Source organism: Gavia stellata, chromosome 5, assembly GCF_030936135.1.
Source record: "Gavia stellata isolate bGavSte3 chromosome 5, bGavSte3.hap2, whole genome shotgun sequence".
Lineage (NCBI taxonomy): Eukaryota > Metazoa > Chordata > Aves > Gaviiformes > Gaviidae > Gavia > Gavia stellata.
Genome location: NC_082598.1, coordinates 4,280,068 through 4,352,156, shown reverse-complemented (window position 1 = coordinate 4,352,156; position 72,089 = coordinate 4,280,068).

Here is a 72,089-nt window from a genome sequence, read left to right as displayed (position 1 = left end):
GGGTCAGACACATATACAGAAAGAAGGAAACGCACTGCACTTAATTTCTCATGAGAAATTTAATTTTTTTGGTTTTAATTCAGTTTTCCCAACTTAATCCAAGTGGTGTTACACAAGAACTGAAGAACAGTCTTCAGAGCTGATGTTTTTTTTCCTCTGTCTATAAAAATGTATTTATTTCTTACTAATGAGAAACAAAGGGCCACATCATCAGATGGGAGAAAGTTGTGTTACTCCATTCAACTAAAAAGAGATCAATTGGTACCAGATTTATATCTGGCATTTGTTAGTTCTGGTCTGCTTATATGCCTCCAGGTTTGAAAGGAAAAAAAATCCTCCCATGTGATTTTGTCAGAACTGTCTTGTTAGGGATCAATTTGACCTCCTCCTCCACCATTCACATTTTGGAGTTTTGAGCCAAATCAGGGCCAGCAGCACAGCGAGAGGATTATGGAAGAGCGGGGAGTTGTGCTCTGACATTCTGGGGGGCCGTGCACAGCTGCGGGATGAGCAAGGACAGATGTTACTGCGGGATTAATCGTGGTTCATAAACCTGGCATAGAAAATGTGTTGAAAATGTTTGTTGTAGGAAAAAAAGAGTGAGGAACGTTCTTGTTCCCGTGGACTGGATGGGCTGTACAAGACATTAAGAATAAATGTGGCTGTTGAGCAGCTAGTGACACTACATGAAAAGAGCTTTAGCAGGGGAACAAAAGCGATACTGTTTTATCTTTACTGCTGATTAAAGTCTGTAAGTACTGTATCTACAAGTTATGCACATTTTAAACAAAAATCTGCAAGATGTCACAAGCAAGAAAAACAAGTCACAGGGTGCAAGGCAAAGCCTTCCTCCAAGGCATTGGTTTTGACTCAGTCTGCTGTTACTGTCCTCCTCTCACAGTGACTGCAGTGTCATCTGAGTTGTGGACTTACTGCTCCGTGCCAAACAGTTGCCGTAATACAGCTGTTTAACACTTTCCTATGCCCAGCTGAGCCGTGATAAATACTGAGTCTGGAGTAGATAGAAGGTTGTTTAACTGATGCTACCTTTCAGTGAAAGATAGGTTCATCCTGAAATAACTTATCATAGCCAACATTCCCTCCAAATATGAAAAAACAAAACCAGAAGACCAGACATAAAAAAATTGAAAACAGAATACCATAGGAAAAATAATCAATGACATACTGTTAAAGAAAGTCAACTCTGTGGAAAGGATTTAGTATAGCAAAAATCAGTCATAGTTTTAAACAAAAGTAGTACATAACAGATAAGGAGATCTGGAGAAACTCTGGAGAGAGGCTTACTCAGTATAAAAGGATGATGAAACATCTATACATTCCATCCATCACTGATTATGTGAAAGACCATTTGATTCATCAAATTATACAGAGGCCTAACCCTCCAGCTTTTACAGAGAAAAAAATAAAGGAACAGGTTCTACAACCTTGAACATATCCAATTTTTCTTTTGTGTACACAGAAGCAAAATGACATGCAGGTTTTTGTATACTAGGCTGTTTCTGAACAGCTAGTCATTAAAAATATCGGTTGTTTTCTCCTAGAATGAACAGTTTTCGAATATACCAAGAAAATGTGTTTTATTTTTAAAAACATATTTAATTAAAGATAAAAGTGCAGATTCAGATCCCTACATATAAAGGGCTTCAGATCTACATTGCCAAACGTGAACCTGTTCTTACAGGCGTGGTCCCAACTTCTATCACAAACTATTTGTTTTTCCTTCCTCACGTTCATGCAGAACCAACCATACCTCTGACCCTCAGTGAAGTCTTTTCTATCCTTATCCATTTCATATTACTCTGTTCATGTTTAACTTTCTTTTAATTATGTCCTTTTCAAAAAGCATCCTTCTGTACTAGTTTTCCACCAAAACAATTAGATGATGACATTTGGCAGCAGAACCCCCACTAGAACAGGCAACTACAAGGTACCACCTAATTTTGTAAGTTTTCAGTCTCAGTCTCAAAATAGCAATGATCCTGAATTTTAAGTTATCCCACAGCCAAATCTTTGAACATTAGCCAAGAGGTAGTCCTAGCCCAAATATTGCTTTCCTTGGTCCAATCTCTAACGTAGTGTTCACATCCAAGAGGAAAGTACCGAGTCTTATAAGTTACAGCATGACATTTCTTCATGCATGTGCCCTTGCCCTGTGAAAGAAGTAAGCCAGCGCAGATAAGTATGATTCTCTTTCATTCTAGGATGGCTTAAGTCAAATTACCTTGCATTTGCTATGGATGCACACAGGGACAGTAAACCACAATTCTGGCATATGTGGTTACATGCTAAGAAGTTGGTAACTTCACCATGAAGCTTTACTAGATGGCTAAGAAATGGAAAGCTCATCTGCAGACCGTGTACTAAATGTGTCTCTATAACCTGCTTCCCTAAAGAGTGTCTTCAAGATTGAAAGTCTGATTAGTCTTTGCTCAATCTGACATGAAGCTGGATTGCTTGAAATTGCTTTTTGAGCTGAATAAAGGCTATGATACAAGCGCAATGTAGTAGCAAAGGCATTTTGGGGGAGCGTCAGAAGAGCATCACCTCAAAGGAATTGCCAATTATTTTTTTCACTTCTACAGTGTACAAAGTTCAAGACAAAAGTTACTTTGAGAACTTGAATCAGGTTGTAACATTTCCTAAATGCACAGCTAAGCAAGAAATGTCATTCACTCAAGCCATCATCGAAATGTTTCTAATTATGTCCCTGACTAATTACATTACCGTATACCTTTTAAAGTAGTGGTTTTAAAATTACCACACTTGGCTCAAAATTGATTCCTTATTTTTAGGCCATTCTTCCTATCAGCTTGAACCAACAGTGCTTAATCAGATGATGAGTTTTCACTTAGAATTGCTGATTATAGTCCCAAACCTGCAAAGTGCTGCAGGATCAGAGGAGGATCAGAGGGAGAGGGGAAAAAAAAAAAGAAAAAAAAGAACAGGATCATTTCATTCTATAATTCAGCTAGGAATAATTAGTGCAGTTATTTTATATGATATCCTAAGGATATTCTGAAACTCTCTGTCCTTTGTGTGATATCAGGAAAGGACACTGCGGCTCCTAATTGAAAATAGGCAGGAAATTTGGGATCATTGCTCCCCACCAGCATTTCTGCCACTGAATGGGACATTCCCATAGAGCTGGGAAATCCTGAGTCTGCAGAACATGTTGTGTACTTCAGTTGGGAAGCATAGGAGACAAATGTAACGCTGTGCCGTTATCTTATGTTTCTTAAATAGTCAATTTGGCTATGATGGCATGAAGAAGCTAACCATCATTCCAGAAGCCTACAACAACTTTGCAGTGTCCAGTTCCCACGTACAGCTGAGGAGTGGGTGCAGAGCACCAACAGCTTTGGATAGACATGACCTGTGAGAGCAAATCCTGACTCAACGGGAATATTGTCTTTCCAAATGCCAATTAAAAAATATATATATATATATGTACTCTAGACATTTTTTATCTGACTGCACTAGATACCTAGATAGACAGTAGGTTGCTCCTGGGTTGGATGTTTTGTTTTCTCTTCTACCCACACGTCCTGACAACAGCCATGTGCAATCAAGTCAATACTCCTCAAGTAATTGCCCACTTGTGCCCAAGAGGGTTTGTCTTTGAAAGCCTTTAAAGCATACCAAAAGGTGAATTTTCTTGTCCAAAGCTTCTCCAACATTTTTCAGACCTTTAAGCTGAAACCTTAACTAAATTTTCTGATGTTGTCTTGCTAAAGATTTAAACGAATGGGTATGGATAAATCCTTTAAGGAATACATAACCTCCTGCCAACATTCTTGGCAAAATTTATGCTCTTGTTAATAGTTTTGTACTTATACATTAAACAACCCTCAAGTGCTTCCACTTGGCTATATAAATACGATTATTTTATTCATGTGAATATTTCTGTTCAGTCTATTTGATGTGAGATACCTGATTTAAGTTTAAATCTGGAAAGGACAGGAAAGGTAAGTGATTTCCATCCCTTACTGGCCTTTAGTTTGGACTATAAATAAAAAGTCTGTACTGACATCCAGACTTTTTTGCGGCAGGTGTTGCACAAGCACTGGACGGAGGCATCATTGCCCAGCAAACTTTACAGCTTAAGACATGAAGGCATGAAACAGGACACGAAGGCTGAATTTGCACGTAGATTAACACAGCAAAGAAGTATCACAACATTTTCTGTTCCATTTATGTTTCTGGGTATGGGAAATTTTTCCTATTGAATCTTTTTGATGAAAACAAAACGAAGCTGAATCATGTCAACCAAAATATGCGCATACTGTTTGAAAAAGGGAAAAGCTAGAAAAAATCATTTTTAAATAAAAGTAATGTTTCAAAAAATCAATCCCTTTTTAATAAAAAATGGAGCTTAAGAAACAATTTGAATTACTTTGTTTAGGGTCAAGCAAATAGTTTTTCAATTCAAAATAATTTCATCTTTCTTTTCATTTTTGCCAGACTGGCTAGAAACGAAAGTAAAATGAATTATCAAAAGAAAATATTGATTTATTTTTTTTTCATTTCAGTCAGCAGACAACAACAAAAATGAAATCAAGTATTCATGCATTTCTGATATTTTTGTTGTTGCTAATACAAGGGTAGAGGATGGAAGTAAAGAAGCAGCAAAAAAGGAAGACGTGAGTAGGTTACATGAGAGATATGAGCTGTAAATCAGGATTTGAAGAAAGATAAGGTAATGGATGTGTGGATTTTAGTATGGCCCTTCTCCTGTGTTTGAAGAGTAGTACAAGGGAAAGTGTGGATATACAGGATAGGTTGACAGCTGGACAGTAAAGTCTGAGAATATTGGGAAAGATCAGTGTCCTAACAGGTTCGTGGATCAAAAAGGCTGGAGCTGGGTCACAAAGAGGGTTGACTTTAAAGACAAGAAGATATTATTTGATATAGACATGCAAACGGAGCTCGCATCTGAGTGATTCTACTGTTTGGCAAACTCCCTGGTATAAGGGATGAAAATACAAAATGTCGTGGATTTTAAACGTGCTCCATTTGTTTTCCTCATTTACTCCAGTTTTGTTGTCAAAAACCCCCAGTGGCATTAGGCTACCCAGGTTGGTACACGAGGCATACATTTTCAGCTGGCTTTTCAAAGTAGTTCTTATTTGCCAGAGGGGAGAAAATTTTAAAAAATCATATTTCCAGGACTGTTTCTATGGTATTAAAAATGTACAGTGTAATCTGTCCGTAATTTCCCATTGCCACCAAGGTCACACCCATCTGGCAAAAAACCTAGATTAGAGACTATTTTACCTCACATATTTTAGCTGTTCAGAGTTAAACATTGTTTTGCTATTGTATGGACAAAGATTATAGTGTTTAAAAACCATGTTCGCCCCCAGATAATTTATTTGACTTTATTACAGTAAATTTATATATTGATCTTTACTACAGCAGCATCTAACATTATGTTTAGCATCCGTACTCTATACTGCAGGGCTCTGCACAGCTCTGAGAGAAGAATGCAGTCTAGGTAATATAGCACATAGTATTATATATATCATTTAAAATCAGATATAATATAGAATTATATATGTAGGAAGAAGGAGTTTTTTTCTGGTATCTCATTGACTGTAACACTTAGAAAATACTTCCTTTGGGGGCTTTTTATTCCCCTTTCGTAAGGATTTTTTTTCCCTTTAATTTTTTGCAATTTTCTCAGAAATTTTCTACCTATTATACATCTCTACTTTTTTTTTATTTTTTTTTTTAATAGTCTCATACTTCTTTGGAAGGATATCAAAATACTAGAGGAGCCATGCTACTTTCATTGGCCCTTTCAATGAAGAAAAATATAGGCAGACATAATAAATAGACTTAGAAGAAAAATTAAGTACTATTTCTCAGAAGAACATGTAAAAAGTGAGCCTATATATATAGGCTCAACTCATATATAAATGACTTGATGCATATTTTTATTTTAGTATTTGCAGGAAGATGGATCCCAGCCCATTAAAACTAAAATTTCCAGAAAGACAGGCACTCTGATGTATCATCTGTCAAGGTAAGGGTACTAAGAACCACCAGCTGACTGATATGATGGATTTTCACTTTCTTACTTGCTTTTAGAAGGAAGAAAGTGTAGAGCTGAACAGCTGGTAACATTTGCTAAAAGATTATGGTGCTGAGATTCTGATTTAAATTTGACTTCTTGGCCATAAACACATGAAGAACACATGAAATGTTCCTATTCCTTAACATATTTTCACTTGTGAAGAATTACTTCAACTGCTTCCTGTATAAAAACCGTATAGGATTAAAGAGCAAAGTAGTCTCCAACTGAAAAAACCCATGTATTTCCTGTAAAAGGAAGTCATGTAAGAGGCACAAAGCTTTCTTTAGGGTAGCTGCTACCACCTTCTGTAAGACTGCTGAAGCACATGTAAATGAGAAGAAAGGTTAAAAAAAAATTTAAAAAATATTTGGCAATATAGTAAGAGTCTTCCCTAAATTGTCTCCTTTAGCCTTAGAGCTACAAAAGCCTTTCCTCATATACGTGACGGAGTAACCAAGTCAAAATGTCTCTGACTGCTGTAGCTTGGAAATGTTTTAGAAATGATGTGAAACTAGCCCATATGCCGTCACAAATACTGTTAGCACCTCTCATACATGCAAGTAAAGAAAGTAGTTTGGGGCACTTACAGCCTTTGACCAATCAGCATGTAAAGTCTACTAGTAATTTTGGTAAATTTTAGAGCAAGATAGTTGCTCACTAAAACTAGACTAAGACCACCAAACCTGTTTAATTAAAAGCAATTAAATGAGGAAATTAAGTCATAGTGTTTTCCAAGCTTTGTCATCAGAAGTTGTCTATGAAACAGCCATCCAGAAAGTGAAAAGCTAAACCGGTATGCGGAACTGTGAAAAAAAGGAAGAATGCTTCTGTGTTTTTCTGAGAGGAGTCTTCGCACACATAATGTGAACATACTCCATCAGAAATCTCTAAAAACCTAAATAAAATCAGGATCTTAACTGTACTGCACTGTAGACCTGGGGTAAGTGATCAGACGTCATCCCTACATTAATTATCAATGAGAGCTTTAAGTTATAAGAAATAATTGCAATGAAGGGCTGATTTCACAGAGCATTCTGAATTATTTGATGAGGTGGCCTGATTTAAGCCACAGAAATTTCAATAAAACCAGGAAAAGTCATACAAATAGAAGCAGAAAATATGTCAGATATTTCAGATATAAAACCACATCTTGCAAAGCGGAGAGTCTAGAAGAGTGTTTGGATTTATAGAGCTCCGGAAAGCCTTCTTGACAGTCAAAGACTAAACAAGATTGATTTAGTTAGTATATCTGAGAAAAGATTATGATTAAGTCGCCTTCTAATCTGTAAGTAGGAACATGGAGAGAAGACTTCTGATAATGGAAAGCTCTTTAATCTGGCTGACAGAAGCATGGGAAAAGCCAATGGACAAAATCATTTAAATCATTTTGGAAATAAAACACATTTTTAAACCATGGGGGTTCTGTGTAACAAATTACTAAAGCACATTATTGATTCCCCATCATTTTAAGTCTATGTTGGGATGTTTTTCTAGGAGAAGAGTCCTAATGCTGCCTAAAGTTACAACCTTGATGCAAGAAGTGCTCAGTGAAAGTATGTATTACAAACTGTACCAGAGGTCAGGCTAGGTGAACATGATGGTGTCTTCTGAGTTTATAATCCATAAATCTTCCATATTAGGCCACGGTTTATGCACTTCTGTAGCTTCTGTGATAAGTTGTGCTTTGGGGAAAATTAAAGTAGAAAATTCTATTGTTTTCTTTTCTTTTTCATTTCATGGCATCTTCTAATCTAGCTAACTTGTTTGTGCCTGCTGAAAAGGAGAGTTGGTATCATTTAGCGCTTCACAAACGTGTGCCGTATGTTCCTGGGCTTCATTTCGTACACTATAGCTCATTGACTCTAAGAATTAATATCTTGTGGCCTTCATTATCCCACACACCTCGTCTTTTGGGTTTTTTCAGTTGTTGTCCCTGATATTTTTAAGAAATCCAGAAAACTTCCTGCAGAGCAACTGCACTTAAATACTCTTACAAGCTTCATTTCTGTGATATGTTGGGTTGTCTCCGCATCTATTGCCTGCAGCTGAAGCTGTGGATGCGGTTTTAAAAGTCTCGAGTGGGGAGCAATCTGTGTGGGAATATTAGAGGATGTTGCTAAAAAAAATATATTGGCAGTCAGATCAGTTTACTGAGCAGCAGGCAAGAATTTAACAGGGTTTGCTAATATCAGTAGTTTGTAATTGTTTTGTTTAGTAAAAATAATTTAAGATAGGCTGTTTCCATACAGCAAAACAAATGAAGGTATTCAGCCATAAGGGAGTGTGTGGAGAGTATCTTAAATTAAATTAATCAAACATTGAAAGACTTTACTGAGCAGAGGTTTGGTAGCAGAAATCTTCAGGGAGGGTACATCAGTGCTAGTAAATAGAATTGGTGAGAAGTGATTTTTAACAAATAGTGCAGGAACTGGCAGTAATTTTAACAAACAGTTCTGCTGTCAGGGACTGACTCACCCCAACACAGTAAAGACTTTGTTGTTGGGAGTACTTTCTCTCACATTAGGATCCTGACTACCTGAAATCATCCCAGACGTAATGGCCCACTTTGAAAGAGCAGGAAGCATTAAACAGATTGGCCAATTGAGGGCAAATAACCATACTAAAATTTATTGAAAGCCTATTCACCAAATAACATATCCTGCAGTTAAATTCAGTGGCTTTTGGTCTCCACGTACCTAGACTCCAGCCTGTGATTTCAACTCAATAGTATGATTCTGTAAAATATGTCTTTGGAAGACCGTAAAACTAGTAGACATTTTGAGGCAAGGACTATGTAAAGACAGCAGCAACAACAGATTCTTGTTCTATAAAGAGGAGGGAGACCAGTACACTAACAGTATGATTCATCCTCCTTAACTTCAGCCATCCAAAAGGTAGGTGTTGAATCAAAGTTTTAGTCATCCCTTTTTTGTCACTTGTGGAGGAAGATGTATCCTGCCTGCTTTAGATAGCTGCTTTGGGAATGGCTCTTCGGAAAGACTTCCCTCTCTCCATTGCCGGTGGAGGACACCCGGGGGAGCAGCCACTGGAAAGCTGCATCTTCCAACCTAAATCTAGACAAGAAGTCTCCTCTTAAGGTCCACACTGTGCTGAAACCAAGGTTGTGGGGTTCGGTCTCTTCAAGGTATACATACAGGGGTATGTTAGTTTCAGTGCATGCACAAGTTTCAATTAAAATAACGAAATAGAAAAGAAAGCCAGGGAAAGCCAGAGGCAAAGTAAAATTAAGTTAAGCACAAGACCTCAAGAATCACACTTGCCTCTTCAGCCTATAGCAAAAATAAGAACACGGTCCTAATCTCAATGAATTGAGACAAGAAGAAAAATTTTGTCCAAGTGAGGTGCTTCAACCAATATATACTGTCCTAGCATTGCTGAGGGTTCAGAAGAAAATAAAAATCAGCAGAGAAAGTATAATCGAGCAGAGAAAGAGAAGTTTGGATTGGCATTTCACTTTTTAACAGCTCTCTGCTTCAGAATGATTTACTGCAGGGTTTGTATTGATTTACAGTTATTAGACAGTTATTGTAATTTATGTTGATAAAGCAATAAGGGAGTACTGAAAATATTTATTAAATATGAGAAACTCCGTAGCACTCGGGCATTAATCAAAGTTGATCGTCTACGATATATGTCCTAATAAACCATTAGTGAATATTTAACCTGCAAACAGAATACAACAAGCTGATAGATTACCTCCTTCATGAACAGATAGACTTCATGAGAATTTAGAATTATTTAGCTTGTGACACAGCACAGGATTTAAGAGTGGGAAGCAATTTTACCATGTGATTTTCTTTTTTAGTGTCTGAGTTCCTTAAGAAAAGAGTGCTAGAACTAATTTTGTTTCTTGATGGTTTAAGTATTAGCAATCCTGGGGTTTACAAAAATCTTAAAGATATTTATAAGGGTGAGTCAGATATTCTATTGTATAATGTAATCAGGTGGCCGCTTTGATTTTAATGCAGAAGGCATAATAAAACTTGGGTATGAGAACAACTACGTGAGAAAAGCCCAAAAGACCTAAGGCTTCTCAGCACTTTGTTGCAGGTGTCAGAGAAAGAACTATTAGGGGTCAGTTTAGCACTTGCATAACTGTCCTGATTAATCAGAGATTAAATAATTGTTGGCTCAGTAAATGGTGCAAAAGACTGGCCACACTTTTCTGACCAGCTGAGCTAGTCTTTTGCTAGGCAGATCTCCAGGTTAGGGGACAGTTTTCATGCTCGCCCTGACCTTGAAAGGGTGGAGGGGTGCTGGAAGAGACGCTGCCCAGAAAGGACTTAATCCATTAACGCCTCCTAGTTGGTTCATTTTCTGCTTCAACTCATTTTAATTCTCATTCAGCTGATTGTTTCCTTTCAGGAAGGGCATTTGTAGAAAGGTTATCAGCTTCTTGGAAGGACACACCAAAACCACCAAGCACAAACCCAGCCCACTTTTCCAAATGAAATGAGCTATAGACAGCTGCAGACAAATCCTGGCTTCATTCATGTCAATAGGAGTTTTCCTGTCAATGAAGACCAGAATTTGGCCCTAAGCAAAATGTTTCAGCTCTGAGTGACGTGCATATTACACGCGTTAAAAAGCGGTTGCTTTTAAATTAGGAATAGGAAAAAAAGAAAATGGGCTATTACAAACCATATTCAGTAATGGTGGGCCATATAACAAAGAGCCAACGGTAGCAGCAAACTGCTGTTACCAGGGGAGCATAATACGGATGTGAAACATTAAGCTTTATAGATATGGAGACTCACTACACAGAAGTTAGAATTATAATTACCAGAGGAAATGATAACATTATGGCAGATACTGAGGACATGTATAATGCATTTATGAGAAAGAAATTAGTATGAATTGCGAAGGCTTCCCTTAAACTATCTTAACTAAAGGTCTTTCAAAACTTCCATTAACACCTTTTTTAGAGGCTGCAAAAGTTCACCATGCATTAAAAATTTCTTTTCCAAAGTTTCAATCTGTGAAGCATTAATATTTCTTCTAATTTCGCTTGTGTGCTATTTACAAATTAAAATTGCCTGCCTATGTAAACGGAGCTGTTGTAGGTAGTTATTCCATTATACGGAAGTTATTCCATTATACGGAATGATCGCTTTTGTTATTCCCCACCACCCCCCCAGTTAAAACCGCCAGACTATGCTGCTTACTCACAGCAATGACTCTTCACGAGGATTTTTATTTCCCAACCACAATATTGATACAAAATATATTCAATTCTTAGTAGGTATTCATGGCATACACTGTAACGGTCCATCTGTTACTAACACCCTGCTATGCATAATGTTTAAACAGTGTGGCTTAGGAGTAAGAATGGTTAGGATTTTTTTTTTTTAACCATACCTGTCACTCGCTTAGCACAATGGGCATGGGAGGAAGGAGAAGCTAGCTTGGCTGATGTGTAGGTGCTGCTAAAGTATGTGTTTTAATGTCATCAACATGAGGTGCCATAGCAGTACATGTAATAATAATACAGTCAAGCATAGCTGTAGATTAGTGGGACTGTTAGCAGAGATCCGGTTTTAAACCACAGAGATGTTCTGCTATAGTTTCTCTGAGGACCCTGCTCATAGGTGTAATTAATTATAGGGGTTTAACCTGTCTCTCTTATTATATACCAAGTCTAGTAACAGCAGCACTAATGGTTCCCAAGCCATTTCCCACACCATGTTTGTGTCCATGATTCCTCTTACTATCTTGCTTTGACATTCACAGAGCTACTTCTTTTGTTGTTCAATGAAAAGAAATCCAGGGGACCCAATAAGGGACAAAGACTTCTTTCACTTTATGCTATTTAGTAAATAAATTTCTAAACCAACACAAAGCTGCAATTTTTTTTCCCAGAAGAACCGCATATTCAGAGCTTCCATTTATGTCTCTAGATACGCTGGGGGGTGGTGGTGAGAAAAGACCTCATAGGTACATCCGGTGATTTTCTCCATGGTGGCATTTAAAAAAGGAAACAAAAAAGTTAATTCAATACATGCTTCAATGTGGTAAATTTTAGACACAAATGCTGCTTGCCCCCAATGTTTTTACGAGTTCCTGGTGGAAATTCTCTGGCTTCAGTGATTCAGCAGTACCTGGAGATAGCACAAGCCCATCAAAGGTGTAGGAATTATCCCAATCCTTCCTTTCTGTTGCCAGTAGTATATGCAGCTAGCAAATCCCAAAGGCTACCTCCAGCATTTCTCTGTTGGATTCACATAACATGTCAAAGAAATGATTTTTCTCTTTGATTACCGAGTAAAATAAAAAGCACTGAAAAAACAACGTCTCAAAAACTTTCATCGCAGTTACATGAAAAATCCAGCTCCCTGTAAAAAAGCATAATAACGAGGGCGTCACAGTTGTTACTCCTCGTTACAGTACTTTATTATTACAATGCCATTTTGAGACCCGTACAGTATGAAAGTAAGAAAGAGCAATCAGCTTCATAGGCCAATAGACTAAGAAACATCAACTCCAGTTTTAGTACATTTGGACTGTGCAGAAGTTCTCTTTGTTGGCTGAACTGCAGAGGCTGGAGGAGAACAGCAGTTTTCGGTCCTGTTGGCTTTTTCTATCTCTTTCCATCTGACAGTGGCCGTTAATAGTTAAAGCAGGAAATGGAGTTCTGGCTCTAAAGGTCTAAGATTTATTTATTGTCTTAAGTAATTATAGACAAATATATACATACAGCTTTAAGTGTATTTAGGTGCTTAAGTTTTACTAAAGCAATTTGCAATTAGGCAACTAAATACCTTTCAGAAGCTTACAGATCCCTTTCAAGTTCTAGTACTGCCTTTTTCTCCTTCCTTTAAATTTCTAAGACAACAAGAAACATCTGTGTTAGTGGCTTTACTTTCAGCACTGCCAATTATGTGCCGTTCTAATTAGAGTCAATGAGAGGCGTGGGCTTTTACCTTCTCTGTAAAAACAGTATCAAATGAAATGGGGCATTTTATTCCAGCCTTCTCACTTGATTCAGCGCATCACAGGTGCAGGGTGGTGAAGATGTGAACACACATTTCGAAGACCTGAGAATGAGGAAAGCAGGGGGAGCTCACCTTGTGCGCTGAGAGCGGTGCTACAGCCATTTGATTACTCTGGGGTTACGGCAGGAGTAAGGTGAAGGTGGAACAAGCACATGCCAACCCAGCGAGCACGCTGACCTCCCAAACAGCGCTATGCAAGACCGTAACAACAACCAAAAGCCCTTAAAGGACCCAAGATAACCTCAGCCCGAGAACTTTGCAAATAGTAACAACTTTGCAATTAGCATGACATTTTCAATACAGACGGACGGTTGAGGTCAAGATCTCAGTATCCCCACTTACTATTTCCCTTTCTCCCCCCGGCTACCATTGCTGCTGCTAGACTTGGCTGCTTCCACATCCCGCTGCATTGGCATTTTTTTCCTCTTTGCACTGAACAACAAATTCAAAAAACAGCCATGTGTATCATGGATAAAAAGGCGGGGAGGGGGTTTAAATCAGCTGGGAAATTCCGAGATTTGAAATGCTTGTCTGTAGCAAAGGGAAACTAATAGGTCTTACTGAGTAGAACAATGTTCACCTCTGCTTTCTCACCCCTATTACCCATCAAACAGGACTGCAGTTACATATTTATCTGGGGAAGGATAATGAAGAAACTGTGAGCAGAAAACAAAGAGCTTGTTACAAGTAAAAGATTAGCCCATGCTGTAGCCCAGACATCTCCCTGCAAGCAATATAGTCAGCAGAGCATAAAACTGTGTTTTACTGTTCAAGGTGCACTCGAATACTGTAGCGATAGCAGGGAAATACACAGCTTTCAACAAGAGAGCAGAATAACTTAGCTTTCTTAGTTGGCTGGGAGATTAATTTACCCACAGCCACCGTTTGCCTGGTATTCAATAGGAAAGCAGATTCCTCCATGGAGTTGTTTGTCCCATCAAAACCCAATGGATTGACTTGTCTTTGGGAGGCAATCCTCCTTCACCTAGATGAGGGCTTTATATACACCACTTGCCTAGTTTGGAGGTTGCTGATGAACTTGAAGGAATACAGCACACTTACTTTGAAACAACAGTGAAGTTACCGATGGAGGAAGGTCTGACTCGTGTTATACCCTGCAAAGTGCCACAAATCCAAGTCACCAGTAGTACGTGCGGTTAAGACTTGGCATAGAGTGCCACTAGAAGAGAGTATCTGATAAAAGAGCATTCAGGATACGAGAGAATTATAGTATTATTGATTCTTTATGGCTTTGGGTTGGTTTCTAATTAATTATTCAGAAAAAAGGAAGAAGAAAACTGTTGGTTCCCATTGGAAATGCAGAACAAAGTTATTTAATGAGCTACCATAAAACATAAATGAGTGTATTGGGTTTGCGTGGCAGCGCTTTGGTAGCAGGGGGGGCTACAGGGGTGGCTTCTGTGAGAAGCTGCTAGAAGCTTCTCCTATGTCTGATAGAGCCAATGCCAGCAGACTTCAAGACGGATCTGCCACTGGCTAAGGCTGAGCTAATCAGCAACAGTGGTAGCGCCTCTGTGATAACATATTTAAGAAGGGGAAAAAAAAAACGGGAAGCGGCAGCCGGAGAAGAGAGGAGTGAGAATATGTGAGAGAAACAACTCTGCAGACACCAAGGTCAGTGAAGAAGGAGGGGGAGGAGAGGCTCCAGGCCCCGGAGCAGAGATTCCCCTGCAGCCCGTGGTGAAGACCATGGTGAAGCAGGTTGTCCGCCTGCAGCCCATGGAGGTCCACGGTGGAGCAGATATCCACCCGCAGCCCGTGGAGGAACCCATGCTGGAGCAGGTGGATGCCCGAAGGAGGCTGTGATCCTGTGGGAAGCCTGTGCTGGAGCAGGCTCCTGGCAGGACCTGTGGAGCCGTGGAGAGAGGAGCCCACGCTGGAGCAGGTTTACTGGCAGGACTTGTGATCCCGCGGGGGACCCACATTGGAGCAGTCTGTTCCTGAAGGACTGCACCCCGTGGAACGGACCCATGCTGGAGCAGTTCGTGAAGAACTGCAGCCCGTGGGAAGAACCCACGTTGGAGAAGTTTGTGGAGAACTGTCTCCTGTGGGAGGGACCCCACGCTGGAGCAGGGGAAAAGTGTGAGGAGGAAGGAGCGGCAAAAACAATGTGTGATGAACTGACCGCAACCCCCATTCCCCGTCCCCCTGCGCCGCTCGGGGGGGGAAGAGGTTCGGGAGTGAAGTTGAGCCCGGGAAGAAGGGAGGGGTGGGGGGAAGGTGTTGTTTTTTTAAGATTTGGTTTTACTTCTCATTATCCTACTCTGATTTTGATTGGTAATAAATTAAACTAATTTCCCCAAGTCAAGTCTGTTTTGCCCATGATGGTAATTGGTGAGTGATCTCCCTATGTCCTTATCTCGACCTACGAGCCTTTTCCTTATATTTTCTCTCTCCTGTCCAGCTGAGGAAGGGGAGTGAGTGAGCAGCTGTGTGGTGATTAGTCCGGCTGGGCTTAAACCACGACAATGAGTTCAGCTAGAATTATGCAGATAAACTCAAAGAACTTTTTCAACATAATAGTTTAAAAAAAGGGACATACTTCAGAAGTTATAACAACATTACCTCACAGTCCAGCTGTTTACATTGTACTCTCAGCTTCTTTGAAACGATGCCAAAATAAAGTAAATTTGAATATTATCTGCAGAGAAGTTCTCTATGGAATAATCACCAGAATGCTTTTCATTATAACACAATTATATCATCAGCTTCTAATGATCAGAATGCAGAGCAGCCGATTATTTTCATAATGCAATTACTTCATAACATTTTAGAAAACTCAGCTGCATGCAAACAGTTCTCTCCAAATACCTCATTTGTCTGATTGATCATACGATGGAAACTCCTCTCTCTTGCCCCCTTCTAAACATTCACCTGTTTTCGCTGTGCTTCCGAGCTAACTTGGTCATTACAATAACAAACCCTCAGGAGGAAGGAGGAAGATGGGTTGTTTCTCAGAATATACGGACTGATCCTAACGGGCAGAGGAAGGAGGAAGATGGGTTGTTTCTCAGAATATACGGACTGATCTTAACAGGCAGAATTTTTGAAGTGAGGCAAATGTAATTGTTCACAGAAATTTGCCCCTGCCATTTTTTATGCGTGCAAACCCCAAGGTATACATATAAATTAGGTATTTGTGCATGGTTTTTACTAGCTTACATATGCAGATAGCTGACGTGATGCTCCATTGTATACACGCCCAAATACTTGATGTGTCTAGTGGGTATTTTTATATACAGACATTGCCAAATAGTTGACTTTAACCCTCTGGTCCTCACTGTCAATACGAATCTCTGAGGCTTTTGCTAATAACTGCTGTCTTTCATGTATGTTTTAAAAAAACTTCAATCCTAGTGGAACTAACCACATAAGAAAATATAAAAGGCTGCGGTATTTGATTGTTCAGCAAGATCATTTATACATAGATGCTGGAATAAAAATAATTAGCACTTCTAGGGACTTTCGGCTGAAGATCTGAAACCTCGTTTGTAAAAAATGAGTTAGTCTTACATTTAGTGCATTCCTTCTGCAAAACTCACTGACTTAAACAGAGAAGACACATGTGGGCCATTATCCTGTTTCACTATTGAGGCTTTTTTTTTTTAAGGTGCTTTCCTAAAGTTCACAAATCTTAAATGAGAGGGCCAAGAATAGGACTACATCTCCAGACTCCTAATCCCTCTCCCAGCTAGATAACCACGTTACCTCTAAAGATCAATAACATTCTCAGAAGGTGAGAACTTATGAAAGAAAAGATTTCAGGCAAGTCTACTGGAACCTAGAAATAATAAGGATGATATTTACTCAAAAGGGAATCTGAATTAAATGCACATATGAGAAACAGCCTTACAAGATTTTAAAAAGAAAATTATTGTAACAATTATAATGGTAATAACAATGCTATTAGAGATAAGACTCCTATTGTAAATGCCTGTGTCATTTGGGGTGAAGAATTTATTCATTTTAATTTCCTTAAACTGAAAGAATGCAGATTATCAGCTTTACTCCGAAGAGTTTCTTCACAATTTGGAAGGGGGAGAAATTTGTAAAATTGCAGCTACTTAAGCTTAAAATCTAATTACAGTTAGAAAACCCCCTCTGCCTAGACATTTTATTTCCTATTGGTCTAAGTCACATATTCCACACCTGGGTTTCTCTACAGCTATTAGCACCTCTGCGTTTTAATTTTGCTAGGTAACTGATGAAGGGCAAGTCTAGGCTAGGTTTCTAAACAAAACCTTACACTGAAGGCATTTTTACCATTTCCTATTTAAGAAAGAAAAAAAGCCAGCGATAAATATTCCTGCCTGTGCTTTATTCTGAGAAACATGGACCTCACTTAGGAGAAATGATTTGTTTTAAATCAGCTTCCACCTCCCCCCCTTGAACATTCCTGAAAAAAATACTTGTCAGTATCTAGCACAGATTTTCCCTGCAAGCCACAAAATCCCCTTCAATATGTGACACGTGGTTCTGCCCAGTGGGGGACATCACATCAGGAGCCTAAACCAGATGAACAGCATGTTTTACCTGCTGCTCGGATTCCAATCCGATGCATTAAATGAGTTGAACTGGCTCTTTACGCAATTCACTTATAGATTTGAAGAACTTCTGTAAAAGGGTTTACCTAAAGCCAATGTAATTGGGAAAAAAATGGCAAAAGAGAAGAAAAAAACCTGAAAGCTCCAGCGGGAGCTTTTCTCTGTGCTGTAGGAGGGTATGTACATCCTTGCTGGGTGGCTTTTAATGGGTTATTAGGATGCAGGAAAGCATTTTAGGGAGCTTTAGCTAAAGCTGGGGATGCTCATGAGCTGTGATCCTTTCGTCCGCAGTGCGTCCGCTGCTGGGTTTCAGGCATACATCGGGAGCTTTGTGTATGGAAAACACGTCCTGTTGAATCAGTAGGACACAAACATCTTCCTAAACTTGGAGGCAGGCTGCCTCTGACCAAGCAGTAGGCAAGATGCTGATTCTTCCCTCCATGTACTCGCAAGCAGATTTGGTAAATATAGAAATAAATTCTTCAGGATTCTCCTTCTTGGGATTCTCCTTCTCAACTGCTCTTCTTCCTAGCAGCTCTGGGAGGTTGTTAGTTGAACGCCTTCCCATTTTCTTAAGCGCTTTAAATCAAGCCATTTTCAGTTAGTCATTTTTTACACTGTTTTTTAAACACATTCTCACCAAAAGATTGGCTGAATTTGTAACAGAAAACCTACTTTTGTGGCAAATAAAGCATTCAGACAATCATTTAGGAAACACCTAAATAAAAAATACATGTTTATTAATAGTTTGAAGGACACAAACTTTTAATAACTTTTAGGGGAATGAAAAAGTCTTTTGGATCTTCCCAAAATAGCGTGGGAAACATCTTGATGTAATGTAGTAACTTCACATCCTACATGACAGGCCAATGTACAGTAATAAAGAAGTATCTGTATCCTTCATTAGGTGCTGTATGTGCATGTCGTTTAATGAAGCATGTCTCTGCTAGTGTACAAGGGAAACAGTACCCTGTGCAAATCTCTCTTTTCACTCAACTGGACTTTTGCCACTGGTTTCAAAGACAGCATGTTATCTCATAATTAGAGAAAGACTAGCAAAAACAGAAAAATAGGTCATCATGTTCAAAACAACTATGATTTGATGCTTCTGGCCAGTTATTTTCGTACACTGTGATTAATTTAAATTAATTTAATTTAGCTTGTTTTAATAATTGCATAACTTTAATCCGGATGCCCATGCCAGATGGCTCAACCAGCCTGAAAACAGGAAAGAAGCTGTAATTGTGGCAGTGTAATAACATTTATTTACTACAAGTCTGACTGTCTCTGATGCTCATCAGAGCTCTGCAATATTGTGCTTTGCAGTATATTGCTTCAGTGCATTTGACTTTTACTCCACACCTTTTTCTCCTTCAAAATTATTTGAGTAAATCTGTTTCTTTTAATGCGCTTTTCCCTTTTGTGCTTATTGTGAGAATTTCACCAGGTCTCCTAGTGCAGGGTTCTGCCTCCACGCCGCTGCAAATCATCGGCATTACTTCAGGGTTAAACTGGTGTCAGGCTCAATTCCAGGACTAATCATTGCCTGGATGACTTCTATGCTTCAGGAATTCTCTCATAACATTTGAATGATTAATACATCTTCAGGTTGTTAATTCCCTGATTCAGAACTGGGGAGATTTTCTACCTCTAAGTTCTTACACAAAATATTTTATTTTTAGGCTGGAAAATCAAGGTCTTCCTGCTTCCGATCAAGCAGCATTTCCTTTGGCTTGTTTCTGCTTATTTAATTTGCATTTGAACACAGTAGGAAGCAAAAGTCATTTTTAACTTCAGATTTAACATTACTGACTTCCAACATTCCTCCTCTCAGACCTGCAAGTGTGAGTCTCATTTGCCCATGTGCACCCCAAAATTCACGCCAAAACTCTCGCACGATTTTTCAGAGACTAAGCAGTGATGTAAGAAAGATGGAAATGTAACTGAGTTAGATTGTTTGAAGGGAAACGTCTGAATTTTGGAACAATTTTGGTGCGTTCAGGTTAGTTTCTCTTCTCTTCTGCAATTACTACACTGCAGATCACCTGCCCTGGTGGGTTGCTAACCCACCTGGATGCTCTTAGGCAGAGAGAGGACGGGCATCTGCCAAGTGTAAACCTCTGCCAGACTTAACGTGTTTGTGCAAATTGCCAGTGGCTCCGGTCTTGAAGGAATTCATATATCCATCCTGTGCAAGCAACGTAGGCATACCTGCTATTCCTGCCCTCAAAGAGGTCACGAGCAAAACTCTTGACAGCTTCAGCTGGAACAGGACCAGGAGTCCAGTACTCTGAACAAAATGCTGACTCTACCAAGCCACGTACAGAAATTATAGATTTTATAGAAAAATCGAGCACTGCTGCCGGTTTGCTCTACTAATGGAGAAAGAGGTAGTTATAAATATGCATCTTTGAGTATGTTGATGCAAAACTTTTATTTAAATCAAATAAATCCATCAATATGCACTTATTTGGGGCATTTGATGCTGCCACCTGTTTGTGTTGTTCCACCAGAGATCCAAGTACTTTTGTCAAATACACATCAACAGGTCCTGTAGAACCATCTTTTTTTCTCACTTCTGTACGTGACAATTTCTTACTGAAATAACAGATAATTTTTATGAGGCTTTTCAAGTAATGGGGACAGTTTTTATTGCTGAAGTGAATCAAATACTTTCCTTAGGAGAACTGAAATCAATTGATTTAAGGAGAGAATTCATTAGCATGGACCAAAACCTATTTTCACTGAAATCAGATCAGTGGGAAATTTGCTATGCATGATCAGAGGCCCACATTCTAATTACAATTAATCAGTTATCTTGTGTATTTGACTGATCTTTTTCTCTTCAGAAATAATTTGCAAATCACACTGATTTTCTTGCATACTTATTTCTTGTTTCTAATTGTTCAATGACTAATTTAAGCAAACACATTTCAGCTCATGATGTGTTCATGCACTATTTATTTAGATTTCAGGATATTTTTGCTGTTTCTGAATGAGACATGCTACTCTTCTTCCTTTGTATAGATGTCTGAAAATTTCAAAGTGGGGATGATTCAAAAAGAACTGATCATAATTCAGTTGAAACACTCGTTTTGTTTATTGATCAAAAAAAATCACAGAATCACAGAATCATTAAGGTTGGAAAAGACCTGTAGGATCATCAAGTCCAACCATCAACCCAACACCACCATGCCCACTAAACCACGTCCCACAATGCCTCGTCCACATGTTCCTTGAACACCTCCAATGATAGTGACTCCACCACCTCCCCGGGCAGCTTATTCCAGTATCTCACCCCTCTCTCAGTAAAGAAATTTTTCCTAATATCCAGCCTGAACCTCCCCTGGCACAACTTGAGACCATTTCCTCTTGTCCTGTCACTAGTCACTTGGGAGAAGAGACCAACACCCACCTCACCACAACCCCCTTTCAGGTAGTTGTAGAGAGAAAATGTATTCGGGTTTTCATTTTCCTTCCCTATTTTCTATTAAAAGTCATGGGAAAAAGAAAGATGATGATGAAAAAAAAAAGACAATAGCCCAAAATACTGGTGTGTCTTTTTTTTCTGTTTGAAAAACCAATGACTGCAAACTGCTGGGCAAAGTGAAAAATAGGACTCCTTGAGAAATGGTGGGTTTGTAAAAAACAACAACAAAAAAAGTGATGTCTCATAGGAGGGTAATGAATAATGAATGGCAAATAACAATAATACAATATTGTGCACATGAGAATATAGGTGCAGAACAGCTGTTTGTTGGGCAAATACCTGATTATACAGTTTTCAGTGGTAAAAAAGGGCAGAGGGCTGGCTGAATTGAACAACCATTCAAAGTCTAAATGAATGTTTGCGAATGCTGATTTTACAGCTATTAGGCAACTCTAGACTTGCTTTCTTGGGAAAGGATAAATTAGGATATGATCCAACACCCATTGAATGTCAGTGGAAAAATTCCCCTTGATATGAATGGACTTTGGGTCAAGAAAGGAAATAATGAAATGTAAAATGAAAACAATTAGGAGTATGAGAAGCAAGTGTTGGGACAAGTAAAGCCAGTCCATAGATGGGCTCTTGTTTATATATGCATAAGCCCCAATTTACTAAACACAACTCTGAATATATGTCAGCGCCGGGGGACTGGCATCCTGTGAACACTTTGCAAGGTACAAAGCAGAGACCTTTAGGCTTTACATTTTAACAGGGCTAAATTCTCTAACTGCCTCCAGTTTACTATGTGTAGCGTGTTGTTTAATACATCACCTTCATTCTTGGAATTTTGACAGCTTTTATTTAAGTCATTCAGGAAAACACACAAATGAACTTTCCAAACATATTATACCTGATACCCCATTTAATTTGTCTTTATGGTGTCCCAGGTTGATTAATTATCTTCCGTAAGTGCTATGTGTATCTCAGACTTCTGTTTTATGGAATTTTTAGTGTTACATCTTTGTTGCCTGAGAGTGCACCTGCTTCTAATTATATGCAGATGATATACAATTACATCTTTAGAGGGATTCAAATGACAATGTTTCCCTGACTTTTAGTGCTGCCTTTCTGACATAAAGCTCTGGTTTAGTACAGGTATTAACAAAGCTAAAATCAATTAATCATATACCTTGAAATTCCTTGGCTTAGGCATTGCGAATAAAAAAAAAAGAAAGCTGGGAATCTCTTAATTATGTTGGGCAATTATCAGGGGAAGATTACATGAATATTTTCATTTTAAGTGCTTTTAAATCACTATGGTATTTTCTTTTCAGTAATTCCCATTCTCAGAGACAACTGTACAAGCAGAATTTTGGAAATCAACTTAGAAATTAGTGAGAGGCTCATTAGAAACCTAATTCTATGATTTACAGTCATCCAAAACGTGATTTTAAGCATATAAAATGATGTCTTTGAGCATCACGGAGTCTTTGAATACAGAATCATTACAATCAAATGTTGACTAATGAGCCATAGAAAATATTCAGCTGCAGATACAAATAATGTTTTCCAAAGAAATCATAACATGGATAATTCAAGAAACAGAAGTAGGTAGAATTCAGAAAATACTCTTTTTTTACTTATTTATTTCTTGTTGTCATTGTAGTAGTTATCTAAGTATTTTCTGCATGTTGGTGCCATGTATAGAACTGAGACATGTCAAAATGCATGTGTGTACAGAAGCATTTCCTCGTGGCATACTGTATTACCACTGCTACTTTCAAAGCAGAAATGCATCAATCCTAAAAATACCTCCTAATTCTCTCCTACTGCCAGGTGTCTTCATCTACACATTGCCAGATCTGCAGGCATGTTGCCAGGATGATATGTCATGCCAGGAAATACTGCAGTTCCCCTAGCCATCTCAATCTCGACAAGTAGAGATTAACGGATGCTTCAAGTCAATTTTTAATTTACATAAACCATTTTGGAGTGACATGATTAAAGACAGCAGTTCAGCCAAAACTGCAGATAAGTTTTTGTTATTTAATAGCTCTGCAGTATCCTCAGTAACAATAAAAAAATAATGTTGTTAAGAGTGTATATAGTTTGGCAAAAGGCATCCATTCCTGGTACAGAACAACAAAACTAGTGACAAACCAAAAATACCTGCTGCACTGGTTTTGGCATCATTTATTTATACCTCATCTATTAGTTAACACAGAAAGAGAATTGTCTTTCCCAGCTACCCTAGACATTATACAGGTATGCCTCTACTACTTTTGAATCAAACAGGAATATTTATCTAGGTCTCATAGCTCACACAGACACTGAAGGATTGACCCAAAAATTCTGGGTGAGGGCTACTTATGATTTATTCTATTTAGCTGGGAAAGACATGCACAGACCTGTGATTTAAGAGGGTCTGGCTCAAATGAAGAGGGAAATGGTTGTTTCATTATACGGTGGCTTCCATCATTTCGTGCCCATTGGTAAAAATGCTTGCAAACCTCTGGGCTGAGCGATTACTAAATGATACTTTCCACATCTGCCCTCCCATTACACTCTCTGTCCATCTTGTCCACTTATCACCGAGTGTAACTGAGGCTTTGGAGCTATTTATTATCATTTGCAGTGGAACACAATTGACCTTGTGTTTGTAGAAAACTTCTTTTGACCCATCCACTTTGAAGAAAAAAACACCTCCAATCAGTTGATAATGGTGAAACAGAGGGAGAAATATAATGGTATTGATTAAATGGATATAAGAACACTTAGGCTGCATTTTAATTCAGTCGCGATGCAGTTTGCATCTAATAAAATTTCTCTCAGGAAATTTTTTAAGCTGACCTCTTCAAAGGTTTCAAATGATTCACTGTACGCCACACAGACAGTTTTCATAATCACAGTGTGTGAGATAAAGTAAAATTGCAGTGAGGCATGCAACTAGAGGACAACTGCGAACTATGATCCCGCTAAGAATGAGCAGAGAAATTCAATTAATGTTCCATTTTTTAGGAAGAATCAGTGAGAATGCATTGCATTAGCTCAGAATAGGAAATGGCATTCAGGATTTCAGTGGTCAGATCCTAGCACTGCTCCCACCCCTCTAGAGGTCATTTTGCTAATGAAAAGACCATGGTTCCTCTCTGGCTGTGGCTTTCTGTGATGCTCCGTGGCTGTTGCTGCATTGCCAAGTAACGTGCTACTATAAGAACAGATCTATAGGGTGAAATACTCGGTGCTGAGCACCCAGGGTCCATGCTGTATATGTTTTAAGTGTTTTCATGCTGAAGTATCACTAGTCCTCCAAACATAATGTGCAGCAGCTGCTGCAAAGCCGGTCCGTGATGTGAGCTAACATGTGCTAAGTGAACATAGTTCAACTCCACATCAAGTGGTTATCCAAACTAGACATGCAACCTCTTTGGGCCTGACCTGAGAGGATAAGCTGATACCGTCCACGGATTATGAAACATCCCGTCACATGGCAATACTTAAATCATGTACAAAGTGCACTTTTTGACTCTGTAAACAGTGGGTGAATTCCACACTGGTGATCTGAGAAGAAGACATGAGTTTTAATGCTGAGTTTTACACTGTAAGATGATTTGCAATAAAACCAGTTCAAAGAAGAAACAGCTTTAAAATCCTTCTTAACTTAAGCTCTTCTTCCTTCTTCCCAGACTTAATGCAGTTTTATTTACTTTTTAGATAGGGATACAGCTATAGAGTGGTATTGGATGTTTGCCTCAGACAGGCTCTGTTGAAACTATATTTGCTTACTGCATATGGCATGTTATGAGGCTTAAGACAACTCTTAAAGGAAGAAAAATCAACTGCAGTTGCTGATATTTTCAACCGTATGGTCCTAATTTCCTCAGATTCAGGGATCAAAACGCAGAGGGAGAGAATGTTGAAATAGCAGACTCATTTATAAATTTTATAACAGCAAATATGAGATAGAAAACAGACCCTTACCCACTAGTGGTTTGGGTGCAGGCAAGGCAAATAAACTGAAGTTGAATACAATTTTTTTCTAGTGAAATTGCACAGACGAAAGGAAATGAGAAGACACAGATCCTTCTCTTCCTCATCCCATTAAGTCCCTACCCAGGTATCGCTCCACACCTTGATGGGAATGGCTGAATCCTGTTTCTTGCAAGGAAAGAGACATCACTGTCTCCTTACTGGGTATCTTGAATTGAATGCAACTGGGCTGCTGGCATATGTCAGTTTTCTTCACATTAAAATCAGACTTTTTTCCACTGAGACGCTGTGGGAAATACGCATACGGGCCTGTGGGAGTACAGTCAAACTCCAGAAAAAGAAATGAAAACAACATCATAGTTATTTATAGGGAAGATCCTGATGAGTCTGGAGTCATGAGTTGGACTGAATCACTTTCTTGTATTTTCTTCACATCTTTGCTAAAGTTCTTACTGCCTCATGTCCAGTTATTGACATCTGTGACAGATGGTAAAGATGTTTGATTTGTCCTTGTACAATTTACTCTATTAGCACACGTACATTTTCCAGTCTGTTTAAACACTGAGAGTGTGGGCAGTGGAGAAAAGGGCTGCTGTTCCTTTCCTGATGGCAGCTGAACAAGTCCAGGCTGGAGAAATAGGATGGAGCTGTGACAGAGGGAGACTAAACTGCAGTTTATGGGCAGACTGAAAGACCTCTGGGAAGTACAATCTTTTTGGAAGGGACCCAAAGTTAACCTTTGCAGGTGATGGGAGAAGGAAGACTCCCAAGAGGACAGTTTTTCAAAGCAGGTGAAAAAGCAAAGCTGGAAATCGTACTGGGGAAAGTAACCTGTCCTGCAAGGACATAAGGAGCAAGCAATTTTACAGTCTTCAGTGTCATCTGTCTCACCTAGCAATTTTGAGATTTCCCTATATACAGAGTTCTCTTGTTCTAGTTTAGTGGCTTTGTGTTACAATAAACATAATGGTAGCACTTATAAACCTTTAGGGTCTCTTTTTGTAAATGCGCATGATGCAAACCTGTCCATGTATTTGTGTGAGTGAGAGAGAGAGCAGATGTTTCAGCTCAGACTATAGCTTTGTAGATAGCCCTCACAACCCCCTTGGAAAGGAGGACATCATCCTTCCAATTTGCTTGAGGTTCCTTCTCCTCTGTATTCCTTTCAAGGTAACACCCGCAAAAGACACCCAACAAGGGAGATTCGCTATCCTTTGCCATTTTTTCTTACTCATTTTGCTTGTAGTTTGGTTGCGCTCCTGCCTTTTCACCTTGACTTCAAAGTACTTTCTCAGAATGATTCCAGAAAATGAAGCTCTGGTCTTAAGTTATTAGATTTCTGCTGACTTCAGAGGAGCCGTAATTTTGCAGATGTCGTATCTGGTCTTCTGGTGGTAAGCTCTGTTAACACTATGTGAGAGGGAGATGGGACTTCTACTATTGTCAGAGTCCTGGATCCTGAGAAAACAAACCACAGAGCTATAGGAAGATCAGCCATCTATGTACCCATCTGGTCAAAAGGCATTTTATCCCCAGATGAGTTTTGACAGCAGTATCAGTTAATGTCCAGGGAATGTGTACCATCTCCATAGCAGCTAGTGACATGAGATAGAAGAATTTAGAAGACAAACAGAATGAGAAACACAAGACAGCAGAAAATACCCCTTTACAGGAAGAAATCCTGATCTGCACGGGTGATGCATCATAACGCAAACGTTCTCCCACAGGAAAATCAGGGGGTGCAAAATGACAGAAGGAAAATCCACAAACAAACCTGCGCACACACACTTGCAGATAGACTGGCCCACACTCCTTGTTTTCTTGACATATGTATTCATTTACTGTTGTGCAATGTGAGGCTAAAATGTTAGCAAACCAGGATGGCTCCCTGAGTCACCCCTGCAAAGGTGCCTAATTGGACCATCCGCATATTCTATCGAGTTCACTCTCTTCTTGATCCCCTCTTGCCGTGGAAGACGCTCACAGCATTGTTGATGTTGATACCTTGCAAAATTATAACAATGCAGAGCTGCCCCAGAACCCACAGCTGGAAAAAATGGGCTTGTTGCTTTAAGGTGAGTTTTTATATTAAAATAATTCTTCACAGGAAAAAGAAAAATCATGAGGAATATAAGAAGCCACTATAACTTCCAACACTTTGATACTGCAATCTGTAGTACTACATACTCATAGGGACCCTTAAACATTTCAGCTTATTGGCCTTATGCTTATTCTTGTCAAAGCGGTTTTGCACAACTCAGCTTTCATTAAAAGCAGAATTTCTTTCATCCTGAGCTTTTTAACACTTTCACTTTGAATTTGGAAATCTTTAAATGCAATCAGCACAGAACCCATTTTTACCAAGGCTTTCTTATCACTAATTCTTCTTTGTATTATTCTTTATCATGATGGTTATGTACCTCAAAAGAACAGCGTGGTGAATGCTCGGCTGCCAGTAGCTGTGATTGTGTTTTAGGCAGGAATGGTTAGCATGAAGAACTTCATTCAGTGGAGAAAATAAATAAATTTCCTACATGCATTCCACTGCCTGCCAGAAATCATCTTTCTATTTACCACTGAATGACCTGAATTACCTTTTTACACATATAGATGAACCAAGGCTCTGTAGGTAATCAAAAGACCATTGCACAATTTTAGATGCTGATGTCTGAAGTAGAATAGCAAGAAGTCCAGAATTGTGTTTAGTGGAGAACTCAGGTTTCAAAATGTATTTTCCAGTCTGATGCAGAACAGAACTGAAGTTTTGCAAATGTGTTTTCAGTTACATATACAAAACAAGCCCTTGCCTTCCCCAGAATACACTGACAGTCTGGTGAATACAGCCCTACTCCGAGGTGTGGGATGACTGGATTCAAATTCCTTGTCTGCTCAAATGGGATAGAAAGAAGTGATCCTGGGCATTCACCTTCTCAGAGTCTCCTGGATTATTCTGGTATTATCCTATATTGGGCATTTTCTTGGGGAATACTGAGAAAAATTGCACTTGGGTGGAGAAATTTTTTCGCTAAAGGAAATGCACTCCTTAGGAAAGTTTTCATTTGGACAAATGATTTCAAGTCTTGTGTACATGTGTGTCTGAAGGTGCCCTTTTTCTCTTCCCCTTTGTGCACACGCTCTGCTCTCTGCTAACGCAGCGTATCCCTTTGGGCTTCTGCTGGCACAGTGGCACGTCCTGCTTTGGACAGAGGCAGCGGCGGGGCAAACCGCTCACACGCTCCCCAGCAAGGTTCAACAACAACTGCAGCCCCTGTGCCTTCGTGAGATGCGCCTCTGAGCTTGAGAAACCCTCATTAAAATTTCAGGTACCCACCACATAACTGTTATTATCTGCAAATTCCCCAGCCAGCTCCATTCTGACAAGATTCGATATCATCTAATGCAAAATGCTTATTTATCCTTTTAAAAAAAAATTTATTATGGCATATTGACTCCCATCATCAGTCCGTACTCTGGAGCTGATGAGATTGCAGCCGTTTGTGGCATGCATCACCTAAATTTTATAGAGTGCCTTCCACTCTTGATTTTCAATTGCAAGAACTCACCAAAGATGTGCTGTTTCACAGCTTGGGGCTCTAAGTCACAGGAGTTAAAGTGCATATTGGAAGAGTAAATTTTTTTTTTTACTGTAAATTGAAGGAAAGTCATAGTTGGGGTAGAGAAGAAATAGTAAATCTGCTTTCTGGAACAAATAGCAGCTCTCATGGTTTCCAGCAACAAAATCAGGAAGAAAGGCCTGAAGACATGAACATTTAAACAAACAAGTTGAAGATCTTAAAGAAGAAATGACAGTGGGAGCTCTGAAAACCGTTGCCAACTTTCCAAGAAAGCCTCCTTTGTTTGTTTGGGTTGTTTTTGTACAGGAAGGAGGTAGGGGGAGAGAAAGCATTTTAAATAAGGGCTTCCTAACCACATGGGTTGAGGTAGAGGACTATGCTTTCACAGTGGTTGCATGCAGAGAAACAGTTGTTTTAAAATTTTAAAGGGGAAGCTGTTAAAAAATAAACAGAGGGCAGAAAAACTGAGAGTAATAACAACCTAACGGCAGAACCTCTGAAATGTGAAGCTTTGGGGAAGAGTAAACAACCAAAAATATGTCACTGGTAGATGTTTCCCTACCTTAAGGGAAGTTCAGGAAGAGGACATTGCCCAAATCTCTTACTCATGCCTCCTGTGCTCCTTGGTGTCCAGAGACTCCACTATATCCACAGATGTATCTGCATTTCTCTTCTGGGCAACATAAGCTATGGTTCCTGGAGTCTGTGCTTTATAACCCGCAGGGTATCTCCTTCCTCCGTACTCTTGTGATAGCCAAAAACCCACACGCAACCTTCTGTCTTGAATGCCGATCTGCCTTCCTAAGTGAAATGCTTGAGGAAGGAAAGTATAACTATATCGCAGGTTCTTTTTTGCCTTTCTTTCTTTCTTCATTTCATTTATGACCGTTTTGCAAGTCTTTGCCAAACCCTAATCCAACAGAGGTTGAACAGAGACATCTCTGTTCGAGACAGGGCCTGCCACAAGACTGAAAACACTCCATAAATGTTACTTATTTTTCACATCTAATGTATTCTCTTAAAATCTCTGCACTTTATTTGGAAGCTGAGCAAAATGGACCAGACTCCACTTAATATTTCATTAACTTTGGTGGAGTGACACCACTCCTTCGGTGTGCTATGTTATTTAATACTTTGCCACAGACTCCACTGTCAAATGCCAGCATTCTTTCTAGAAAAAACACTCTTCATGTTAAGAATTCACATCACCATTTAATTATTAATTGTCCTTTAATTGGCTGTCATAAATTCATTTGCCCTTTTACCTGCAACAATGATTCTTTGGAATTGTTATGACTGCCTGCAAGTATGAGTAATGAGTTTGAGTTCAATGCAAAGATGTTAGAGCAGCGTTGCTGTTACAGCTGAGGTGACTGAAGGAAGTCAAGCTGTGGTGGTAGTGGGAGGCTGGAGAAGTCGCAGCCTTCCAGCTTTTCAAAGCATGATTATTTCACACCGGAGAAGAGTTAGGTGTACACCAGCCAGCCAGAATAGTGACTGCAGTCTGCACCAACATCTGTTTGTGTAAATGAACATTAATAGAAAATAAAGGGAAAAAATGAATAAAGGAGCTAAAAGGTGCTGCCTGTGAAAAAGATGGGTCAAGTTAACTGACAGGTCAGGGAAACTGGGAGGTTGCTGTGCATAGCTGAACTCTCAGGTTGAGCCATAAATCTGGGATGGCTTGATGCAATGTGATACCAATAGACAATATAAATCTGTCAGGTAATGCTTTATAAAAACTGCATGTTTTCTGAGTGTATGGCCACAGCACACTGGAGTTAACGAGAAGAGCTCTTCAGAAAGTAGTTCTGGAAGAGATGCTCTGTGCTCGGAGTCCAGTCTCCCCAGTGCGGGCGGTCTGGCAACAGATTCTTAAGCCCAGCAAAGTCTCACATCCCTTTCTGTCACTCCCGCACATCACAAGACACAAACTCCTCCACAAAACACCCTATAACAAACACAGATACTTGAAAATTCCAAAAGCCACAAAATTACGTGGAGGCACATGAAAAGAAATCCTTTTAGCTCTAATGTATAGCTTTGTCTATATAAAATCTGCAAAAGAATATATAATTCTCTGATTTCTCTAATAAATTTTCCACTGGAAAATGCATGCAATGAACATAATAACGTGTCCCAGGCCAGTACTAGAACCAGCTGCTGACTTCTGTATGAGCAAGTTGGCAGCAGATTTGATCCAGGTCAGTAGTTAGAACGAGAACATCCAATTGAATTACATAACTTGGCAAACTCCTTCCTTTCCCAATCTCCTGCATATTCAATGTACCTTACTCCTAGCAACTTGAAAGTACAGGCTTCGGGGGAAGATTTAGCTTTAACTTTGGATTTTCTACAACCCGCTCTGAAATAACCTCACCTCCTATCACCATGTCCTACACATTCATTTGAAAGAAGCTCCTTTTGTGCACTGCAGACTTTTTGCTCACATGGATCCCACAAGCTGAGGGCCAGGTGATACCTGGCTCCGTTTGCAAGAAGGCAACTTCCCGTCACGCTTGCTGCTGGAGACATTGCTCGCCATCTCCAAGGAAACAGGCAGGGAGAGGCGCTTTCATTCCCCAGCCACTTTCCAGCAATGCTGCCCAGGAAGGACGGGGGTCCTCTCTCTAGGGCAACGAACTGGGATTTTCACATTCTTTCTGTTGCTCCCAAGCTGTTGTGTGACCTTGGGGTGAGTCATTTCCCTCTCTCACTTTTTGGCATTTCTAATTTTTAACTCACTCAGGAGACCTGCTTTCTGCCTTTTTTTTTTTTCTTTTCTATTTTTTCTTAAATTACATTTTAAAAAAAATCAAAACAGTGAGATTTTATGGCATTCTGAAGTTCTTCTGCTACTGGTTCTTGCAAAGTGAAAATGAAGAGAAAATAATAAACTCTCTGATGTCTGTCATGGGCATCTTCAGAAAGCATCCCTGGTGTCCTAAGGGAATGAATAGATCTAAATGCCAGAGGAATTCAAAGAAAGAATGAAACTCCATCCTGCGACAGAATTTCTCTTTCTTGCAACAAACAGTAGTGAAAAAGGTCTCGATTTCTTTATGCGTCTGTGTGTGTTGGGGGAGGATTGTTTTTAATTTCATCTTTAAACAAGAGGGTCAGCCTGACTCAGGAAAGATTCAGAGTTTTTCCTCCCGAGACATCTTATCCCGTGTGTTAGGCAGCTTCTGCCTCCAGCCCACCCACCCACCTGCCTGGCACCCTGCCATGCACTCAAATAAACAGCACTCACCACTTTCACACCCCAAAGTGTTGAGAGGCTTCTCTCTTGGCAATGGCAGAGCAAGGGATTTATGCCTGAACACTGCTGAATGGTAGGGAGACAGAACAACCCCACAGAAGCACAAATAAAGAAGCAGCAAGGAATCCCCCTCTGATGCTGATCTATTGTTCCAGTCCCATGAGAAAAGCAAGACATGTCAGACAGCCCAAATCTCCTATTTCTGGCTTGTGGTCTCACCTTTTAAAACCTTGATTCTCCATGCAGAAGATGGAGATGATCCTCAGATCAAGAGGATGCAAAGAGAATTAATTAATGCTCAAAAGGTGCTTGCAACAATGCCAAATATTTGGAGTCATGAAAGAATAAATACATTATTGACAACATTTTGGGAGGGATACTGAATTAATCAGGTGAAATTGTCAACATCTGTTGGGGTAGCTCTTCTGATTCAGTCCTTTCCCCTTTGTTTGTCTACTCAATGTTGCATTGCATGTGTAGGAATCCATTTTCACACATCCCCACTGATTATAACTGCCCCAATTTTGGGGCACCCATTGCCTTTACTGGGTTGTGAATATCTGCAGACTTCACTGATTTCAACCAAATTTGTTGGCATTGAGTACATTTGGAAACTGCAGCCTTGTCAGTGTTTCATGGCATCCAGAACGAAGAGGGTTTTTTTCTAGATTTTTACAGATTTAATGATTCGGTCAAGGAAGCACAGAAATGATGTTATTATAAATCAGGAAAAAGAATCCAGAGTCCAAGGTCCCTGATTTAAACTCAGAAAAGTTTTTCTGAAGGATTTCTAGGGACACGGCACATTTTCTATTTTATTTAAAGGAAAGACAGCGTATTTTCAATACCAGTAGTAAAACTTTTCAAATGAAAAAGAAACCATGAATGCACATCCTTCTCCCAAAAAACTCCATTTAATGCAAGTTCGACATGACCTAACTTTCCTATACCACTGATACCAGACTTTGGTAATTACTGGAAGTAAACACAGTCATTAAACATCAGTGCTTTTTCATCTCTCTGAAGGACTGCAATTTCCATGTCTAGCATAAGCTGTATTCTTTGCCTTTCATTCACTTAAACTCAAAGCATTTTGCACTCAGAGCAAGCTGCGATAATTTAAACAAAGCGCTTTTTCTCAGCAAAGTCTCCGAGTCACTAGCAATGACAGCTGCAGAAACGGGCACTGTCTCGAGCACTTGTGAGGGCAGCAGCTCACATTAACACCCTGCGGTCAGTCACATTTGCTTGCATTATCCTCTCTTCAGTTTAGCCTTACATCACCTCCTCACGGGAGCCCATGGGTGAGCTTGGCTGCAAGTCGCCCACCAGCAGCTGAAAGCTGTTCATCTCCATCCAAACCTCCACCCTACTTAACCTTTGTGTTTGGAGAGGTGGAGAATGGGAAGCGATGATTCACATGGTGAAAAATGGGTTTTCATGTAGTTGTGCAAACGAATTTGATTTATTTGCGGTTTGTCTTTACATTGTGTCAAGCGCAATATGTAATATTTGTCACTTCTCTTCAAGCCAGATTTAGCTGCCCTCATTCCCATCACTACATACGTCTTGTGGCTGATTTTAGAGGACTGATTTCCAGAATAAAGCACGAGTCGCTGTGAGGAAGAGGGGCTGAATGACACCTGCACGTGCTCCCTCACTTAAACCCTGCATCGTTCCATCAGTAGCTGGAAAGCCTCGGGGGCACTACTGTAAGCCTCAGCGCTGCCTCTGCCAGCTGCAAATTTTCCAGCTTTAAACAGATTTGTAACAATCAGCAGTTCCCAGCTTCCAGAGGGACACAGCTACACGTTCCTGGCTCATTGCTAGCTTTTTTCATCTGAAAGCCCTTCCCCACAAAAGAAAAAATGCCGGGGCGAAACCTCACACACTTCAAGAACTGCCTCTTTTCTCATGTTCCCCTGAGCCTGCCCGGTGTCCACCAGCCTGCTATCGCAGCTGCCCAGCATGATGAGCCCTCTCTGAAAAGTAAGACCAAAACGAGAAGAAATAAAGAATAGCAAAAAAAAAAAAAAAAAAAAAAAAAAGAGAACAGACTGACTCTCCCTTCCAAAAAGTGATGTTCCAGAATTTTAATGCAAGAGAAGCTTAGTTTTTCCAAAAGCTTTAAACCAGACTTCTTGGTTTCTATTAATTTATATTTCCTTGTGGATATAACATCTTTGTTGAAAAATGGTTGGTTTAAAAAAAACTCTTCAGAGAAAAAAATGCCCTTTGAAATTATTGACTTTTGCAATGTGGCCTATATTTTTAGTGCAAATATTTTTAGTGCAAATACCAGGCTAATTTATTACAGCAACATACATGGCACTGCAAACACAGAAGGATGTGAGAAGAAAAAAAAAAGGAAGCATACGTTTATTCCACACAACAAAATGGAAATAATTTCAATTTCCAGGAAAATAATCTCCCTGTGTTTTTACCTGTTACGCTTAGATATGTCGAACAATTGTAACATATAAGTTCTGACATATTTTTGGAATTCCAAAGCCTAACCAGAAGCCTGAGCTGCCAGGTTATGTAATGCAGGGATGGGAGCAATTGAGGTCAGGCAAAATCTGATGCTTGTACGATATTAAGATTATCCAAATAAAACCAACACTTCTGAATTGCTAATTTTTAATAGTTCTGGGGTAGACATGGTGAGAGAACAAGTATATTCAAGAAGAAATAACAAACCCCTTAAAGTAGCTGACAGAATATAAAAGGCAAAAGTAAGTACTTGCTCTTACAGGTATTTAAAGTCAGAAGCATTAGTTGGAGCTTGATGTGACCTGCAGATAAAAAGAAAATCTGTGAGTCTTAAATAGGCACAGATCTACACAGGAGAAAAAAAGCACAGCTACACCACAGGAATGTCATTGAAGCCCTTTGCACTTCAACTAATTGATCCCTACTGCCTTTTGGCAAAACTCACATCCAACATGCAGCGACTGGCACAAGAGCCAGGAGACCCTGGTGATGATGACTCCTGATGCAGGCGATGGAGGGCAGGTCCCAATAAAGGACAGAAACTCAGAGAAGTAATTGTGTAAAATCAAAGAACATAGCTCACAAATTATGACCCATACAATACCCAGCTCTGTTTTTAACTCTGCCTAAATGCATATCTCCATACCTTTCCTGTAACAAGAATTTTAACATCTATCTCTGACTTAAGCTGGAATCGAGTTAAGGCATGTTGGGGACCCCCAACTAACAAACACCTTCATAGGATACCCAAGGACAGATATGACTGTGATCTTTGCCTTAAAATACAGTAACTTAATGAACAGAACATTTATCCGAGAGGTGTGGGTCCTGAGCTAAAATTAGTCCCCAGCCTGAGAGCTTTCAATCTCATCCGTTCCACCTTGCAGAATAAGACAATAATCAACAGCTGACATATATGGATCATATATGGGGTCATGCAGGACTCTTACAGGTGAGGTACTTGCCGTCATGCTCTTTTGAAGCTAATACTCTTTGCAGCCAAGAATGAAGAAATCAGGGGGGCAGGAAAGATAATCATGTAAAAAAGAGGTGACTGGAAATTTTTGCTGATAGACCAGAGAAAAAGGCAATTCTGGGTTCTCTCCATCTTATCTGAACAATTTAAGCATGTTATATGCTGGCTGTTAAATTACAGAAACTGTCCCAGGAAGCAACTGCAACCAGACCTACCCGTGTCAAACAAAGCACCAGGCTAGAGAGAGACGTGTTTATGCCATTTTTCTCTCCTGTACACATGTATCGAGTAGTAGCATTAAGTGAAATACAAAGTACCCAGAATAGCCCAAAGTTGAAAAAGTTTAAACTTCTGTTCTGTGAGGTGGAAGATGTGGGCTGAAACCCTTTCTGAATTAAAGGGGCAGTGAACTAAGTCTTTTGCTTTCATGTTGAGTTCTTCAGCCACCACTAAACAACGTGAAAGGTGAGCAGTGGCAAAGGGCAGTTTTAAAAGACAGCAGTGAACTCCGATCATATTTTTCAAAGAGAGGGAAGCTATTTCAGTAGCTGAGGGCAGACCTTATCGCTCTCTACAACTACCTGAAAGGGGGTTGTGGTGAGGTGGGTGTTGGTCTCTTCTCCCAAGTGACGAGTGACAGGACAAGAGGAAACGGCCTCAGGTTACACCAGGGGAGGTTCAGGCTGGATATTAGGAAAAATTTCTTTCCTGAGAGAGTGGTGAAGCACTGGAAGAGGCTGCCCAGGGAGGTGGTGGAGTCACCATCACTGGAGGTGTTCAAGGAACCTGTGGATGTGGCATTTCGGGAAATGGTTTAGTGGGCATGGCGGTGTTGGTTGATGGTTGGACTTGATGATCTCACAGGTCTTTTCCAGTTTTAATGATTCTGTGATTCTGTAACTCCTTTTATGCAAGGACAGGTTAAGTATTTATGCATTCTTAATGCAAGGACTTGGCATAAGCATCTAGCTCTGGCATTTATACAAGGAGTAATCATTCAAAGCATCAGGTTTGCTCTGTCTCCTTACAAGTTTGCACAAACTGAGGCACCATGCTAGATGAATAGTACTGACTCGCTAAGGCTGAACTGGTCAGAGATGACAGAATATGAAGAAGACAGTGAAAGGACCAATGGAATGGGGTTTAGAAAGAACCAAAGCCACATTTAAAATGTAGCAGTAGTATTATAGAAACCATGGACCAGCTCATCATTGATGAAACACCTTTGAAGGCAAACAGACAAATAACACACTAAGCTTAGTGCTGCCAAATAACTGGATCGGTGGGCACAATCATCTCTCTGTGGTCCTCCCTCCCCCTAAACTGCAGGGAACTTGCACGAGACTGAGGTGACTTGCAAGACCAAAAAGGTGCCAAATGCTAGAAAACAGGGCCTGGAACAGGCAGAAGCGGAGCTCTGGGATCCTTGGTGCTGCTGAATAGCAACAGCTGGAGCATGGGTACCCAAACTTGGGCACCTCCACCACTGCATCAACTGTTCAACACCTCCTCTACCCCCAACAGTGTATGTAACACCTCTAATGTGGTCTTGGTCTTGCTTCAGCTCTGATGCAAACCTCGCAGGTGGGAACCAGAGCTTTCCAGAGTTTTAAGGACTGTGGGAGACTTCGCTTGAATATCCTATCCCTAAGAGAGAGTTTCATGGTCCACTGGCTCATTTTTGTCAAAGATGCTCTGTATGTAAGGGTACTCAGATTTAGTCTCTGTGAGTTTAATTTTGTTTTGATACTTGTGGAATAACTCCCAAATGATTTTCAAAGGGCATGTTTATTTTTCATTTCGTGTTATCCCTGTTCTTCTGTGCAGTGTATGTAGCATAATTACTTTGCCCATTTGCCATGCTCAAGTGGTTGGTACAATTTTGCTGGCTCTCAATATGTCCATTTGTTTAACATTTCTTATGCTGAAAGAAACTAATATTGTATTAGACGCAGTTCTGTGGCAGGTTCACCAGGTCAGTGGTGGGACATTGTTATATCAGATTGCAGTATAATACTGAACTGCTTTTGCTTAATCATGTTCTATCTTCCAAGGGGCAAATGCTCTCATTTTCTCCATTTTTTCGAACTATAACAGGCTCAAAAAATGTCAAATCAACACTGCTCTGAAAATACATATAAACATAATGCCACATTTCAGAACTACAAGGTAACAAATCAGATTTTTGACACAGAAGAATGGCCACAAAAAATACACAGAATAAATTAAGCCAATGACCGTATGCATTTATTTCTAAAGCAATTCTGTTGGAGCACTTTGTGCAACAATAATTAATTGTAGCATTGTGCAACAGAGTGGGACAAATAGGAGAAAAGTATTTTGAACATTTATGCAAATAAAAGGCTGACCAGTTTGTTGCTGAGATATCTGTAACCGGGTTTTGTTCAAGAACGTTCAGGTGGATGCACTGATATTTATCACGATGCGGGCAGAAAACAAAAGCTTCCCAGATACGGTAAGCGTGCCAGAATAGCCTCAATGGGACTGCTCTCACAAACATTTTGGAAAGCTCTCTTTTCAAAAAAATCACTTTGCTAGTGGATTGTATCGTGTTGTGGCCATGCCTTATCCTTTCATGTGATTAGATTTAGTGGGTCAGTGAAAATGATTTTGGGACACACACAGAAGTTGTGCCCTGTCTGCACCATGGGGTGGTCAAAGGGGGAACAGAAGGAAATATAATGGTAATCTGAGAATGATTACACATGATCACCCATTTATACTCTTAATGCTAGAGGCTGGGAGGCTTGATTCAGTTTGCAAAAAAATGCTGATTCATAACTTATAAGGAAATCTGGGGGGGGGGGGGGCGGAAAGAAAGGATTTTTCTCAGTTTAGAAATATGCCATACAAGGATGGTGATATATTCTACACAGATAGGCCATGGATAATCTGCTATGTTCTCCTCAAGAAGATAAGTCTAGGAGTAGAAAAATCTTCCTACTAAAGATAGTTTGGTATCAGAGCAGGGAAGAAGATGGATTCTTCATCACTACGTATTTTAAAGAAGTGGTTAGACCAGTCTTTGTCAGGGACAGTTAAAACACATTCAATTTGTCCTCAAAACATTGGTTTTACCTCTGTGTCCGGATTCTATAGTAAGATCCATACAGCATTTTCCAAACAGGATTTAAATTTATACGAGATGCAAGTGGATTCAGAAGGGAATGGGAGCATGGCTTTCAAGCTGCACCAAGACAGACAGCGTAGCGTAATTCCCTTTTGATTATGCAGTGCTTGTGCCAACTCTAAATGCCTCATGGAGCAGATATTGCACGGAAAGCTTCTCTCATCCAGTTTATTATAGCTGTATGGCAGCTTGGTGGATGCCACATCTTAAGAGCAAGAACTGAGGCATTTACAAATGGATGACTGAAAGCATAAGTTTGTCAATTTGAAATTAAAGCCAAAGGTGTGAAGGTTGTTTTCAAAAACAATGTGATTTATCTTGATCACTTGATCAGGAAGGAAGATATGCCTGCTGATAAAAAGGGATATGTTTAAGAATTTAAGGAACTTGCTTACTCTTATTGTAACAAATTTATTACTCAACAAGCTAGCAGGACTATTGCATAGTGATTAGTGAATACAAGTAAATCATTGTCTCCACCCACAAACATCATAGCCAAATAGGACAATACATGTGGTCATCATTCAAACTTACTGTTCCATTTATTTAAGTATTTACAGTAATATTCATGATTCATAATGATTTAGGAAAAAAAGTAATTGCAATCAAGAAAGCTCCAGCTATAAACTTATTAACAGCCTCCTTTATTCCCTTCCTTCTTTCCTCCCTCTCCCTTTTGTAGGGCAAAAGGCAACGGAAATGAATCCCACTAAGCCAGCACTAAGAGATGCTATGTACATAAATAAGTGCAGTTGTCTATAAGGGCAGTTGTCTGTTTTGTCACAATAATGAGCCAGAGGGCAGAGAAACATCTCTGGGATAGTAGAGATAGGAGGAGAAAGAAAGGGTGCAAAGGTTAATAAAGTATAGTCCATATGTTATTTGGCTCATATATTGTCAAAATAGTAGGAGGAGAGCAGTTTTCCAGCCATCTAACTTTGAAACTGTCCTTACAGAGCAAAACCTCTACTTCCTGTTTAATGGTGCTCTTCAACGCATTATTTATATCCTCTTTTAAGGACTCACTGTATGCAGTGATGAGGTAATCACTGCTGTCAATAGCTGCTGATGGCTTGGGGTGCAGGATGCCCTCGTGGTGTGACTGCTTGACTCTCACGCTGACCTTGAGCTGAAAGACAACACAAGAGATGGATTGGAAGTTGGACAAGAGAAATATGCAAAATTTCAGAGGAAAAAATCAGAAAAACTCATCTTTTTTCCATTTTTAGATACCACCAACTGCAAAATGCTGTGTTCTTTACACTGTATGCTGAGAGATGTGCACCAAACCCAATGCCATAGGGTAAACTGTCTTACTAAGCATCTTGGAAAGTAGTGCTTTGCCTGTGATGCAGCTAAGTTTATTTGAATTAGTCAACTTCTTGAACTGTCTGGGCAAACATTCACTCTCGAGACAGTCAACTTGTATCAGTTTTCAGTGATGCATAATAAAATTACCCTCAAAAACCGAACTCAATGTATGGGTAAACAACCACCTGTAGCTGTTTTACCGTGAGTTCTCTCAACAACAGTCACTGCCTGTAAAATCACCCTGGTTGGAGGGGACCTCAGGAGATCTCTAGCCCAACCTCCTGCTCAGAGCAAGGTTAGCTGAGAGATCAGACCAGATTGCTCAAGGCTTTGTCCATTCAGCTCTTCAAGGACGGTGTGTACCCATACTCAGGGTCTATATCTGTTGCATGTGTGAAATAAAATGTGTTCATTTAAATTAAGAACTTTTCAGTTAACTGAAGGGACTGTTAACCCAGCTTACAGCTTCTAGATGCTACTGGAAAAATAGGAATTGAACACTACAATAATTGAAGTAAATAATCAAGCATCCTATGGGCTAGAATCAGGTTCTTACACAGTAGCCTTTACAAATTTAGTTCTGACTTACTTTAAGTATGGTTGCAGAGTAGCTTTAATTTTTAACACTACATACTTAGTACAAAATAGATTATATTGGTGATGGCAGTCCCTTTTTGCAGGGAGGTGGTCTCCTAACTATTGAATGCACCAAAATATATCTCTACTACTTAGTTATATGTACAGGAGTAGCTACCATGTGGACATGGAGAGATTATGTGTCTGAAAGAAGAGCTGGCTAGCAGTGTATTTCTATAGTGTGTACATTTTTAAGGTGAGGTAGGTGTCTCTAAAGAAAGAAAATAAAGTATTATCCTGGGCTGTTTGGGACATTTCTAAGAAATTGCCTTTTCTTTGATAAAATGCAGCTTCATCAAAACCTTTCTTTTTTTTCTTGAAGCAAACTAGATGTAAGTTTTCTCAGAAAAGACATTTGGGTGCAGGCAGAATTTCTTGTCAAAGTGAAGAAGAACGGGGATACAGGGCACGGAGACACCATCAGCTATTCCAAGGAGCCATTGGTTCAGTGGAGAAGAGATACCAGGCAATGCATTTTGTATTCATAATACAAGTAGGTAAATTTGTGTGGTCTAGGTGCTGTAAACTAGCAGCATGTGACACCCCTTGGTTTCCTCTGTCTACATTTTTTGTTTGTACCGGTTTGTAAAGGGAGTTCAAGAGGAACCTGAGCTTCAGCCATCTCCCCTTGAGACAGTGTCTGAACCACTTGGATGTTGATATCAGGAAATCTTTTGGAAATCTTTTGGATTTTACTTTACATAAAATTGAGTGAATGTTTGTTAGAACATATTAGGACTTACCTTCGGTCTGTTCCTTTCCAATCTTCTAACCAGCAGACGTACCTGGGAGATAAGTCTTTCTTTCTTTCTCTCTCTCTCTCTCTCTCTCTAATTTTTCACAATTAATGTTGTTTTGAAGCTTGTCTCTAGACACACAGGTACCACTCTTTGAATCGCATGCATTTTTGCAAAGACAGAAAAGCTGCTTCCTGCCCTGTTCTGCTATTAACTGGATGGTACCTCAGTTTTGATCCCATTGTTGCTCTCTGCACATAAATCTTGTTTAGTCAATAGAATTTGCCTGTCTGAAGGAATGCATGATCAACTGCATAGAAAAGCATAAAATAGATTTTTGTGCTTCAGATCCTTAAAATGTTTTTGTCAGGGAATAATTCCCAAAGCTGTATTTAGCTAATATTTCTTTTCCTTCACTGAACTTTTTTCTTATACTTTTTGCTTGCTGAAGGATATGAGCTTTCATCTCATTTATGAAGTAAGTCTTTTGGTCTAAATTTTGCCTTTCCTCCTATTTTCTGAGTTGCTGTATTTTAACACTTATTTTGACATCTTTGTTTCGAAATTTTGACATGATGCCTTCTCTTGCAAGAAGTTTGTATGAAGCAATGCTAATTCACCAATCACTGATTCAGGTAAGTTATTCTAAAGTAAACCAGCACAAAAACATAACATTGCACATTGAAGCAATCTGGCAATATTCCAAAAAACATAAGAGTGATGGAATACAGTATGTTATAATGTATGATAGCTACTAGTGCAAAATTTTGTTAGCATGCTCTGCCAGTGATGTACCTCTACATGTGCTAGGTATGATACATCTGCACATGTGTTACATCTGTTGCAAATGGCATGAAATTCTCTAGCACATAGCCTGCAAATTGGAGAACCCGCAGTGTGAAAACCAGGGAGGTCTTTAACGAATATGAAATATATTCAATAACCCGGCCAGAGGGGATGCTTCCTCCAAATGTCCTTATCTGCCATTTGGCTGGCATCCTTTTGGTTGTTTATGTTCCTTCTTAGTGATACCTACCTCTAAGTTTGAATGTTATTGACAGTTATTTTTGAAAGTGGTTAAGCTCTTGAACTGAGTTTTTGTAGGAATAGGTTGCACATGTTAATTATAAAAAAATTCTCAAAAATGTACTTCTATCAGTTTGTCTTTTAGACAGTGGCTAACCCCATAATGTGTGCTGCAGGAGAGGGGAAACTGAGCTTTTCAATTCATATGTTTGTGTTGCTTATTTTAATGTTACCCTCACGTCTTTTTTTCTGAATCCTTTCTCTTTCCAATAAATTACTCCTGAAGGGGGGTGACCACAATTGGTCACAACGTTCAAGGTGGCTGCACACCATTGACTTAGGCCACGGCTTTATAACACTTTCAGCCTTAAACCCTAACCCTGTCTTAATACATCTTGACATGTTGTTTGCTTCTTGATCACTGCTGTGCACTGAGCAGACGTTTTCATGGAGTTGTCTACAGTGACAGCAAGATCTTTTTATTGAATGATTACAGTTAATGTATAACTCAGCTATGCGTATGAGCAGTTGAATTGTCCTTTCCAGCGTGTATCACCTTGAATTTATCTGCAGTGAATATCATCTGTCATGAATGTTGTGCAGACAGTTTAGTCTGGCCATCTAGAATTCTCCAAAGTCTTATTTAGTCTTGGCTGATCTAAATTATGTCACTTTTTCTGGCAAAAAAAAAAAAAGATTTTGCTGCTAAAGGCCTTGTTCCGTATTATTAACAATATTTATTGCTATTTTTCTTAGCTACTGGCCGGACTGCGCAAGATATTTTCCAAGTCAAAAAAAAGGCGAGCGCTATCCTCCAAGGAGTTCAGCTATTAAACACAGTTTTGAGGCAAGGGATCCAGAACATAACTGGAATATTGAGGATGATCGTTAGCTACACCTTGTTAAAAAAAATAAATAAGGCAAGTTATAAATGTTAATAACTTTTGGGAAAAAAACCCAACTGTTCCCAGACAGACTTCAGGCTACTCAGTGTACATAGCTATCATCCCTGTAGGCAACATTACAGAGTTTCATTGCTGTTGTGGATTCCTGTGACAATTGTCCGTCTGTGATGAAATGTGACTATACAGTCTAACCCTTTTTTATCTTTTTACCAGTTTTTAACCCCAGGCAGAACTTTACCCCATGATAGATTAGCTTCTTAAGTAGATTTTTAAGGAATGCTGTTAAAAGCTTTTTAATAAATAATGCTAACTGCATCTCCTCTAACCACTATTTTAACAACATCCTCAGGCTCAGATTCAGCGATCAATCCATATTTAGCAGAACACTTCAACACGAGCTAAAAAATAAACACATGCCATAGCGCTTTGCTGAAGAGAGTTGGACTTAAGCATGTCTTCAGCTTTGCTGAGCAGGTGACTTACAGAGTAGATTAAGCAGAAGCTGATCAGAGACTTTCGCGTTCAAAGTACTCTTTATATTGTTACCTTAATCTCTCAGCCTTTGTCTTTTTTCATCACAGCCAGCTGCTATGTATGTTATACATTAATGGCAATCCTCCTGGGACATTGACTGCTTTGCTTTGCTACCTGCCTGCCTGCCACCTAGTTCAAGAAAACACCCATCCCCACTTGGGTTTTCTAGACAAGACATTGTAACTGTCTATAGTACTACTGCTAGTAACCTAGTAGCTAGTAGCCTTTCCAGTAATTTGGAAAGGCAGAGAACCCACCTGTGTGCTTGATTACTATTTCTAAGTGTAATATCTTCATGGAACTGATTGCCACATTCCACTCTTGTATAGCCTTGGTGGAGAAGTGGCTACCCATTTTGCCTGAAAGCAAGATGAAAACTTTTCATTCTTCTTTATCTAGTTCCCAGTGAGAGAAAGTTTCAATATTTCACTTGTGCCTGCAGCAGTCTAACATTCACAGTAGCCCACACATCACCCAAACAGCTTTCAGATGTAGTTCTGTTTCTTCTGTCTTTCCCCAGTTTATGCCATACCAATAGTCTGTAAATTATTTCAATGTCTGGTAACACAGAAGACTGATGTAGATCAGGGTTCTCAATTTCCCCCATCACCAACTTGGCAACGATAGCCAAACAGAAGAGCATTTTACAGCACTGAATGAAGAATAAATCTATAAAATTTTAATTAACCTCTGCAGAGCTTATTGAATCCTAACCAAGTTTGATCACAAGTTTTGTAAGTTAGGAAATGCTTGGCATATTTTTGACTCTGGTACAGTAGTTTGAATTGGCTATATATACAAACCAAATTTATAAAATGAAATTAATAGATGCTGTTATTAGGATTTACTGGTGTAGGAATTGCCACTTACATGTACAAGCAAAAAACCATTTCTGCTATAAATACAGCTTTTATTTATTTTCTTAAAATACAGGTAACTAAAAAAGCATAAAAACAAAATCAAAAAAGATGACATGAATCAATGCATGGAAACGAAACAGTAATCTACGTTATTTTCTACTGACTGGACTTAACATGGCTTGTGCTCTTTTGATGCCATATGTGAGTTATGTCAGTTCATGCTGAAAGGGTGGATTGAAGATGAGTTGGTCTGGATTGATCCATCCCCCTCCTCTGTTTCAGAAGGATTAAGTTAAAAACTTTTACTTCGGAACAAAAGACCTATCAAAGCTACCTTTGCTATTTATAGTTGTTTAAGGCTGTCACATCTCCATCTCAAGGTCATTGACCAAGACTCCAAGGAGCAAGGTAACGTGTACAAAGCGGGGTGGGGGAGAAGATATTTTGGCATTGTGACATTAGCTCTGAGAATTGAAGGAGACACTTGAGTCAGAGGGAAGCATGAGGAAGGAATGAAACAGTGCTGGTCAGCCTGGCAGAGTAGGCAGCATTGCTCTACTGACCTGCTGGAAAGGAGTCAGGAGGCAACTCCTTGCTGTGGGGACAGACACCGATAGGCATAGATAGGCAAAACCTTTTCTACATGCATTCTGTCCCCTTCACCCAAGCTGTAAGTGAGGTACAACCACTTCTGATGACAATCAAAGAACCGTAGCTTTAAAAGGGATATCAGGTGAGTGCTTAGTCTGTATTGTCCTCTCTTGGTACCAGCCAAAGGCCTGGCTTTCTGCAAGAAGAAGGATTTCCATAGAATGACCACAGAATAGCAGTGCAAGAACCACAGAGGGAACCAGTCAGTCATTGCCCACTCAGTGTTGTCATCCCCAGGGAAAAAACAAGGCGTTTTTCCATTAAAAAGTATTGGGCAACATAATTGTCCCTCCCCTGCTCCGGGGTTTGAGGGAGCAAAGTATTTGTACTTTTGGAGGTTGTCTGAGGAGACCAACCCCTGAATGAAAATCTGGCCCAGAGGCCAGATGGTGGATCTGATACCCACCTTTCTCATCTCTCTCCTCGCTTTTTCTGGCTTTCTCTCTTATGATGTATTTATCTCTTTATAATTCTGCTTTTCTGCAGACATTTTAGATTCTCTTCCTGATTTCTTTGAGTAGGATTTTAAGACTAAAATAAGGATATATGAAAGCTGTCAATTCTTCTCCATTTACACCATTAAAAAGACTACATTTTTTGCCTTTTTAAATGAACTCCACTTTTTGACTAAGATAGATTCATCATAAATTTTCTATTTGTTTAAAGAAAAAATAAGACATATTTCTTTTCTATTCATGAACTCACTTGTTATCTTCAAGACTTAGCATGTACGCTCAGAATATCTAAAAGACCGTGTAAATCCCCAGAGTAAATATCATGGCCAAAAAGTTCATTTCTTTGCCACACTGTGACTTTCTTCAATATAGTAAAAGGTCAAATGTGCAGTAAATTCACTGAAGCCAGGACACTATCCTAATAAATCTTACCATCTTCATGTCAAAGTGCCAGATACTTGCTTTTTTTTTTCTATTTTTTCACCCTTCCATAAAAATACATCAATTTATTAAAAGGCATCCACCCTCCACGTACCCTCATTCGTGTACCCTAATTTTTATTTTTTATTCTAAAAAAATAAAAACAAAACTGACCTCACAACCCTTTAAGAGGCACTTCAATGCACATGCACATCTTGCTACAGAGACAAGAGAAGAACAAATGTGACAAATGATACTGTGGTGCTCAGCGTGGTGTTGGAAAGTGTTCGGATGTTATGGAGGTGATCTCAGCATCTGTATAAAAGACTCCGAAATGGAAGAAAAGTGATCTTGGATTAGTCCCGAAATTTCAAGTCTACTCGTGAAACACAGATAACATTTTTCCCCCATTCTAACTTCAAAATACTTATTTCAAGAGCTGCTGTTCACATCATGCAGTGTTTCTCTTCTCTGTCTAATCAGAAATGGAAGATTTTCAATGCTGAAATATCTCATTTCAGATCATCAGCTGGCAAAAATCATCCAGTCTCCATTACGTACCTATTTGCACCAGCTGAGGTTCTGACCACAGATGTTTTCCTGCCAGTGAGTAGGAAACAAGCATTCATGTGAAGCATTAAGAGTAACCTGAAAGCTAGAGAGCCCTCTATAAACTATTTATGACTAGAACAAAAGAAATGCTATATGTTCCTGTTCTCAGAAGCTTTTAACTTTTGCACAACTCTATAACACAGGGAAGAGGGAAGCAGGACCGTCCACACTTGCAGTACTGCATTACTCGTGATTAGGGAAAACAGATTAAATATGGCTCAGAGCTTTCAGTGACTCATTTTTCATTCCATATGTGCAGTCATGTGCTTTAGTTACCATTAGTCCAGCTAGACAGGATGAAGAGGTAGGAGAAATATAAGCTAATGCTTGAAAACCCTTTAGTGTAAATTAAGCTAAAGTAGTGTTTTCTGTAATTGGAGGACAACATACATTATATATCGTAGTCTGGGATCTAGGGACAAATGCTAGACCTGTTATGGAGCTGGAGATCTTCATTTTGCAATGACAAAATTCCTCTATTTGCTTATGGACTCTGTGTATTATAAGACACTTGATTTTCAACTTGCGTAGAAACACTGTTGTTCATTCTGCATCCAAGTGAAAGCACCCGAATCTCAGGCAAGAAAAGGTCCACGTTTAGGCAAAATGGAGAAAAAGCCCCAGAAGCTTTACATAGTTATGTTTAAAATAATATAGTGGCTGCTTGAAGCCATTCAGAGATTTTGAAAGCTGGAAGGAACTCCAGGAGAGAAGTAGACTAAAGGCTGCAGTATAGGTGAGGAAGGCATAAAAATGCAATTTATCACCTGCTTATGAAGTATATTACGTGAATATCAACACCAGGTGGGTTTTTAAATGAGACATGCATATATTCCTCAGCCTTTCCAGCAAAACATCATCAACCTTCACAGCAGTTTAGCGCTGGATGCAAGTGCATTGGAGTACAGGATACTGGCACTTCTCAGTATATCAAATTATATCAAATATACTCACATTTTGCGGTAATGGTCATTACCGTGGGCTATAGGACAAATAGGTTTCAATGGGTCTTTTAAAATTCCATTTTAAATACTGCCAGGAAATGACGAATGGGCTATCTAGTTGCAGGTAGAGCTTGGGAAAGGAAAATGTATTATCCAAATGTGCATTTAGCTCAGAAAGGGCACTGAATACTCCTAACACTTGTGAGCAATACCATGAGATTAGCTCACTACAGGCTGTCAAGGACTTGTCAGTTCATAATGTTTAATTATATATATCTTACGTTATAATTATACCTCGTTAGTAGCTTCGGTTGTTCTATTGTCAAGGCATTTTAATGATTCCCATTTCCCGATAAACCACAGCCAAATAAAAATTACCTATTAAGTTGATTATCTTTGCTAGTAGAAAACAATTGAGGCCAAATTATTTTTTTAAAGGGCCACTAATTATTTATTCTTTTCTGCTTACTTTAACAGGACTTTTTTGCTGAGAGTAAACATATTTTCTATCCTGGCTCTTAGCCAAAGAAAGGAAAAAGCTGGAGGGTAAAAGGAGAGAACCTTTGTCATCGATCTTTAGCCTTCATGAGCATAAAGGAAAAATAGTTATCTATCACTTTGTTCTGCATTCCCCAGGTAGGAAAAATGGCCGTTACTAAGAACAAGGATTGCCATACCTGATGGTACATACCAAGTATAACCATTGCTGTCAGTTGGCTCTCGTTACTAAGAACAGGATTCCTTTCCAAGCCTAATTTAAGTTCATTTTCCATATGTTGGAATTTTTCCCAATATCCTTTTGTTACCCAAAGCACCATAACTTGGGATTCATAAGTTGCCTTCTATTGCTTCTTAGTCACTTTTTATGGAGAAAGGCACTTTTACTATTAGATGCTTTATTTAGGAATTAAGTGTTTAGTCTTCATTCCACATGTGAGTGATGGAGAGAAGCAAATATGGATGCTCTGCCCTCTGGAGTCCCCATGGGCCATAAACTATGCAGTAGTACATAAGTTAAGAGGAGTAAATTTCTCTTTTGTAAGGACTTATCAAAAAGTCCCATTTAAGATCAGGGTCTTGCTAAGCTAAGTACGGTATAAACACACAGGAAGACATGGGCCTTGCTTACCCAAAGAAGAAACAGAGGTACAGAAATCTGAAATGGCATTGCTAGAGTCTGACAAACCCTTTTGCTTGGATCTTAAGACTGTCCTCTTTCTGCCCCCTTTGGCTTTTCTTTACAAGTCTTTATAGGGAAAACAAAAATAGAGTTGATAAGCATAACCACTGGCACCAAAAGGAGACTCCAAATCCTGCTTGGTGACCTCTAGAAACAGTCTTAGTAGAAAAGCGAAATAAAATTTCCATCAAAAAAGTAGGAAATTATTAATCAGCAGTCTTTATTTATATTACAGTGGTCCTTTAGATGTATTAGACCCTATGCAAATACACAGAGACTCCGATCAGGTCCTCAGATAGTGGACGTTATTATAGCTTTCAATGGTTCTTGAGTTTTTACTCCTCAGGAATGACACTGGTTGACACCAGATGTAGATATGATCAATGGTGGCATTTTGGCTGCATCATTTGAGTTTTTGGGAGGCTTTGCTGCATTATTTTTAAAGGTAGTAATGTGCAGCTCCTCTAGTTGACTGGAGCTTTTCCACTGGTAAGATGGTGACTGGGAGCCAGCACTGTCGAGTGACTGGGAGCCAGAAGTTCAAGGCTGTGATGCAGAGAAGGGAGAACTTGAAGTGAAGCCTCAGGTGGGGTTGTTGGTCTCGTGTGGGGTTTACACATATAGAGTATAACTGGGAACTAGGGCATAGCAAGCGTAAGGTGGGACAGAGGAAGAAGGAATAGTGCTTGAGGTTTATTTTGAGGTTTTATCCCTGAGGTTTTATCCTTGAGGTTTTATCCTCCCTGCTTGCTTATGTAGCAGAATTTTGGACATGAAGAAATAAGCTCAATCTCTATAGAGATGTTGGGAGACACAGCTGAGTGGGGCTAGTAGAAGAGAGAAGGATTTCTATCTCTGTACAAACTGATCCCTGTTGCACTACTCACCCCCTTTGCACACCGTAAAAGCACAGTCAGATCTTCCCCAGGATAAATTCCTTTAATTTAGGCCCTAAAATCACAGAAATTAAGATGCAGCTGTGATTTGGAGCCACACTGGGGCATGTTTATGTTCTTAGTTAAGTTGGGTCCCAGCCCGTTCCAAGGCCAGATGACATTTTCAGGAGCAGGGTTGTGGCACAGGCCATAATTTCTTTTGGGGAAGCCTGTGCACGTTAGTGTGCATGCAGGCTCTCATCCCTGTGCTCTGGATGTCCTCCTTCTCACCAGCCACTAGTGATTAACGGGATGCTAGGCATAAGGTGTCTCTTCTGAACCCACGTTACAACAGGGTAGCTCTTGTGTCTCAGGTCTCTGCTGTCCTCCCCTTAGCTCCTGTAGCACCAGGGCTCCAGAGCAAGAACTTCACTTACCAGGAGGCAAAATATCATGGGATGTGATTGAGCAAGACAAGCCCTCAGAAAGCGGAAGAGCAGCAGAGAACAGCAGGATAAAATTGAGGGCAGCATGGGCCTGCTTTGCCAACAAGCAGCTACTGCTTGTGATACAGTCTTCTATTAAATAATGATGACTCACTCTCCAGACAGTAATTTATTTATATGCCTTCTTTAATGTTTTGCAAATCACTGCTTTAAAAAATGCCCAGCTGGAAGACAGGAAAGCTTGGGAGACAGTGGATCAGCTTGATAGAAAATCAGATTAAATAAAAATGACATGGAATTTGACAGCAAGTGCACGTGGTTGGAAATAAAAACCATAGCCATTCCCCAAGCAGAAATGCAGCCTCATTGCTGGGTCTGGTTGCTGTAGCTTGAGAGACCAAATTTTTACTGTATCTAGTGAAACAAAAAATTGAAAAAGATAGGAAGAGGAAAGGAGACATTGGCTTATATTCAGTGACAGCATTTCTTCCACTTTGAAACACCAGTGAGCTTACATTTTTTCAAGCCAGAAGGGAATACTTTGATAACATAGTCTGAATTTTGAAAAATCTGGCTATGCCTTGTAAGGACAGACTGGTGGAACCAGTAAGAAACAGGAGAAACTTTTAAAGTCTAATTAATGTTGCAGAAATGTATATAGCTCACGGATAGAAAATTAGCATATGGACCACAGGGAGGCTTCAGCGCCTGTTGTAGCAGGTGTGACAGTCTGGGCTTGGTATCTGGATTGGAAACAAGGTAAGGACAAGTGGATGAGACAAGGCTAAAATTCTTATTTGATTTCTAATTCTGCCACTGAGGATTTCCCATGCCTGTGTGCCTTGATTCCCCTAAGAGTGTGTGGAGGGTAATGCCTTCCTTTATAAAGTGCATTCAGGTTCATGGGTATAAACTGCTTTATAAAGGGCCAAAGTGGGGATTTCCAAGGGACTGACTCTGTTTCAAAGGCAATGGGTCTGAGCATCAAACATACTCTCGGTGCTTTTGAAAATCTCCCCTAACTGCAATTAATATTAAAGCACTTCAGCTGATGTCCTCCGTCACTGCCCCAGGCAGTTCCCCCTTTCCCTTCATGCACATGACTTGCTGGAAGTTACTCCAGTAGCTGTGCAGCCTGGAACAGCTCAGCTCCTCCTGACATTTTGCTTTGTGATGATTATTAACTTTAATATATCCTGCTTTTATTGACACTACTTCCATATCTCTCCAGCTGCCTTTCCCCGTGCCTGGATGCACGACCCTCAGTCTGAGCTACTCTCACTGTTCAGAGCTGATGCTTAAAACCCAGACAGGGATTTTATTGTTTGCTGGACAACAAGAACTTGGCCAACTGTATTCACTCTCTTTATAACCGATATTACAGTTGCTCTGACAATGTGGTCAAACAACAGGACTGTCTATTGTCGCTCTTTAAAAGGGGTCAGATGTTTCATTGCAGATTTAAATGAAACCAAGGTCATGCCTGCATGGGTGGCACAGACAGCCCCAGCCTCCTCTGGCCAAGCTCTTAGTTGGCTGGATATGAGCCAGCTCCTGTCAGGAAACCATAAAGCTCATAAGTCTTACACGGTTAGTCTTCTCCAGAAGTACTAACGTGCTAATGTGGTTATGCAACTTCTGGATGGGAGAGCGATGAGAGAAACTCAGGTCTTGGTGCATGTTGATATAGCAATGCTTTCTCCCCAAATGTTCACATACTGATGCTTCACTTAGTTTGTGCTTTGCAGAAAGCTACTGAGACAGTCTGAATCCCTGTATTTCATCCCCCTCCCAGCCACTGACTTTGAGATCCCTATTGCCTTGGTTCACGTTCTCTGCACGTGCATTTTTTTAGGGGTATCCTGGGCTCATCTGAAGATTCAGATGTCCTTTGGTTGGAGGCCAAATGCAAGTGGAAAGAATGATTCATTATCATCAGAATTTTCTTAATTCCAGGATAATAAAGGAGCATAGAATGATGTATTTTCATGATAAATTAGTATTTTCCATTTTAGTTATCAGGAGGGCAGAGTAACAACTCAGTTAAAAAACTTTTTTGATAAATCCAGAGGTGCAAAATGGAATGGTGTTCTGGATTTGTGCCGCAACCTGTTTTCAGGTGACCTGCTTGTCCATGGGTGAGTGCTTGTCCAAGACGAGAATCTTATTGCTTATCTTCAGCCTTTGCAAAATTTGTCACCTTATCTTAGGAAGGCATGTGTATTTTACATTTTAAAATGCCTTAGGAAGGCATTTTATTTTAAGGATAAAATGAATGCCCCTCTGGAATTACCTAATGCTCTCCCTTGGCTATAGAAAGGGCACAGGTACTTGGCTTTCACTAAACACCTAACTTAAATATCTGTGAAGGGACTTGGAGCTTTAGACTTCGGCAGGCATTGGTAACATTAGCTACTGGACACAGACATGACACGGGGCTTTGATGTGCCACTTGGACTCAGACTTTTTTTACTATTAAACTTTATTTAAGCACTGTTGTTTGAAAAGATAATTAACCACAGAATTAGGAGGAAAACACACAGTAGCCAATGATCTTCTCACATCAGTTCTTTGCTCCGGTGAGTTTGTTGTTATTTGTGCTGAGATTTTGCTGTGAACTTCAGTGACAGAGAAGCATTCGCTGTGGTATCTGCTGCACAAAACCTGTGGCTCCTTGTACACATGGGGATAAGTCAGACCTCTGCCAGGTCTGTGCTTTTTGTACGCAGTGATCTATCTCAGACCACAGCATAATTCGATTAATGCTGCATTTCTGTTTAGTGTGTCCACTGGCAATTCACATCAAACCTGCTCGATCAGTTGCTTGCAAAGTGCTCATCAACAAATCCTAGCCTAGTGGCTGCTTTAAAAACTAGAAAAACATCTGGATATGAGGCTGAACTGCATGTTTAAGCCACCGCCTATGGAAGACAGGGCAGTATGTGGAGGCACAGCACCATAAGGGAGGGCTGCGTGTGCTGTAGCTGATAGAGAGATTCCCCCAGGAGGTCTGGGATAATGTAGGTGACGGTGCCCTTGGGAACCACAAGCATGGGTAGAGATGAGGGGGTGTATGGAGGGGGTGGGTCCTGCCGTCTGGCTTTTTGTACAAATACACACATCCAGGACCTGCCTGGGATCCGAGTAAATGTGACCTTTCAAGGTGCAATTCAACTGCTCTCATTATGATTATTGCATCGGGTGCTGTTATCCTCAATTTGTCTGCTTTTCTGCTTGTTACTATCTTTTTATTCTTTCCCCGCTGTTCTTCTCTTTGGCTAGATGGCTGTTGAGAGCATTCAGTTCTGCTTAATTTTGATTTCAGCGAAATACTTTTTGACGTACAAAAAAAGCTAGATTGGGGATTTTGTTCTCTGCCCTTTTTCTGAGGCATGTGCATTTGCTCCTATACTACTGTGTGGGCTGTATACAAGCTTTGCTCCTCAAGAGAGAGGGAGGACTATTGTTTTGATCTCCAGACACTTTGCAATGTCATAATCTCTTTGTTCAACACATTCAAAATTTAACAGTAAGAAAAATCAGGATATGTGTAGGATGGGCTATACACCACAGCAGTGAGTCCTTGTAATTTTCCATCTTAAACGTGACCTTCAATATGGTTTAATTTTCATTTTTCTTTTCCCTCCCCTTTGCTCCAAAATTTATATCAATATTACAGCCCTGTTTAATTCCTGCTTGCCAAGCCTGCTTTCATTTGGGCCTGGAGTCAGGATCCTGAATTTAGTGGAATTACCCCTGTGTAAGACCACATTGAAGAGGGAATTGCAGCTCTTTGGTCTTGGCTTTTTCCTAGGCTCCGCTCTGGATATTTTCTCAAGAAACATGTACGCTTGAGAAGCTCTTTGGTGGATACCTGCTGATACACTCATGCTATATGGCTCAAAATTTTGCACAAAATAGGATGTATCACAAAGAATCACAGAATCAGTAAGGTTGGAAAAGACCTGTAAGATCATCAAGTCCAACCATCAACCCAACACCACCATGCCCACTAAACCATGTCCCACAGTGCGACGTCCACACTTTCCTTGGACACCTCCAGTGATGGTGACTCCACCACCTCCCTGGGCAGCCTCTTTCAGTGCTTCACCACTCTCTCAGGAAAGACATTTTTCCTAATATCCAGCCTGAACCTCCCCTGGCGCAACTTGAGGCCATTTCCTCTTGTCCTGTCGCTTGTCACTTGGGAGAAGAGACCAACACCCACCTCTCTGCAACCCCCTTTCAGGTAATTGTAGAGAGCGATGAGGTCTCCCCTCAGCCTCCTCTTCTCCAGACTGAACAACCCCAGCTCCCTCAGCCGATCCTCATCAGACTTGTGCTCCAGACCCCTCACCAGCTTCGTCGCCCTTCTCTGGACATGCTCCAGCACCTCAACGTCCTTCTTGGAGTGAGGAGCCCAAAATTGAACACAGGATTCGAGGTGCGGCCTCACCAGCGCCGAGTACAGGGGCAAATGTAGATTAAAATACTGGCTTTTTGATAAATTTACTGGTCTCTGGTGTCCTACTGTTGGAACAAGATGTTTTTAAAAAGGCAAAGAAAAGACCTGAGTTATAAAAAGCACAGCATATCAGCACAGATTGCTCCTGTTGGGAAGGTGTTCTTGACCTGATACATATAATTACTGCAACAATCAGAAGAAACTTACCTTCCCTCATCTCCCTCTAAGCAAATTAAAAGCATCACTTTCATCTACACCTATGCCAGAGCTGTTTTTTTTTTACTCTGCTAGATATTTATTCCTTTCACTGGTCTTGGCCCTGTTTAAATGCAGTCTAATAAAACTCAGAATGGCAGTAGGTTCTTCTTTAATTTATCAAAATCCCATCTGGCAAGCTTTAGGCCAGGTCACTTATTTGCTTTCAGTCCCTGCCTTAATATGCAGCTTCCTCATTATCTACCTGGAGTCTTTTGTGTGCAAAACTTGATTTTAAAAATACGCAATTCCAGCCAGAAGGATTATGTCACTTTTATCACCTGTTCTACCAGTCCAACCCTCATCTTGAGCACAATGACACCACCAGCAACTTAGAAAAGGTCTTTTTCCTGATTTTTTTGTATTCTCAGTTATCACTTACCCAGAAAGGACAGAAAACACTGTGGGAAAACAGAAAAGAAACTAATTTCCAAGATTTCACAGACCATCTCCTCTTGTTAGGAAAAAAGTATGACTTGGTTAACTGGGAAATAAGACACAAGTCTCAGCAGTGTATGTTGTTTTGATAATCTGAAGTTATTCAGCATCGTGGGATGCGTCTCCTTTAGTCCACTGATATGTTTTTGGCAAATGGCACATTAGTTGACACCCTATCAGGAGAAATTTTTCTCTGTTCACTGTTTGACCCACACTGGCTCTTGCGGGCTAGCTGGAAGCATGCTCCACCTCCTTGCATCCCCAGCATGTGCCAGGTTGCAAATCCCGCGGTTTTAGTGGTGAATCAGCCTTGTTTGAACCTATTGCTGCCTGAGCTCTCTTCACATCAGATGAGCTTAAAGAAGAAAACATTTTATTCTAAGAAAACAAAATTTTGTTTCTCTATTAGAATTTTTGTTGCATATATAATATTTATAACGATGTTAAAGTAGGAAGCATTGCATAAAATTGCAATGAAGTGCAATTTTAGATCATGCCTTCTTAGCTGCTCCAGTACATCAGAAATTTAAAGCCTGGCTGTCTGCTTCCCCCTAGTCCCAATCTTCTTTAGATTCGGACTATATCATGAGTCAAAGTGGAATCTCTCTCTCTTGCATCTTATTTTAATTTCCTTTTTTTACCAAACAAGAATGTAATATTAAATATTTAATATCTTTATTGATCAGGAGTGGCCAGAACTGTAATGCACAGCTCCAGATGAGAAAAGATGGTTGCTTAGGAAAGCTCAATTAATACTTCCTTATATCTATTTGAAGTACTCAACCTGATAGCCCTTAGATTCACATTTGTCTTTTCCATGGCATTACTGTGTTGGTAGCTTACAGCCATACTCTGATTGACTAATATACCATGTTGTCTTTTCCCATCACCTGTTTGCACTGTAAAGCTTGAAGCTTTACTGGATAAATTGTTCCTAGTCTCACAGAATCACAGAATCACTACGGTTGCAAATGACCTGTAAGATCATCAAGTCCAACCATCAACCCAACGCCACCATGCCCACTAAACCATGTCCCACAGTGCCTCGTCTACATGTTCCTTGAACACCTCCAGGGATGGTGAGTCCACCATCTCCCTGGGCAGCCTCTTCCAGTGCTTCACCACTCTCTCAGGAAAGACATTTTTCCTAATATCCAGCCTGAACCTCCCCTGGCGCAACTTGAGGCCATTTCCTCTTGTCCTGTTGCTTGTCACTTGGGAGAAGAGACCAACACCCACCCCTCTGCAACCCCCTTTCAGGTAGTTGTAGAGAGCGTTAAGGTCTCCCCTCAGCCTCCTCTTCTCCAGACTGAACAACCCCAGCTCCCTCAGCCGATCCTCATCAGACTTGTGCTCCAGACCCCTCACCAGCTCCGTCGCCCTTCTCTGGACACGCTTCAGCACCTCAATGTCCTTCTTGTAGTGAGGGGCCCAAAACTGAACACAGGATTCGAGGTGCGGCCTCACCAGCGCCGAGTACAGGGGCACGATCCCCTCCCTGGTCCTGCTGCCACACTGTTTGTGATACAGGCCAGGATGGCGTTGGCCTTCTTGGCCACCTGGGCACACTGCTGGCTCATCTTCAGCCGGCTCTTGACCAACACCCCCAGGTCCTTTTCCACCAGGCAGCTTTCCAGCCACTCATCCCCAAGCCTGTAGCGTTGCATGGGGTTGTTGTGGCCAAAGTGCAGGACCTGGCACTTGGCCTTGTTGAACCTCATACAATTGGCCTTGGCCAATTGTCTCCAAACGTTTGACCTCATAACTTCAAAGTATTAAATCTCATCCCATTTCTGTTATTTCAGTTCCCCATTCAATTATTTCAGTAGATTGCACTCCTCTGTGTCAATGATGTCTCCCAGGTTTTGTCATCAGTTTAATTAGCGTACTCCTAATTTTGCCAAGTTTATTAGTGAAAGCATTAAACAAGATCATTACCAGCACCCAATACTTGAAAGTCTCCTCAGAAAACCTCTTTCCTTCTCCTTCAGTGCAGTCCACTGACATCCTCTAATTGCCTCTCATCCTCTTACTTACCTTGTAGTGACTGTTCTTCCCTTGTTCTTCCACTGAATTAAACACTTTCTTTAGAACAACTTCTTAAAAATTTCACTTATATTTAAATGAGCTAATCTAACATCTAAATCAGCAGTTTCCAGAGGAAGATTGTGTGTGATAACAAAGAAGTCTTTTCCACATCAGTGACAAAGGAGAAAATGCTTTTCATTTTATGATACCAAGGTTCATAACTAATGACATATGCCATGAAGTGCTCTATCCACTTGGAAAGACGGCATATGCTTTGAGTAGAAGGTTGGACTACATAAATCCCTGAGGTCCCTTTCAAAAGGAACTTCTTCCACCATAAAAAAAATCAGACTTGAGTGGCAAGGAAAAGATAACAGCTCCACTGCTTGGCCATGGCAATAGGCTTCCCATAGGGGTTGCACAGTCTCCAGCCTTTCTCCAGGCTGGACAAAGCCGTGTGTAACTTGGTCTGATCTCTGAGTTGATCCTGCTTTAAGCATAAACCCATGATGGTTCTTCCAACCTGAATTTTCCTATGATCCTATGAACCCACATCTTTATTTCATCTATCCAAAAATGATATACCTAGGCTCCAGGTTACCCACACCACTGACAGAGAGAAAGACATTTCTCCAAAGGCAATGCTTACTGTATATACATTCTCAGTTGGAATGAATTGTCTATCAGTCTTCACTAACCCCGTAGAGGAAGCTTATAAAAGCCCAACTTAGATTAGCTGTGACTTTACATGGTTGAGGTTGGTCAAATGAATCCTGCCTGAGTGTAGTCCACTGTACCATATATTTCACAAGTTGCAAAGTTAAGCACGATGCAAAAGACTGAGTTTGGATTACAACTACATCCATGTGAACCTTCATTAGAGTGCCTCGACTGACTTTTTTGTTGCATGGATATGGTTTTTTACTTTCAGAACTGAGAATGTGAACAAAGGGAAACGTCTCTGAATATCTTCTGTTGGTTTTTTGGAGGGTTTGTTTGGTGTTTTTTTCCTTTTTCCTCAATATCTTTGATATGAGAAACTCCTCTTTCACCACTCTGTTGAGAATTGTTAGGAAAAAGCTTTCTGCATGTACATGGTCAGAGAACGTAAAATGAAACTGCCTGAATTGTTAGGAACAAACCTCATGTTCCTCACTTACATACAAAACAAACCACCACATGCATATAACATACCACACTGTCTGCACTCTTTCCCAGCCTATAAATAATGACTGTGGAGGGAAAAAGTGGTAAAATATTGCCTAGGGATAGGGTGTTACTAAGACTATGATGCAAATGCCTGGAGCTAAAGGCTGAAATTTCTTCATGTAACACTGAGGCAGCTTTTTTTCTATCCTGAGGGCAGTGGTTCTCTCTGCAGTTTCTCAAAACAAAAGGCCAAGGAATTATTACGATGACTCCCCCGGTGATTTTTTGCCACATAAACATGTATAGCCCACATGGGTTTATTCCATTTCCTTTTAAACACCAGCTACTAATGAACAATGTGCAGGTTGAACGTGTTTCATATATGTAATAGAAAATAACTAGAAGTGAAAAATGCTTAGGCTGTAAAGTCAAATAAGTAAAATTCAGGAAATGCCACAGTTAAGGCTGTTCATGCAAGTTGACCTTGACTCTCTTGTGGCTCTGCCCTGGGATGCAGTTATTGCATGTTATTTTCCAAAGGCACATGTTGCAATTATGCTATTTCAATCTGCTTCTTTGTGCCCCCACTGAAAAGTATCACATTTCCAAAAAGCTCCTACTCCACAGTCTGCTTATTTTCACTTTGAGTCTTCAAGTCTTCTGTCCCTCTTGTCCTCAACTTCTGCCCTTCCTGAAAAATAATATAAAACAAAATAAATGAATAAACCAAACAATGAAAGTAGGGATAAAGTACGCCTTGCAAAATTTTTTACCGTGAAATTAGGAGAGCCAGGGGTATTGCTTACTTTAGCATTATTTTGGCCCTTGTGTGAGAAAGCTGTTTAAAATTAAGTGGAAGGCGGCAGTAGAAATCTTTACATCCTTCCACAGGTCCCCTTGAAAAGAGCAGTGTTTTCCATTGGATTACTGGGGCCTGGTGCTGCTTTGAGGTATTCAAAGCTCTGGTATTAAGTGCTGTTTCTATAGACCATAGAAAAGTAACTCCCAGGGTTACAAAGGGTGATTGCCACCGTACAGATAGGAAGGGAACAAGGCATTGAATCACAGCTCAGCACCTTAATTGCATGACCATTCTGCCAATTTTCCTATACTCTTTTCCTTCTTAATCCCTACATCAAACAGTAGGATAACCCTAGGGATGAGTGTAGTACAAATGCCCTGACAAAACACCTTACGCTCTTCATAAGATGGTTTATGAATCTCTTGTGAAATTACCTCTCATAGATTTTTGAAAACTACATTTGTCTCTCTATTAGTTTTCTTTCTTAGCCTTGTAAATACATATGGAGTGAGTTAATTTTACACAGTTATTGTCTGTCAGTTATTACTTTATGAGTCATGAGGTTTACTTGGAAAAGAAAATTAGGGTGCTGCTCCTTCAAGCATTAAGCAGATGTTCAATGCTAGTGGTGGAAAGCAGCCCCCCTGAAATCAATTAAATTATTTGTCTATGGGAGGCTAAACAAACCTGCCTACACTTGCAGGAATGGGGACCTCTTAGTTAAAAATAATGCATGTATTTGGTAAATGTCCAAGATTTCCACTTAAGATAGCTGGTCCAGAACTAGTCATAGAGATACTGCTGGTCCTTTTTCTTTTTCCCCCACTGACCTCCTTATTAAATGTATACTGGAGAAAGGGCAGCAGATAGACCTAGGCACAGAAATAGCAATGTTTTATTGTATTTGTCTGTGTATTTTCAGATATCACCAGCATATGGTGGCTCTCTCTCCACAGCCAACCTTCTCCTCCCCCAATCTAATTAAAATTGACTGAGAAGGGAGCTATGAATCTTCCTTTCTTTTTTGGCATCACATATTAAAAAGTGACAGCTCTATCATATCACAGCAGCGAACCTTTGCCTGATGCCTGAGTCATACTACATATCTCCAGGCAGAGAGACCTGTTATTATTCTTACACTTTCGAACACATGTGACCACATTGTATAGCACATTGTTGCTCTAATATGTTTAGGAATTTGTGCTGCCTGTACTTTGTTTATGTAATTTTAGAGCTATTTCCATGTTCCTTAGAATGGACTGTAGACCCATTTCAACCCTTCATATTAATGCCTACCAGTAATTTTCAGATACCTAAAACATATAAATATTTGTATTTTTAAAATTAATTCTTTAAGTAACCAAAGAAAGAAAAATCATGCTTTTTTAAAAGACCATATTTGATTCTCCATTCTTTCAAATAACAGTTAATATAGCCTTTATTTTCTTTCTGACAGGAAATAGGGACTGAAATGGAGCAAACTCCAAATTTTGTCCCATGATGAGAATCGGACCATATCACTTAAGTGCTTTGTGCCTCAGTTCCCTCATTTGCAAAGTAGAAATACTAATGATGTTGGTTTGGAGACATGACCCATGTTGAAGTGGTGCCCAAATTTCTATTAATATAGGAGAGGAGACTTGCTTAACTCCAACTCTGATCAAATATCCTGAGGGGAGCAGTGAATAGAGCACATAAACTTCCCCACCCAGCTTAGGAAAAGCACAGCACACTGAACGAAGTGTCCTCCTACGCTACCAGTTTTGCACTTGATTTTACCCAGAGCACTTCATTTCCTTCATCAGTGCAGGCGAAGTCCATCTGGGAAACCCTTCTCCTCCCCTCATGCCATGACATGCCTGAAGTGTCTGTCGGTAGGATTTTTTCTAGCCTAATAGTCCTCTCTGAAATCATTCCTTGGCTTATGGCAGTGACAAGAGCTTTGCACGTTCCCCTGCCTTTGTACCAGGGAGCCAGACAGCACACACTTCCTTAAACCTTTGTATTTATAACGAGGACAGAAAAAACTGTGGGCACACACCCACACAAATCACAGAACCTGAGAACTTCACATCTCTCTGCAAACTTCAGCTCCTTTGAGAACATGCTGCACATTCTGATTTTTCATTAACAGAAAGCTTCTGGCCTTGAATTGCAATTGCAGATGTAGAAACAATTGCAACAACAACAACAAAACACCCCAAAACAACAACAAAAAAACAAAAAAGGAAAAAAAAAAGACTATTGTCTTTTCCATGCATGCTCATAAAGCTCTACCGAAGCTAAAAAATTACAGCATGAGTGAGTCCTCTTAAATCCAGCACAGTTTTCCTCAGGTATTCCTTTGCATGAGACTGCAGTAAGAAACTAATGGTATAATTTGACTATTTAGGTTAAATTTTGTTTAATGCCTTCAAAATGAAGGAGGTAGGGAAAGAAGGATTTTGCAAGGGGTTAGAAAACAATGGAAAAAACTGATTAAAATTGTCATGAATAAATATCTCCCTTCAGGGGACGACAAACTGGGTTGATGTACTGTGCATACCAGAAACTGAAAAGATTTTCAGAGCTTGGGAATTCATTTGCTGCTTTTTCTAGAGTAATTTTTATTTCCTTCCTCTCCCGCACCCCTAGTCAAGAAAACAAGCGAGTCCAGGGGTTTGGAAACCGAGATGCTACCTGGTGAAGTAATTCATGCAGTAATACCTGTTAAATTTTTGATGTAGAGAAAAAAACCTTGCCTTAAATGCCAAGCACATCTCTGCATATTTACATGTATCTTACTGTTTCTTCACAGTTAGTCTACCAAAAATCAGGGACCTGATTCTGTACAACATACAAAACAAGAAAATAGCGCACACATGCAAAGCATTGCATATTAGGTGGCAAGGGCAAAACATGAGGCTCAGTCAGCAGATGATCCTACTTTGGAGACATCTGAACTCCTTCATCAGGGGTCTCAGTGTTCAAGCTTGTACAGAATCAGGCCCAGATAGCTGAATTAAAGTGTTAAGGATAGGATAGCACCTTTAGTTTCTTTGGCTTCTTGGACTTGTTGTCTCGTTTCTTCCTTGACATGTTGTCATTGGCTTTTATTGAGGGGTTCGGGCAGTATCAGACCAGACTTCTTCCTTTTCTGCAGTCACAAAACTCATAGCAGTGAAAAATGAAATATTTTCCTGCTTACACTTTATTTTTCTAAGTGATGAAGAGGGAAGCTTTGAAACGAAACAAACTTCCTCCAAGCCAGGACACTGTAGAAGCTGATACACAACCTTAAGAAGATTAATGAACCACTGGGTTAAATTTTAAGCCTACCCTACAAGGTGGTGACCTTCCCAGGCCCTCCACCTCGCAGTCTCATCCCAGACATGCCTTCAGCTTGTCCTTCTTGCACATAAAGATTTTTATTCAAACCATTACCCATAAAAGATAAAAATGAAAAGGGAAAATCAAAGTGTAATGGAAATGAAAGATTTATTCTTGCGAAGTAGCTAATGTGATTAGCTTTTTTGTAAAGAAGAGCTGGTGAAGCTGCAGTTTTGATCTCTCTCCAGCTTGGAAACTGTAGCCATGTTGTACAGTGTGCTTTAAGATCTCAGTGCTCTGGGCAAGGGGACCGGCCCTTTCAAGTGCTTTTTTTTCTCTCCTTCTCTCTCCTTTTTTTCTTGGGTGGACAGGAAAACCACAGAATATATTTAAACAGCCTAGATTTTTTTCACAGTCTGTAACTGATCTCTGGGTAGGGATAGTCCTCACCCTTTGCGTTGTGACCACCAGCATCGGGTGTTTGTTTTGAGCTGCTGGCTTTGCGCTGAATATAGTGATAATAGTCCCTGAAGTCCCAAAGTGCTTTACAGAGGTAAAAGGACAAGCCCTGTTTCAGAAATGGGATATTGAAGAGCTTAAGAGACCTCTTCCTTTACTGCAGCAAGTCAATAATGGAGCTAGGAATATTCACCACGTCTCCAGGCTCCCATCCACTTATTTTGGAAATGAAGTACAAAAGTAGAAAGTACACAAAGAAAACAATAGAATCATAAAATAGCCCTGCCACCACCACCACCTCCATCACCAATATGTTATGCAAAGTACAAGTTTTCTTTAGGAGCTGGAGCAACTTCCACTGCTCCTACTCTGTGCAGAACAAAACCATTTTTTTCCTATTGTTCCCTGGCGTGCTGTTCGTCATCAGCATTGCTGAACTGTTCTCTCTGTTTTGCTCAGCGCAATCACAATAGTTGTTGTTTTAAACTGGATTTGAAGGGCTAAAGTCTGTGCTTTGGCAGGAGGTTTGTGCATACGACTTTTGCTTGAAGTCAGTGAAATTCTTACAAAGAAAGCTGATAAATGCAACTTGTTATTAACTAATTAGTCAAGACTTGACTTACTGATCAAGAAATCTGCCGGTAGTTTACCTCTGAGCTAGCTGTTGAGCATCCCTTTACAGTCAATAGAGAGAAAGAAATGCTCCTACAGCACAATTTATCTCACCACAAATAGACACCTAAAACATGTACTGTGGTGGTCTGTAATGTCAACTCCTGTGAAAGCCATTTAAATGACCAAATCTGTGGACACCAACATGACCTAAAGTCAAAATTTAGAAGGAAAGTGAATCCCAACCAAAATTCCTTTACCTACATAACTTTTTTTCCTAACTTTATTTCTTGGCTTGTCATAAATATTTTCTTTTGCCTGAGTTTATCTAAATTCTATAGATGTCTACAGGTTAGGATGGAGAAATAATTACAAGAAAACAAAGGCTGAGGAGAGGAACTGTATGTGCTGAGAAGGTAGTGGACGGAATTTCCCAAGGAATGATAAGCTTTGGAGACTAGTAGGATCTGCAAGAGCCGATAAATTCAGGAACCAAAATGACTGTGGTAAAACTGGAAACTTACTTAGATGAGAAAATAAGCATGTGCAGGTAGGTAGCTCATAGGAGACCACACCACTGAGGGGACACGAAGGTGCTGGAATGGTGGACAATGGTGCAGAATAGTGAACAGATCAGATGGGTAATCCATGGGTGGTGTGGTATGATGTACCTGTGCCCTTGACCTCTACAAGGCAGAATGCCAGAGGCTATGCGATAATGGACCTTACCTTTAGCTCAAATTAAGTTTTGGCACAAAAGGTCCCAAGCGTATGAACTGTTGACAAGGAAATCAATAAGGCAGCATTACGCAGTAGACCAGATGATTGAAAACTCTTATTATTACTAACTCTCAAGGAAAAAAATGACTGAAGCAACTTAGTCATTACGAATTGTTTGCATGACAGTCATCTCCTAGAGATCCTACACAGTGTTCTCAGGGGCAGGCCCTGCACATATTGACAGTAAAAAAATCTGTACCTTGAAGACCTTATTCAGCCTTATACTAGAATGAGAAATGGGTACAGAAACCACTTGTCCAATAGAAGACTAGAAGCTGTCCTTCCACACAAACAGCCTATTTGCTGTTTATTAGTGTAAATGAGGTCCCTCTTTTGAAGATAAGAGCTTGGTGGTACATGTTTCCTTCTGTATGTTTTATTTTGCTAACACGGTTTTCTCCTTGAGTCTAACAAAATGCAAAATATCGAAGTCATACTTTTATAAGGACAAAGTTTTATGCAGAGTTTCAGCACTGGGATACAAGGTAAATACACCTTACAGAGCCTCTCTGCAGATTAGAAGTTAAAAATAAGGCTGTAACAGTATATCCTATTGGTGTCCACAGCTCACTGCTTCCACCATCAACCTCCCTGTTTTATAGGATTTATAAATCAGCTTTGAAAATTTTCTCCAGGCTAAATTTTGGCATAGAAGGTCACAGCCAAGACTTGGTTTCACTAAAACTCATTAAAAATGGTTTGATGTTTTAAGTTACACTGAAGCAAGAGAGGAAAAATTCTATTTCTATGGCTTTCAGCATTTCCTCCCCCGCAGTCCCATCCAATTTGAATTAAAATGCATCTGAATAACTGTGTTGTGGTACCACTTTCTTTTTTTGTGGAGTTGCCATCCAGTCTTTCTGTGGGCAAGACAATCCCTTTCTAATCTCCAGAATGTGCAGCTCAGCTGCTGAACATGGTTGGAAAACATTTTTATTTCAGAAGTGGTTTTCTGCTTTGAAAATGCTGTAAAATCTATGGCAACCTAATACCATCTGGGTCCAACCGAAAGCCCATCTAATTCTCCCTGCTGACCTCAGTAGACACTGGAAGAAGCAGTGTAAGAACCAAATGTCACTTCTTTAGAGAATTTTTTATTTAAATTATGATATGAGTGCCGGCAAGAGAGAATGGCATATGAAATTAAGCATTGCTAAACACAAAGTGGAAAGAAGCAACCATAAATATCCAGTCTCAGAGAAAGGCTCCACATTAATTATTGCCACTCAGAGAAGGGATCTTGGAGACACTGCAGACTGGTGCAGCACTTAGAAGGTGTTTAGAGGCAGAAAGGATAGGGATAGTTAGGATGGGAATGGAGATCCAAACCACCACCACAACTATGTGTAAATCCACGTCTCTAGTATCTCCTAAGCAATATGTTACTCCGAATGGATAATTCCCCTCAGAAGGAGGGGAAAAAAACAGACAAAGATGGCCAAGATGGCCAGAGGTGTGCAATAAGGAAGAAGTCTATAAAATAGTCTCTTTAGCTTGGCAATGACTGGGATGGACATGATCAGAGACGTGGAAAACTATGAAAGACATGGAAAAAGCAAGCAGAGAATAATTATTCTTCCTTTCTTGAAATAAATGGAATAGGGGAGACACAATTCAATCACTAAGCAACTGGTTCAAAACAAAAAAAAGTGAACTACTTTTTCATATGGAGCGTAATTAAATTGCCCCAGAAAGCTGTGGAAATTTGAATGAATGTGCTCAAAAACTGACTAGGCTTTTCCAATGAGGTTAAATCAGTTAGGAGCTATTAACTGCAGTGGCAAGTCCTTATACCACTGACTGCCTGAAGGATTTGCCAGGGGAAAGATTTCACTCTAAATGTCTTCTTAGTTCTACACTTTCCCTAAGAATCTGCCACTGGCCAGCATCAGAGATAAGGAATTAGCCTAGATGAGTTTTGTATCTGGCTCTATACAGCTGTTTTTAAGTTCTTCTCTTATTTTATTTTTGGGTTTATAAATTCCAGCACTGGAAAAATGTGTTTGATTAATTAAGGTTTATAGCCTGTGGGAAGAGGAGTCTGTTCCAAAAAGCTTAAAAACACACATAAATCTGCCAAGGAATGTTCAGCTTGGAGAGACTATAGAGATGGGGAGGGTCAATTTTGAGTAATAATTGTAATTGGAAGCATCCAGTTATTCATTGACTTAGCCCTCATCCTGCATCTTTGCAGGCAGCTTCTACATCCACACTGAAATCTGCCACCATCCTTGCTGTTGGATGGTTAGGGTAACGAATGTGAACTGCTGGTTTATTCCTGTTACAAAGTAAGGCAATATATACATTTATGTTGACTTCGGAAGCAGGATGGGACTCACAGTCACACATTTCATAACTGATTATTGCTCCTGAAAAGCACAACCAGTTTATTTATCAGGTATGACAAGGCACTAAATTGGTTTTGCCAGCTCTTGAGACGTTGCCATTCTTAATGCCACATCTCCAAAAGTCGTGTCATAATGGGAGAATCTCAGTTTGCACTTCAAAAGAAAAAATAAGGATGACATCCATCCTGCCTACTGCTGAACAGCTAGAAATGGGGTGCTCAGCCTAGGTTTCCTCAACAGTCAATGAAATCATGAAGTCAGCGACTCCTTACAGACTCTACCTTGTGAAGCTGTTGGAGGTGCTTTCTTTCTATGCAGAATGACTAAGCTAGATTTCAACTAGATGCCTAATGTTAAGAAAGTTGAAGATAGCAGAGATACAGCCTACCTTAAACTCTAGCTGTTTCCAAAAAAATGCTGCTAAAAATTAGCCAGAAAGGACAAAAATACACTTGACATCATCAGGTAAAATAGCAAGACATACAACTCATCATAAGTCTTTTTTTTTGAAGGGTTGGAGCTGTTTATCTTTGTCAAACATACACGATTAGCTTTGGGAAGGCATATCAGGAAAAAGGAAGTCCCTATAAAAGCAGAAGCTCAGAAGTGTTGAGAGCTTATTATTGCTCTGTGATGTACACATTAACTTTAGTCAACCCGAAGCTGAAAAGATGACAGGTAAAGAGAATTAATTGTTTGCGGAAGTTTGCCTGGATTTCACAAAGTGTTAACAAGAGATTCTTGTCCCATAGCATAGGTTCCTCAAGAGTTTGTTTATTGAAGCAAAAGCCTCACTGAAACCAGGTTATGAGTTATTTCTTGAGTCCCATCACATGATTTACGACATCAGGTTATTGCCTTTTCTTAGAGCATCAAATTGTGGATTGTAATGAAGCTTTTGAAAAAACTCTGCTTTTGCCTAGAAAGGAACTGCTGTTCTCATAGTAACTGAAGAAACGCCTGAAGAGACAATCTTGCAATATCGTGAACGCTCAGAAAATAAATAAAAAGTATATTGAACTTCTGTTCCAGAAACTTCATGCTGTAGGGGCCAGACTTTGGGTTTCTAATACCTTTAGAAAGTTTATCTTTCTAAACATCTATTCCTTATTCATTCTTTTAAAAGCTTTTAATAGTTATGATGTATAACAACAAATTCTGAAGATTTGGATTAAGTGTGGAGTCAAATAAAGGAACATCAAAATCCTTGCTGTTATTCAGGAGGTCTGACTTGGTTAAAATGACCCTCTACCATCTATCATGCTTGAGAGGACTGAAGTAGAGGTACTATATCAATACAGTACTTTATCTGTGTGGAGTTAGCACCTGCTTAACGTAATGCACTAAGAGTAGCGGAGTTCATGAAGTTAATCTTCAGGGATAGTGAATTTTCATTCTGAAGATTCTGCTTTTTCTTAAAATGAAGAATTATCTGCAAGAATATATATTTCCTGTTAAGGATTGGTTTGGGGTTTTGTTTTGTTTTGTTTTGTTTTTTTAATTTTATTTCCCTTTGAGGAGAAATAGCCACCAAACAACCTTTAAGATCCCCGATGAAAATGTATCATATTTTGAAACTGGTCACCTTAATCCATATCAGCAGTTGAATACAATCTTAAAACAAAAAAGGAGACAGTTAACCCATCTGAAATGCTTTGTTCTTCTTAGCAATTATATTTTAATTTAGGGGCTTTCTTGTTTCTGACAAAAATCCAGAGAGTACATATAAAAATCAAGAAACCTGTTTTTCATCAGAAATGCTCATTAGTTGAAAATTTGTTTAGACCAGTTCTACAAAACATGTTCCCAAAGATGAACAGTTGTACAAGCTTGTTGCCATGGTCTTGGTTTCTTATTTAAGAGCACAAACTGATGTTGGTTTTGAAAAAAAAAAAAGAGCCATTCAACACATCAGCATTTCTAAACCTCTCTGTGAGAGTTTTAGGTAGACATTGTCAGGTATTATGCTGGTTACATTTAGTCAGAGCATAGTGAAGAGACTTTACATGGTGGTGACACCACCAGTTTAAGCCTATTTGCTTTTGTTCTCAATACTACTGGGCTTTTTTTGCCCTAAACCATAGCAAAGTCAAAGTAATGAATTGCTAGACATGAGCATTTTATGGCCTTTTGTTATTGCAGAGGAGAAAAAAAAAATCTGGCTGTACTGTGTTTAATAGTTGCTGTGCACCCAACCAATAATTATTAAAAGATGCAGTCAAGTACCAATATGACCTGAAATGCTTCATTGCATTCTGCTACAGTACCTGCAGCTTGTACTTTATAAACCATATTCACGAGGCTTTAAGTGCTGAGACCAAGTAATATTTGTGTGAGACTGTTCCCCAAGGAAAACTCAGACACTGCAGTAAGTGATGTTATCAAACAGTTAGCAGCACTATTGATCACACCTAGTCAGGATAAACCACTCTCTCTACGTGGTGTAAAGGGTTGCCACCTCAAAATTATTCTGCAAGTGCAGGGAATGACTAAGAGTACGACTGGGTGAATGAAGAGCGTGTCATGTAATAGGAAACTAAAATAGCTTCATACCCCCAAGATGATTACATAGCCCTCTACTACTTCATAGTTCAACAGTGGGGTGTGGAAACAGCCATTTGAGCTGTAACACAAGTTAATGCCTGAAACAGGAATTAACATTTTTCATTCTTTATGTTATTGGTAGGCACCTAAAGGTTTCCCAGTGGAGTTGTGAGACCTACAAAGTTAATACATATCTATTGAGTTGGTGTTGGCTGAGAGGCCTCTAGAAGCTCTTTGTAGACTACCCAGTGCCTGCAGATCATGGGTTGAAAATCATAGTTAATTACTCAAACGTGAATAAATTCAGGATAGAAATCAGAATGAAGTTTCTAACTGCAAGAAAACGATGGTTGTGTGTCAGAACCTTCCAAGAGAAAGAATGGCAGCATGAATCCTAATTGACTTCCAAGCCTGACTGATTTATGAATGAGATTATAAAAGCCCTAAGAATTTAATTTTAGGACTACTTTATAACTACATTTTCTTGTTTGTGTCCTCAAAATCTTCCTAGAAAAAAAAATAATTGGTCAACATGGAAAACCTTTTAAAATTTGCTGGAAATTTTGAACATTTAGCAGTCCTATAATTTATTTTTCAGTCTGCTGAGCATTTCCCGGGGGAAATTTTAGATAAAACTAGAGAATATGTGCATGGTGACACATTTAGAACTGCTTCATAGTTAAGATTTGTGGATATATGACAGCAAGCTGGAGCTCCTATACCTCCATGCTGAACATATGGGCATATGCAATAATTCTGATGATTGTGGAAAGCATCAGTCACCACATAGATTCTGCATTTGGATGGGCCTACTGTACGTGAGTTGCTCATAGAGGTCTTCAATATATCCAATACCATACTTTCCATTTCTAGATAGCATTCACTAGTTTTATACCCTGAGATATATGTGTTCAAGGAACGTGTGGACATGGCATTGTGGGACATGGTTTAGTGGGCATGGTGGTGTTGGGTTGATGGTTGGACTTGATGATCTTACAGGTCTTTTACAACCTTTAGCGATTCTGTGATAGGCTACGACAGGTCTGGCTTAAATCATAAACTACTGACTTGAACAAAATCAAGGTAAGTTTGGAACATTAAAAGCAATGGAACTAATGTTCATTGAGAAATCCCCACTTACTACATGAGATAGAGTAGGTGACCATGGTCTGATTTTAGTATCACTTATATTTTGAGGTAAAGACAGTTTATCTTAAATAATCCTGAATGTGATTTAACTAACCCATGTTATTGCATCAGTAAAGTGACTTGAGCCAGGCCAGGTTTATCCTCCCTGGCCACGTCACCAACTGTAACTTCCTTTAGATCCATTAAGAAAAATGTAAAATTGTTCATATGGATTTGCAATATGTTTTCAACATAGTGTTTTAAAGGACTATTTAGTTAGACAAGCACGTTTTTCACATATGTAATACATTCTTACAAGGCCATCCTTCTGCTGACTTGAGCCCTGCTGCATTTTTAAATTCAAACAGGGATGAGACTTTTTGCCTGAATCTTTATTCTATTGAAGGCAATGGCAAAAGTCCACTCGCTTTAAGGGGAAAAAGATCTGGCACTAGCGAAGAAGCTTGGCTAATGTGTCTTTGTCTCAAAATCACTTTCCTGGGATGTGATCCCTGTTTTGCAGATTGTTCGGACCACCTCTCAAGGATCTGTCTGTTTAGGCATAACATGCAAACTTTATACTTCTGTGGTTAAATTTTTAGTAATAACAATTAAGCTAAGCTCTTATCTTATCCTTTTACTTACTAAGCTGGAGTTGAGGGACACAGAACTGTCACACAAGGCCTGAGCTCCTGGAAAACATTTGTTAGCTTTGAGGCAGATTGGTGCAATGCAGTTCATTGACTCACTTTTACTATTGAGCCAGAAAGGGCAACCCATGTTTTTTAAACATCATATGTTCCTGTTTGGCCTCTAGGATATAGTTCTGCTTCACCAGCACCAGGTAAGTCAGACAACTGCTTCTTCTTCCTTTCTTCCACCTGTCCTAAGCAGTAGGCAAAAAGTGTTTTCTTCAGATTAAAGGGTCTCCCTTCATCCTTGTGGCATTAACACTAAGAGGAAGGGGGAACTTGCCTCCTTGCGAAATATTCTATAAACTCGTGCTTAAAGCCTGGCTGTGGAAAGACATAGATTTTTATTTCCTTGGACTGAGGTGGAAATTAAAGTTAGCTGTCTCCCGGGATATTGATATAAACACTGCTGCTGTTTGAAGGCTGCTGATGTGCACTTTTTGCATAGATGACCTTAGTGATAAGTGTACTCAGCCAGAGCCCCCTTGCACAGCAAGGATTGCTTGATTCCCACGGACAGGAGCTATGACTTTGTAGCCTGCTGGCTAGGACATTTAGGTTGGGGTAAGGAAAGCAGGTTTGTTTCCTTTCATCTCCTTCTGCTTTTCCTTTCTGTTTCTTTAACCCAATAATTATCTGAGGTAAAGTATGTAATCAGTTATTGGAGAAAATAGTGACTTAAGCGACTGAGATGGGTTCCTGCTCTTTAGGTCTAAATTACAATAATGCACAGCTCTGTAGCTGCAGCCCTTGGAGACATGTCCTCAGCCATGCAAGAGACAGGTTGAAATGCAGACAAAACACCTCCTGCTGATACTTCTTGGTTTGTCACGTTAATGCCATGACTCTCAATCAGGATGTTAGTGTTCCTCCGGAACTCATGTAGCTGCACAGGTGCTTTGCTCTGTTGTGTGATATTTAGTCCCTGAGACGGTT